Raw genomic sequence first — 72,089 nt, forward strand, 5'->3', positions numbered from 1 at the left:
CTGTCACTCAAGCACATGACTCTGATTGGTGTTACCCTCAGCCGCTGCCATTTCTATGGGAAGACCCACTTTATTATCATTTCACAGATGAGAAAATGGAGGGTAAGATGTTATTTTCTCAGGACTTTTATTATGAAAGTAATGGAGTCATGATTCCAATGTGTTCTTATTTTATAACCTCTGTTCTTAGGTACTATATGGCCCCTGCATGGTGTGTCTTGACCAATGTGTACTCAAAATGGCTATTTTGTCAAATGTTGTCACAGTAACTTTGAACCTATGGCTCCTGTCACTAAATTGGTGACAGGACATGTTTTGGCTTCTTTAACTTGCATCTATTTTTATCAGTGAGAATCATTATTACTATGTCAAAGCTTCCCAACTTGGGTTGAAACAACAAAGGTTGTCAATGACCACAAAACACATTATCTTGATATATAATATTTACTTTTAGTAAGTTTTTGCATTGCTGTTTGCCTCAGTTTTCATGATTTTTATTTGTTTTTGAGATGGCATCTTATTACATAGGCCTAGTTGGCCTGGAAGTCACTATGTAGACCAGGCTGACCTCAAGTTAACAAGATCCTCATGTCCCTGTCTCCAAGTAATGGTGTTACAAGCCTTCAAGGATACATTTCCTACAAGTTCTGTCACTGTAAAATAAATAATACTTTAAGACTAACAACATTAGTAAAAGTTGAGAATACTTGTATAATAGCAGAATTATGTGAATATAAAACTCACCCATGACTTACCTTTAATTTTTTTAAGTATAGGGTTTTGTTAGTTAAGTGTCTTGGTTGTAGTAATAGAAGCCCAATAGTGATCCCAACAGCCCACTCAAGGAAAAAAGTCAATAGCAGTCTATAAAGCTATTTATAATTCAGGTAAAAGAGATGTGCAATAGAACCAAATATCTGTTCAGCCTCTGAAACAATTAGAACAAGGAACTCAGAAATGCCAGAATACTCTCTCAATTGTCTCTGCTTCCCTAAGCAAGTGTGCTCCTTCTCTGTCTATAAGCCACTTTCTATAACTTAGACCCACATTGAAGAAAACAGCCACTGTTCACAACTTCACAGTACAATTTAAGAGCTAAACTGAAGGGATCTCTCTTGGTAAAAAATGATTCAAAGGAGGAATTTTATTGTACAAGTCTGGGTCAGATAGCTATCCTTCAAATAGTTAATTGTCACCAGGAAATAAGCTCTCATTGTTGAAAAATACTAGCACTTACTAGTCTTGTGAATAGGAGAAAACTCTTGCAAAGTAAATGATATACAGTTTTATTTAAAGGGGAATTTTAGGAAACTATCAAATATAATTCTTTCACATAGGAAATTATACATTTTCACCAACTGGTACAGCCTGAGAACTTAACTAATGAGATGAGGAAATACATTTTTCTTAACTTACCAAACGTCTTTGCCCTCCCTTATCTATGACAATGATCCATAAACATTTTAAGGTTACTAAAATAAATTTCAGAAATATTATCAATTAGCTTTTCCACTCTCCTGAAAAATAGAAACATGATTATTGTTTGGAAGAAAGCAATCAGAAAAGTCTTTTAGTGATGACATTTTATGATTTTATTATTGTTAAATTTCTTACAGTGCCATAATCCTTTATCTATCAAGTATTAATTCTGAGGAATATAATCATTGCTTTTTATTTTGTTTAATATTCCATCTGTTTCTCTCAGTGATCCTGCCATTTAGGAGGAAGTCAATCCAATGTGCTGTATGCATCAATGAATTACCCTTACTAGGGCTCAAATCTTCTTTGACTTTCAAATCTGTGTTCTAAATATTAGAGAATCAAGCAAGACCTGATATTTGACAAACATATAATATATACATTTTGTTTATTCTTACCATAATAAATTAAGAATAGTTTTTCATCTGTGAGGAACAGAAAGATGTTACATTCTCCAAAAGAGAAGATGTAGAGCTGATATTTTTTCATTTTTGTCTTTTTAAAAATTAATTATTTAATTTTCTCATATAGTATATCCTGATTAGTTTTCCCTCAATCTATTCCTCCCAGTTCCCTCTACTTGTCCTGTCCTCCAGATCCACTCCCTTTCTGTCTCTCATTAGAAAAGAGCAGACTTCTAAGATAAAATAATCAAACATGAAAAAACAAAATATAATAAAATGAAGGAAAAACTATAATATCGAAGTTGGATATGGCAACTCAACAGGAGGCGAAGAGTCCCAAGAGCAGGCACTAGAGTCAGCGACCTACTTGTTCTCACCATCAAGAGTCCCATAAAAATACTAATCTAAAAACTGTAATATGTATGCAGAGGACCTGGTGCAGATCCATGTAGGCCCTGTGCTTGCTGTTTCAGTCTTTGAGCTCATATGTGCCTTGCTTAGTTGATTCACAGGGCCTTGTCCTTCTGGTATCCTCCATCCGCTGTAGCTCTTACAATCTTTCTTCCTCCTCTTCTGCAGGGTTCCCTGAGTTCTGAGGGGAAAGATTTGATTGAGACAGCCCATTAAAACACTCTCCACTTAATGTCTGGCTGTGGGTCTCTGCATCTGTTCTCATCTGCTGCTAGAGGAAGCCTTGCAGATTTGGTATTTTAACTTAGTCATCTTGCTGCATAGCTTAGAAAACTGTTAGCAAAGTGTATTGAAGTATTTGTTCTTATGTTCCAGAATCAGAGAGGAAAACACATTCAGGCATTCAAGATACAAAAAGGTTCAAAATACTGTACAAAATGAGAGATGCTCATTAATATGGGTAGCTCATTTTGTCAAATGATATTTGTTTTTCCTTAATAAGAGATCACGATTATCAAATTCAATTCCTCTGAGAATCTTTCTTAAGTGCAAAGTGCTAACAGTCCCTGAAATTTCCCACCTGTTGATTTGGGTCTGTCTGTACTTCAAAATGGCTCATAATAGTATGAAATGAAAGGAAGTTTTCAATCTGTTAATTTTCTTTCTTAAAGCCTTTTGTGGGCCCAATCTTTGCCTTTGACTGGTTTATAGATGTAATCACTATGACGAAAATCACTGATGATTAGCTTAAATCAATTATTCTCTGGTAAAATAACAATAAAGCAGTAATTCATACACTTTAAAATTTCTGTTAATTTGTAATAGCATGCAATGTAATGGACTTCATTATGAAAAACATGCACATGTGTAACAATTCATGTCTATGTTTACTTCTATATTCATTGTGTTGTATAGTTTATGAACTTGTGTCATGTCCAGTAAATCATTTCAAGACCTTAGTTTCCCACTTGCATACCTCTTTATCATTTTCTTTTCATCTAAGACCAGTTGTGTTTTCACTTACTACATTTTATTCAAAATTTTTTATTTCACTGTTGGTCTAAACTAAGGATACCTGACCAGGTTTTGCACCAACCTGAAATAGTTTTGTTCACACAATTTCCCCTGTGAAAAATGCCCTTCCTTCATTCCCTGTTCTGTTATCTAAAATCTTAAATGTCTTCCAAGGCTCACCTCAAAGTTCATTTTCCCTGTGAAAACTTCCATTTCTACACAAATTCATTCTTGTATTTTGTTGCTGTGATAAAATACCGTGACCTAGGCAACTTAGGGGTCAAAGAGTTTGTGTTAGCTTACATTTCCAGAGGCATAGGAATCCATCATGGCAGGGAGGCATAGCAGCAAGAATGACAGCAGAGTCGGAAAGCTGTGAGCTCATAACTTGAACCACAAACACAAAGAAAGGACTGATTAGGAAGTGGTACAAGCACTCACAGAGCTAGTTCCCAGTAACATAATTCCTCCAGCAAGACTGAACCTCCTAAACCTCCCCAAACAGTGACACCAACTGGGGATCAATTATTAAACTATCTGAGCTGATGGGGGGCACAGTCGCAGTCAAACTACTATACTTCACCCTTAGCAAAGTATATTTAATATTTTAATTTTTATATTCATTCTTCCTATATATCAATAATGAACCCGATAACTTGCCATAAATTTTTACAAATATTTGCATGTGAAATTTATTATATTTCAATAAAGAAACATTTAAGATTTACTTTGAGGAAATACAAATACTATAGAGAGAACTCTGGAAGTGCATGCTAGGCAAGATTAGTCATATTTTAGTTGGTGAATTTGAATGAGTCCTTATGTTTTGATTATATTCTGTTTACTCATATATTGAAGGATTCTAGAAATAACTTTCTTTTATTATGCTTTTCAGATAGCACACCCTCAACAAATACTTTGATTTCATAGGATGAGTAGCCCAGCTTAAATATTTTTTGTCACCTCCATAATTAATGTCCAGTGTAACAGAACTGGGCAGTATTGTCTTTGGGATGATATTGAATTATAAGGACTCCTTTCTTGTGAATGGGATTAAGTGGTTTCCCTAATAGAAAGCTTGACAGAGAAGTTCATTCCCTCTTTTACTCTTTTGCCTTTTACACTGTAGTTACATCTCTCCAGAGGATTGAACATACAAAGCATCATTCTGGAAGTAGGGATTCAATATTCTCCAGATAATGCAACCAATGAAAACATAAACATAATTGACATCTTCACACAGAGCTGATAGGTAATATTTGTCTACCCCTTTTTTTTTTAAATTACTCAATTTGTAGTAGCATTTTTATTATAGGAACATAATTAGGCTAAGACAATATGACTGTCAGATGGAATCTTGCATATAGAGGTGCTTTGCAGAGTATATATATATATATATATATATATATATATATATATATATATTTTTTTTTTTAAAAAGCTTGTATTAATTAGTATGGGGTTCAGCCCATGAAGTAGCTGAAAAGATTCTTTAGAAAGCAGAAATCTCTATACCAGACAATCACAAAAAAAATGTTGCATGGGTAAAAGAAATATAAAAATAGTTCATGAACAGGAGTTGAAGGCCTCAGTAAAGGATGGTTTACAGAGATGCTGCAGATGGTGTTGTATGGCACAAAGAGTATAGTGGGTGTGAGGGTATCTTGCCTGGAGAAAGTGGGGGTGTAAAGAGAGACTGACAGAAAAATTGTCTGAATAACAGAGGGACTAAATACAGAGTGTCTTATAGTAGTCTGGAAAAATGGAAAATATAGTGTAAGTTTGAGTTGTTATGTTATCCAGATTTTCTCAGAAAGACAATAATTGGAAACACTAAAGAAACTGGAGTTATTGAAACTTTGTAGCTGAAAGGTTTTTCTGTGTCCTGGCCTGATGGTGGTCGGGACAAATCTCTCCCACTTGCATCCCCCAAGTAAACACACAGAGGCTTATATTAATTATAACTGCTCCATCATTAGCTCAGGCTAACTACTGACTAGCTCTTACACTTAAACTCAGTCCATTTCTGTTAATCTATATGTTGCCACGTGTTCCATGGCTTTACCTGTGTGTTGTTACATGCTGCACCCTGGACAGAGAGTAGGTGTCTCCTGACTCTCAGCCTTCCTCTTCCCCACAAGTTCGCAACAAGTGCCTCCCGCCAGAAGGGAAAATGAGGTTACAAAAAAAAATCTGGAGATCTCTGGCTAGGCAGATTTTTATGAATGGGGGTCTTAGGAGGTAATCGGACACATCTGTCCCTGTCCTGCCAAAAGGCTGTGGGACTGTGGGTAAGAGATTTGTCCTGACCACGAGCCAGGCAGGACACCAGAAAGACTTCAAGTTACAAAACTTTATGTAAAAATTTTTATTTACTTTAGAATTGAGGAATTATCATCTTATATTCTAATTGTTGATTATATGTCCTCATATAAAATAGTCTTTGAGAAATTTGAGAATTTGAGAAAGTCAGCTTGGTACTAAAGTATGCAACCATAGCTTCAGAAAGGGAGCATCACCATTCATCAACATTTATAATTTCATATCACGAGCCTTCTGTTCCTACATTTATTCTTAATTTAAGTGCACAGTCTGGGAATTAGCTGACATGACACCAAGACCATCACACCTCCCTAAGTATCACATATAAGTAATATTAAAGTATTTCTGAAATACTATACTTTCATCTGCAAAGTGAGAAATGACATCATATTTTTTTTTACAAGATGACAATGAAAGAAAAGGAGTTCCTGTCTATTTCCCAAGCCAAATATTAAGCCAGTTCTCACTCATCTCAGGCAGGAGCTAGGAGGGAGGGGAAAGAAAAGACCTGCACATCAGCCACCTTTTGGTGACCTAAGTCATTGAAGTTCGGGAGGCAGCCAAATATCCTTGGAAAGATATAATTGGACCACTGTGCATAATGAGGATTTCTTGACAACTGAGTTTATCATCAATAAGACAGAAGGCACTGCAGTGATATAATGTTTATGATTTAACAAATAAAGCTTGCCTGAAGATGAGAGGGTGGAGCTAGCCACTAGATAACTATAGAGGCCAGGCAGTGGTGGTACACGTCTTTAATCCCAGAACTCAGGAGGCAGAGGCAGCTAGATCTCTTTTTGGTTCAAGGCCACCCTGGGCTACACAAGATGGGTCAAGGCTAAAAGAGAAGCATAGCCAGTCATTGGTGGCATACACCTTTGATCCCAGCACTTGGGATCACATGACTTAAATCCCAGCACTAGGAATGTGGATACAGGAAGTGAGATGGCTGGGCAGAGAGAGGAATATAAGGCAGGAGGAGACAGGAGCTGAGAGCCATTCAGCTGAGTATTTTATAGAGGTAAGAACTAGTGGCTGGGTGCTCTGCTTCTATGATCTTTCAGCTTTTACTCTGATATCTGATTCCAGGTTTTTATTAATAAGACCAATTAGCATTCATGAAAAATTGCACCAAACATACTGTGCCAATTATGGCTGTCAAGGTTGGCAAGCAACAGATAAACAATGCTACAGAGATAAATCCCAGACACAGGGAAAAAAAAGAATGGTGCAAGGGGTTGAAGTAGTGGCTGAAGTGGAAGTAAGGCAACAGAACATGAAATGGGGGATGTAAGTTGCTTTCCCAGTGGCAACAGGACAATGGTTTTGAGGGGGAGGGGGAATGGCCTTCTCATAAAGAAAAAAGAAAAACATAAAAAGAAGAGGCTATCACTTTGAGCCACATACTAATCCAAGTCTCTTAAAGACATAGTTAAAGGAAAAATCAATGAGGTAGTCTAGTTGGGTTTTATATTTTGACTCTTTACTCTTTTGGCTCTTTCAGTTCTCAAATAAACACACAATAGACTTATTACTACTTATAAATGCCTGGCCTTAGCTTGACTTGTTTCTAGCCAGCTTTCCTTAACTTAAATTATCCCATCTACCTTTGGCCTCTGGGCCTTTTCCTTTTCTTACTTCTGTAAATCTTACTTTTACTCTTACTCCATGGTTGGCTAGGTGGCTGGCCCTTAGCATCTCCTTCTCCTTATTCTCTTATTCCTTCATCTCCCTCTTATGTTCTCCTTCTATTTATTTTTTTCGCCTTTCATCCCTGCCTATCATTTCTCCTACCTAGCTATTGACCATTCAGTTCTTTATTAGACCAATCAGGTGTTTTAGACAGGCAAAGTAACACAACTTCACAAAATTAAACAAATGCAACATAAAAGAGATCTCCATGAATAGACTGTGAGTGAGGGGGTAAATTGAGGGTAGGGGATGGGGGATGAGAACATAAGGGAATGGGATGGTCGAACTGGAACATGGATGGAATGGAAAAGCAATGATAGAGAGAGATATCATGGGGATAGGGAGAAACTGGGTGCTAGGGAAGTTCCCAGAAATCCACAAGGATGATCCCAGCTTAGACTACTAGCTATAGCAGAGAGAGTATCTGAACTAGCCTACCCTGGTAATCAGATTAATGAATACCCTAACTGTCATCAGAAAGCCTTCACCCAGTAACTGATGGAAGCAGATGCAGAAATCCACAGCTAAACACCAAGTTGAGCTCCAGAAGTCCAGTTGAAGAGATAGAAGCGTGATTCTATGAGCAAGGGGCATCAAGATCATGATGGGGAAACCTACAGAGAGAACCAAACCAAACAAGGGGAACTCATGAAATGTGTACCAATAGCTGTGTAGCCTCCATGGGACTAGACTAGGCCCTTTGCCCATAGGCAAGACAGTTATGTAGTTTGATCTGCTTAAGGGGCCCCCTGGCAGTGGGATCAGGATCTATCCTTAGGGTATGAGCAGGGCTTTTGGGAGCCCACTGCCTATGGTGGGACACCTTGCACAGCCTTGGTCCAGGTGGAGGGACTTAGACCTGCCTCAACTGAGCATATCAGACTCTGCTGACTCCCCACAGGAGGCCTTGCCTTGGAGGAGGTGAGAATGGAAGTTGGGATGGGGGTAAGGCTGGGGAGTAGGAGGAAGGAGGGGAGAGGATCTGTGGTTGGTATGTAAAATGAATAAAAATTTCTTAATAAAAAAGAAAAGAAAAAATGCAACACATATTTGCATCATTAAGCAAATGTTCCATAGCATTAACAAATATAACACATCTTAAAATAATATTCCACAACAAGGTAGTATAAGTGGAGCTGTTAATGATGGGTGATGTTCTGTATGCTATGAAAATGTGTTGCTCTGATTGGTTGATAAATAAAGCTGTTTGGCCAATGTGAGGCAGAATAAGATTAGGTGGGACATTCTAAGTAGAGATAGACAGGAAGAGGAAGGAGAAAGAGAGTGGAGGAGATGCTGCCAGCTGCCACCAGGGGAAGCAAGATGTAAAGGTACTAGTAAGCCACAAGCCACGTGGCAGAGTATAGATTTATAAAAATGGGTTAATTTAAGATGTAAGAGCTAGCTAGCTAGAAGTCTGAGACACTAGGCCATATTATTTGTAAATAATATAAACCTCTGTGTGTTTTTTGGGTCCAAGCGGATGGAGGACCAGCAGGTGACTGTGGGCCAGGCGGAACACAGGAAAACTCTAGCTACAGAATATGCTGTTGTTCAATTGAGAATAGAAAATGGCATGAAAAAAGCTCTTGAAGTTCCAAACAAGCACATTCTAAAAGTCAAAGATCTTTATGGTGAACATGTAAGCAGACCAATGCATTGAGTGATGGCTAAGACTAGTAACGGGTATGGGACCAGGAGGCCCAGGAAAGATTAGTATCCTATCCAGTATCCTAAATAATCCTAACATCTCAAATGAAGTTTATCCATGCATTATAGATTGAAAGATTTGGAAGCACAGTTTTCTTTTTTTTTTTTTTAATTTTGGTAGTAAAACTGGTTGTTAGAGTAGTCTGGAAAAGAAACTGAAGGAAGTATTTAGGAAGACTGATATAGTAGTCTATTCAAAAATTCTGGAGTATAAAGGTGAGAAAGGTAGTGGACTAAGAACTATGATTTTTGAGCAATCCACTAAAGCTGTGAAAATTATACCTATGCCTAATGGACAACTAATGTTGATATACCAATGTGTGCCAAATTGATTAAAATCTTTACCCAAAGGAGAACTTTTCTCTCTTGAACATGCACAGTGACTTCCCTCATGGACTTGATGGTATTGTCACAGGGAACAACCTGGTGGGCAGCCCATAGGTAACAATCACATTGACAATGGCATTGGAATGGGAAATCTGGTCCTGTAAGTACAGGAATGAAACACATAGGATTTGCAATCAATAAAACAGGGACTATGGAGAGAGGGAACCTTTGGTAGTAGTATAGAGAACATGGGGTAATTTGGATCTGAGATGAATATGTACTAGATAAATGAAATGCTAAGCAATGCACTGAAGAGAAGGAAGATCACTATAAAAGAGAAATGAGGTAGAGCCAGAGCAATGTACCTTGGATGGAAAAGATTGGCCTTGGAATTATCCTTATTGGGGGTACTGGCATGGAATGCATAAGTACAGACCTAGGGTTTGAGCTTGAGATCATAGGTGAGATTTTGGACCACATATGCTCTGTGAATCATAATTAAATGAGCCCAATTGGGCTTTAACCACATGGTTTCCAACATTGAGTACATGGACCAAAACAGTGAGTGCATGAGCTATGATGTGGAGTGCATGGGCTTTCCCATTGAGGCCCATGGACCTGAGCACATATAGCATAGTGCCTGAAGTAGATGGGCCCCGTGATGGATTGTATGGCCTGGAGCACATTAATGAGAGCAATTTGAAGAGCATAGATCCTGCTTTTGGGACTAGCATTCAGTATATGGGCTTGGCCATAAGTATCATCTGTGGCGCTAGCTTCTACTGGTTCACTGAGATGAGGTCAGTCAATGTTGGAGAAGGTTTAATGGTTCCTTTGGCTAAGCTAGAGGCCATGATTCTGGTATAGCCAGTATGGCCTGCCAGAAATCACCCATTTGATTTTATATGGAAATGCCAAAGGAAAATTCAATAAATGTGACCAATTCCTCTATGCAGACATCTAGATGCAGAACACAAAGTTCAAGAGGTGTTGTGTGGTTTTGAGTTTCTAATGGTGGCTGAAGGACCCTGTCATATGGTGAATGGCATGAAGCTGATTGGCTTAGAGATTCGTGCTGAATTACTAGAAATGCTCAAGCATTTACCTTTTAAAAACATCAAGACCAGAGCTCTGAATTTGTATTTTGATGTCTTAACCATTTTAGCTCATTGGCTGGATATATAAAGATGTTTGGAAAAATTCAGTTACTTTAGGGTAATTTGAAGTACCCTTTAAACGACTGAAGTTACACTTTTCTATTTGCATTGAGACTGCAATGTGTACAGTTTTTTGGTAGTTGTGGCATCTTGCTGATATTGAATATTACTCTGATAATATATACCAGTTCCTGAAGAAATATACATTTTGAAAAGAACCTGGGCCCTAATTCATGTTGTTGCTTTCTAAGTATACAATCTGTTATTTATTTCTAACTAATATCTTTTATTTATTCTTTGACAGTTTATATATACAATGGATCTTATTCATACCCATTCCCTTCCTCCCACCCCATTCTTTCCTCATTTCCCTCATATGATATGCCCAACACATCCCCCACTTCCTCATGTCTCTCTGACTCTTTTTTTTATTGTAGCCTACTAAGTCTAATTAGTGTTGTTTTCTGGAAGTTGACTGATCCTATTGGCTTGATCTAGGGTCTTGTGCTGGTAAACACTGTTTCTGTGAGTTCATGAATGCAAAAACTCTGTCATATCCAGAAGACAGAATCTCATAGCATTCTTGCTCATCCTCCACCTGTTACATACTTTCCTCACCCTCATTTTCACAGTATTCCCTGGACCTTGGTGGGCTCTGATAATAGTTGTCATACTTAGGACTGAGTACTCAGTTATGACTTTCCGTGTTGCTGCCCAATGCTCTATGCTGCTGTTCAGGATTCTCTGACCAAGTCTGAGAGTAGCACTAGTCTGTGGGTATCAACATATTTAAAGAGTAGTTTGACAATGTGCTCACTTAGCAAAACAATATCATAGGTTCATTAGTGCCATGGGATTTTGAGGAAGTTTACATTTCCGGGCATGAATTGTATTCTGAGTAGCAGACCTCAAATTCAGTAAGAAAACAAATGGTTAACTTTACAATAAGCCTGTTGTTCACGGTGGTTTGAAAGAGAAATATCCCTTATATGCCTGTGCCTGTGTATTTGAAAGTTTGGTCTCCAGTTTGTAATGTTGTTTGGGAAATTATAGAACACTTAGGACAGAATCTTGTTGAAGAAAGTACATCACATAGGGTAGAGGGCAGTGTGAGAGTTTATCACTGTTCCCCCTTTCCAGTTCACTGTCTTTATTGCCTGTTTGTGGGGTTGAGATGTGATCTCTCAGCTTCCTGCTCCTGCTGCCTTTCCTGCCACTATGGACATCTAACTCTCTGAAACCTTAAACCAAAATAAACTCTTCTTTAAGTTCCTTTTGATATTTTATCACAGCAACACAAATAGTAACTAATAGGCTCTATTTTACGAGTAGGTGCATCTTGCCACTCCCCACTCCTTCCTCACTAACTCCTTGCCCCCATCTCCACTGAAATCATTAATCCTTAACATACCTCCTTACTTTCATATTACACATGTTTTACTATTTTTTAATTTCTAATGCCCCTCTCCCATTCCTTTTTCTTGGGCCTAAATTAAACACACAAATCTAAAACTTAAAAGTGGGATCTAGAGGGCCTTTTTCATCCATCATCAGAGAAGCTTCCTCCTGCAGCAGATGGGGACAGATACAGAGTCCTACAGCCAGACATTATTTAGAGAGTGAAAAACCTTGGAACACTCAGCCTTAAATAGGTTGTCTCCACCAAATCCTTCCCCGAAGGGTTCAGGGAATGCCACAGAAGAGGAGGCAGAAAGATTGTAAGAGCCAGGGGATATAGAACACGAAGAAAACAAGGCCCTCTAAATCCACATAATAAAATCTCATATAAACTCAAAGAAACTGAGGCAGTATGCACAGAGTATACATGGATCTGTACTAGGTCTTCTGTGTATATATTATATATATAGTGTTTTATGGGACTCGTGAATATGTGAATGAGTGGGTCTATGATTCTTGTGACTACTCTTGGAATCTTTTCCTTCTGCTTGTTTTGTCTAGCTCCAATATGATGATTTTTGTTTTATCTTATTATATTTTATTTTGTTATGTTGTATTATTATCCCTTAGAAGCCTTTTTGCTTACTAATGAGAGACAGAAAAGGAGTATGTGGTTGGGAAGGGAGATGGGGACGATTTGGGAGGAGTAGAGAAGGAGAAACCTTAATCTGGATATGTTATGTGAGAAAAAATATTTTCAATAAAAGGGAAAAACCTGTCATCTACATGTGTGACAGAACAAGGTTACTTCAATTACTATGATGTTTTCTAGTTTTATCCATGTCCTTTCAAATTGTATGATTTCATTTTTATTAATAACTGAATAAAATTTCACTATGGTTATGTACCACATTTCATTATACATATCTCTGTTGATGAGCAGCTATTTATTCCATGTACATGGATGTACAAGCATTTGCTGTCATTTGCTTTCTTTATGATACATGTTGACTGGGGGTGAGATAGGATCTGCATTTCCTTTATTGTTGTGGATACTGAACACTTTTAAACATGCTTATTACCCACTTGTATTTCTTCTCTTGAAACTCTCTGTTCAGCTCCACTGCTCATTTTTTAATCGGGTTGTTCATTTTTTCATAGGTTTTATCAGATCTTCAAGAATTTCATTAATATGTTTTGATCATGTTCATCTCCTTTCCCAACTCCTTCCAGATTTATCCCCTTGGCCTATTCCATCAATTTTATGTCTTCTTAAAAACATAACATTGGATTGAAATTTGTGTTGTCCATACATTCTTGGATGTGTGGCCTTCCACTGTATCACTGTTGACTTACTAGGGGCTACACTCTTTAAAAATACCAACTCTTCTTCTTTCAGCAGCTACCAGTTGCCACCAGCTCCTATGCTTAGATGGGAAATCACACCTTTCTTTCATAACTTGAAGACATTTTTCTGACTTGGGCTTGCACAGTTTTTGTGCATGATGTCACAACTGCTGTAACTTCCTGTGTGCATTTTCATGCTATGTCTATAGAACACCGTTTCCTCTGGATTTGGAGGCAGGATGAAACATGCCTTTAATCTAGATCTTGAGGTGAAAAGACACACATCTTTATCTGGGCGACACCTTCTTCTGGAAACCTATATGAGGACAATGGAAGAAGGAAGGGTTTGTTCTTTGTCTGCTTGCCCACGCCTTGCCAGCACATCTATTGGAGCCTAATTTTTCAATATTCCAGCATATACAGAAGACCAACTGAGACACCTGGGCTTGTGGGCCTGAGCAACTGCTAGATTCTTGAATTTTTCATTCACAGCTAGCCTTTGTTGGGGACTGTAGCTTGTAAGTCATTCCAATTATATATATATATATATATATATATATATATATATATATATATCTCAACCACAATACATGGTAATACAGACACTCATGACAGGTCAAGGTGCAGAGAAAAAGGGATTACAGAATGCTCAGCCTAAAATGAAACATCCATATCACACCTGTATTTGTCAGTATTCTCTACAGTGACAGAACTTATGGATATATATATATATACCTTGACCTGTCATGAGTGTCTGTATTACCATGTATTGTGGTTGATATATTGTGCACCCCAATAAACTTATCTGGGGTTCAGAAAACAGAACAGTCACTATATAAAACATAGGTTTAGGCAGTGGTAGCACATGCCTTTAATCCTAGCCTTCTGGAGGCAGAGATCCATCCAGATCTCTGTGAGTTCAAAGCCACACTGGAAACAGCTAGGCATGGTGAAACACGCCTTTAATCCCAGGAAGTGATGGCAGGAAGGAGAACGGTATATAAAGTATAAAGACCAGGAACTAGAGGCCTGTTAAGCCTTTAGGCTTTTGAGCAGCAGTTCAGCTGAAATCCATTCAAATGAGGATACAGAGGCTTCCAGTTTGAGGAAACACGATCAGCTGAGGAATTATTGAGGTGAGGTTAGCTGTGACTTGTTCTGCCTCTCTGATCGTTCAGCCTTCACCCAATATCTGGCTCCCGGTTTGTTTTTTATTAATAAGATCTTTTAAGATTCATGTTACAATGTATTGCAAATGGAAACTTTTAGATGAATTAGAATTGAGAGATATATTAATCTATGGGTGAAATGATAATTCATTACGAGTTGATTTAGTTCTGTGCCCATGTAGTACAATAAAAACAGTTGGTCCTCTCCTGAGGCCTATTTTATCTATCCAAAGGTTCTTGGGCCTGATAATGGATGGTGACCGGTACAGGCTTCATCTTGTTTAGAGATACTTAAATACAATCACAAATTATTTGGTTACACCCATGATATTTGTGTCACTACTGTACTAGTGGGCATGTCTTGCCAGGCCAGTCATTACTGTAGCTTTCAGAGTGCAAATCCGAATAAAATTGATCATCCCTTTTTCTTCTCTTGTAGCATGTATAGTATTTTCCACATTTTGATAGCTATCTAGTGGAGATAAAGCTTTCAAGACTGTACTAACTTGGTTTCTGTATGTTTTGTGACTCAGTTGTTATGTGTCTTCAGAAAGAGGGTCTCATTCTCAAGTTCTTGATGGTAGCCAATGACTATGACAATACTTTGTGTCTTAGGACTTCTAATGCTTGGATAAAATACCACCACCAAAAGCATCTTGAGGAGGAAAGGATTTAGTTTGCCATAAAACTCTCAGGTAGTACTCTATTACTCAGGGAGAGACTTCAAGGCATCAATCTGGAGGAAGAAACTTGAGCAGAAGCCATGGAGGAATGCTGTTTACTGATTTCTTCCTCCTGGTTTGCTCAGTTTGATTTCTTATACATTCCAGGACTACCTGTCCAGACATAAATGCACCCATAGTGGGCTGTGGCACAAAGAAAATACCCCACACACTTACTTGCAGGGCAATCTGATGGGGGCATCTTCTCAATTACTGAACCCCCATCTCAAATGACCCTGGCTTGTGTCAATATGAGAAAAAGAAATCAGTATGTTTGTAATGTTTGAAGGTCTATGAAATATCACTGGCCAACAACTCAGAAACAGGTAACCCATTCCTGGCATTGGAATTTTTCTTAGTTAGCCAATGATGCCTTGAAAGGTATTGTAACTTGCAATAAAGTAAATTTGTAAATCTTTTTATGTATGTGCATGTATATATTTTATGAAGCTTCTATGGTAGTAGGTTTCCATATGAATTTTTCAAAATGTCTTTAATATTTTATTCCTCTTCATATCCCCTCCTTTAATCTCTTCTTGTAGCCTCAAACTTAATTTAGCCCTTCCTGTTACATTATTTTCTTTAAACCATTTATAGCATTGTTTTCTATATCACCTCCTTTGAATGTCCCACACTCGCATGGCTCCTTACTAATTTCCTGACATCTATGAGTATCCCAAATGAAAAATATGTATCTAAAAAATTAAAACTAGCATCCACAGATAAGAGAAAACATGTGATTTTTTTCTGGGACCAAGTTTCATCATTCAGAATGATTGCTTCCAGCACAACCATTTACCTGTGGATTTCATAATTGTAAGAGCTGAGCAATATTCCATGGGATATTTTAATTTTGAGATTATTGTGAATACAGCAGCAACGAACATGAATAAACAGGTATTTCTACAGTAAGATATAGATTCCTTGATTATCAACCTGAGTGTGATATAAGTTGACCCTGTATTACACCTGTTTCTATGTTTTGAGGAATCTCCACATTGATTTCCATGGTGTCTGTACCAATTTTCATTCCTACTTAGTGAATATGTGTGCCCTCTCTGCTTGCCTTTTTCTTGAGTTCTTTACATTCTATGTACTAATCCTTTGTTGGATATAGAATTGTCAAAGAGTTCTTCCCATTCTATTGGTTGCCTCTTTACTTGATTGACACTTTCTTTTCCTAAATCTGTTTAATTTTGTGAGGTACTATTTGTTAATTATTGTCCTTATTTCTTGAGCAACTGGAGTCCTATTCAGAATGTCCTTACCTATGCTTATATCTTAAAATGTACTTCCTACTATAACTACTAGTCATTTAAGAATTTCAGATTTGGAGTTGACTTTTGTGATGGGAAATAGATAAAGATTTAAATGGGGTGGGGTGGCTTGGGACGGCAGGCTGGATGGTTGGAGGAGGGAGGAGGGGGATCTGGGGGTGGTATGTAGAGTGAGTAGAAAAAAATTCTTAATAAAGAAAAATGAAAAGAAAAAAGACTTTAATACAATATTAAATAAATTGAATGATAGATTAAAAAAATATTTAGTTGAATTCTTCTACAAGAAGATAATCAGTTTTCCAAGTATGATTAAATGAAGAAGTTTCCCTTTTCCAATCTACTTTTTGCATCTTTTTCAAAAGCAAACAGCTATAATTATGTGGCCTTGTATCTGGGTTCTCTATTACACTCCATTGGTCTAAAGCTTTTGTGGCAGTTCCATGTTGTTTTAGTTACAATAGCTCTACAACATAGAGCTATGTTTTTTACTCAGAATTGCTTTGGCTACCCTTGGTATCTTGTGGTTCCATATGAATTTTTCAGTTCTTTTTATGCTTCTGTGAAGAATATCACTGGAATCTTTACTGGGACTGAATTGAATTTTGTAAGCCATTTTCACAATATTATTACTTCCAAACTGTTAGCATGAGAAGATTTTTCATCTTCTTGTGTCTCCTTCCTTCCTTCTTCCCTTCTTTCCTTTCTTCCTACCCTCCTTCTTTCCTTCCTTTTCTTTCTTTCTCTCTTTTCCTTTTTTTCATTGTTTTCTTTCTTTCTTCATTGTTTTCAAGTCCTAATTATAGAGGCCTTTTACTCCCTTGGTTAGGTTTATTCCAAAGCATTTTAAAAAGAATATTGTAAATGGATAGTTTCACTGATTTCTTGTGCATATGTGTTTTTTTCCAATTTGTTTGTAACTGGTATGTAGAAAGGATAATGATTTTGTGTGTTAAATTTGTATGTTCCTACTTTGAAGAAAGACTTTGTCAGTTCCAAGAGTTTTCTGATAATATCTTTAGAATCTTTTATGTATAAAATCATGTCCATAAACTAAAATACTTTGACTTCTTCCTTTCTGATTTTTATCTTTACTATTTGCTTGGCCTATTGATCTAACTAAGGTTTCTAGTAGTATATTGAATGAGAAGAGTGTGTTGTTCCTGATTTTTATGCAAATGTTTTATTTTCCCTCACTTAATATAATGTTAGCTATGTTTTCAATATATAATTTGTTATATTGATGTGTATTCCTTCTATATTTTGAGTTTCTTCAAGTTTTTTAACGTTAAGTGATGTTTGGTTTGTCAAAAAGCCTTTTCACTTAGGTCAAGATGCGATTTCTGTCTGTGAGTCCATCTGTGTAATTTATCACATTTACGGGCTAATGTGTAGTGAAACATACCTGCATCTCTAGAATAAACTCAATTCTAGCATTGTGAATGATCTTTTTTGATGTATTTTTGAGATTGTTTGGTAAGACTTGTTTTAAAATTTTTGTTTCTAAGTTCATAGATGTTGAATTTCCATGTTCTTATTGTTGACTCCTTATCTGCTCTAGGAATCAATATAATAGATTTAAAAAAAAGAGTTCAGTATGCCTAGTGGTGGTGGGGTATGCCTTTAATCTCAGTAGATTAAAGGGAGGCAGAGGCAGGTGGGTCTCTGAGTTTTGAGGCCAGCCTGGTCTACAGAGTGAGTTCCATGACACCAGGGCTACACAAAGAAATCCTGTTTCAAAAAAACAAAAAGAAGTATTCAGTAATGTTCCTTTCTTTTGTATTTTATGTCATTTTTATTATTTCTTCCTTGAATGATGATAAATTCAACAGTATGTCCATCTGGGCCTGGACATTTTAAAGTTTGGAGTTTTAAAATTATTGCTTCTATACTGTTGCTTATCACAAATTTGTCTAAATTATTTTATAGCACCTTAGTCTATTTTTAATAGGTAAAATTCATATATAAATTCATTGACTTACTTTAGATTTACTAATTTTGTAGGATATATGTTTCCAGTTTGTCTATGTTGTCCTATATATTATATATATTCTGTCCTCTTCTTGATCCATTCTATTAATGAGACTTTCAGCTGTCGCATGAATCTTAAAAGTTTTTATTAATAAAAACAAACCTGGAGCCAGGTATTGGGGTGAATGCTGGAAGATCAGAGAAGCAGAACAAGCCACAGCTACCTCACCTCACCAGTTCCTTAGCTGATCCTGTTTTCTCAGACTGGAAGCCTCTGAGTTCTTATCCAAATGGATCTCAGCTGAACTGCTGCTTAAAAGCCTGAATGCTTAACCAGCCTAGTTCCTGGTTTTCACACCTTATATAACTTTCTGCTTTCTGCCCTAACTTCATGGGATTAAAGGCTCACTTTTGGGGATTAAAGGCATGTGTCACCATGCCTGGCTGTTTCTAATGTGGCCTTGAACTCACAGAGATCCAGACGGATTTCTGCCTCTGGAATGCTAATATTAATGGCATGAGTGCCACCATTTTCTAGCCTTTGTATCTAGTGGCTGTTCTGTTCTCTGACCCCAGATAATTTTAATCTGGGGCACAATATTTTGGGGAACGCAATACCACCACATTCAACAGAACTTTTATTAGATGGATTGTGTTTTCAATTTTAAGTATTTCATTTCTTATACATGTACAAATCACTTTATAACTAAAGACTCATGTATCCTCACAAATGTTCACAAGGTATTCAGATTGGTTTTCTTCAGTATTTCTCTTTGTTGAATGCCAGTTTTATATATTGTATTACTTTCCTTTTTTCATTGATCTGTTTGTCTTCTTGACCAGGAGATTATTTTCTTGTTTGATTTCTTGGAACATATGTGTAACCATTCTTTTTAGTTCTCTGTCTGGGATTTCATTTCATTCTGACTTAATGGCATTTCTATAGGAGTAGTAATTTTGGAGGAGTTGTGTTAATTTTTGTGTGTGTGTGTGTGTGTATTTCTTATGCTACTGTGTCAGAACTTATGCATCTGTTATTTCTTTGCTTGGTTTATTTTTTGTCAGCTATATTCTTTCACTATGCAATAATATTCATGTGAAATTTAAATGTGATAAACTGAAATGTGAAAGTCAGAAAAGATTCCCTTAGTCAAGGAGCTCAAGTTGCATTTTATAAAGTCTGTATTGAATCCTGAATAGGATAGTAACTAGATGAGCACCTAGCATTGCTTAAGATTGTTGCATAAATATACTAGTAAATTAGTAACAGGGGCCGCTTTAACCTTAGTAACCCTTAAAGGATAAACAACTACCAGTAAAATGGACAATGTTGAGATTTTAGTGAAGATTAGAAATGAAAAGAGAAGCAGGGTGAGTAAGGATAAAGGGCAACTATTACATCACAATTGTAAAGAAAAAAGTATTGAGTTAGATGCTTTAGTTAGGAGGGGAAAGTTGGGAAACTGCTAGGCACCATAGATTGCTAGTTATATAAATGTTCCTTAAGTTAAAAGGGATGAGATAAGGATGAGAGAAGAAAGAAAAGATGTAGGAGTGAGAAGGGGAATATGGGACATGTGACTGAAGAGTACAATAAAATATGAATTCCTGTAGACTGTGTGCAGAAACATAATCAGCACTCCTAAAAGCTAACTGAGCAATATACAAATAAAAGGAAAACTTAAATCATAAGCTAGTTTTTCTGCTAGAGTAGAGATAAAGTAGCAGAAATAAGAAATAAAGACTGCTTGTGGAATGAATTGCTGGCATAAGGGCTCTGAGCTAAAAAATGAAGTCCTCAGTTTGCTCTGGTTCTAGCAGGCTCAAATTTATGCTGTGTACAGGCAGAACAAGTGGGGTTCTTGGTTTATACAACCTCAGTGTTCTTGGAGTTCTGACATGTGGGGGAGAGGAGGTTATAAGTTCTTCCCTGGGAGTCCCCTAGACCCCTTGTCTCCATAACAGCCTCTTGAAAAATTTATGCTTTACTCTCTTTGGCTGATTCCTTAAGTAATCTGGCAGGCCAGACTGGCAGATCGGGGCTTTTTCTTAGGTATAAAATTTGATTAATTTATTCAGTCTCTTTGAACCTCATATATAAACATGAGGAAGATAACACTGTTCTTCAGTAAATAGCTGTTTTGTTTCTTCTATGTGCTCAACTCTATGGTAGGTGATAAATATGGGGAGTATATTAATTATGCTAATTCGTTGATACAGTAAATAAAACACCAACTTTCTGTGAGTTAACATAACTTATTATTTGACCTCACAAAAACCCAGTACAGGTGTCTTGGCTCAGAAGAAAGTAATTATCCACACTGTTTCAGGGATCCTGAAACGATACTCAGGGAGTGGTTCTCAAAGTTGGTTATCCACTGAAATTTCTAAGGTGTTAAAAAAAAAAAAAACAACCCTGGTATCTGGGTACATCCTTTAGAGTTTTAACTGGCTTAGGCTGCAGCAAAGGTGTCAGGCCTTTTCCAGTTCCTGGATGATTTTAATATACAGTCAAGTTTGAGAACCTGTTCCTCTATCTACAGACAAAATAGAAGGTAATGATAAAGGTGCATTTACCATGTTTTTTTTTTTGTTTTTTGTTTTTTGAGATAGGGTCTCTATGTTGCTCATGCTCACCTAATATTCCTGGGCTCAAATAATTTCCCTATCCCAGCTTCTCATATCATCCAAGCTACCAGTACTTGCAAACTTGCTTGGTTATATCTGCATTTTAACTATTGTGCTTAGGTAGTGAGATACATTACTTCTGCTAATAAATGAATTGACAAGCATTGTACATGCTTTATTATGCCTCTTTTGCCCAGTTATCAGGAGGACATAGAAATGTAGTATTTGACTAACATCTAAGTAGACATTTGATATTCCAGAAATTTAATAAATAAACCATGATTATCATTTTAAAAGGTTATAATTATGATAAAAAGCAAAAGCATTAGTTCCTAAATGTATTTTGAAGACACTTCACATGGACCTTAATTTAGGTAAAGTGTCTTCAGTAAACACACAACTGAACTGAGGCCTCAGTGCCCTAGACGAGGATGGGTGGAAAGAATAGTACAAAGAAGGAAAATAGCTTGTGCAAATGTCCCAAGGATAAGGTTATTTTAAGAAGCAATTAAATGGATTTGTAAAAATGAAGATTACAATAGAAAAATGTTTTACAAATGTTAACATTTGAGATTATTGTAGTTATTTACTTGCACCCCATCTTTTGGATCCCTGCAACATATTCCCTTGCAGACCAAGCAACACAACTTTGTCCAATATTGAAAGGGAGGGTAGGTGAGAATTACTGAACTTTGTAGGTTATAAATAGTTTTAAAAAATCAGACTGTTTTCATAACTCGTGAAAGCATAACACATTAAGTACTCACCCCTTATCCTGCTTACTCTCCCTTTTATTTGACTGAACCCATTCTTCTTTCAACCAGGCCCATTCCTCTTTTCATGGTAACTCACTGAGTTTAATTAAGACTGCTTGCATAAACAAAGATGGAGAGTGATTTACTGGACTTTGAAAAACTTACTAGTTGCTACACTACTGAGAAAAATGACACATTACATGTGTGTTTTTTATCATCAAACTTTTACATTTATTTACTTGTTAGTTCATTTATTTATTTGTTTTTTTCATTTTTATTGGTTTATTTATTTTTTTTCTATTATCAGCTTGATGCAGTACAAATTCTTTTTCCCCTTTTCTATTTTAATAAAAAGGAAAAAAGTTATAACTAATATAAGAAAAACTATATACAAAAGTACAATAACTATATACCACATATACAAGCAATAAATACCTAAAGTGTCTAGTCCATTTGTATTCGACAAATTCAGAAAAAATAATTCCATTATCTATCCTATTTTGGTAAGTCCAAAATGTACCTGATTCACTTTCTATCTTAACTTATATTACTAACAGAACTATCTTATAATGTCTTTCAAATTTATACACTTAAACCTCTTTAGTGAGTTTCTTTCCTGAAATTCTTAACAAAGAAAACTATACCTATCTAATCTTCACCTATAACTAACTAATCTTCAACTCCCTCAGAGACCCAAGAAGGAAATAATATTTCCTAATAAAAAATAAAAACAGGAAGTGCATGCAAGCAGCTTCCAGAAAAAATGTGACTTGACAGAAACAGTCAGCTGCCTGGACAATCACCTGAGGTTTCTCCACAGTGTTGGGGCATCATCTTCAGCCTATAGGCTTAGCATATCTGACAGACTCATTTGTGAAGTAGGATGTACACAAGGTCAACAGTTCCACCTCACATTTGGTGAGAGCAGTGCATGTACCAGGAACATATGAATTCCACTAGTGTCATGTCATGATTCAGAATTTTAAATTCTGGAAATTGTTGCTTTTTTTTAATCAGCTGTCTATTCTTCTTGGCTGTGTGTGTGTGTGTGTGTGTGTGTGTGTGTGTGTGTGTGTGTGTGTGTGTGTCTTCATCTCAGCATTCCATTCTTCTCCACATCCCTCTATTAAATGGTAGCAATTTTAAGAAGACGACACCCACATTCCCAAAGAGGTGGTGTGGGGCTGGTGGTTTTTTAGTCTTTTAATGGGTTTGGGGTCTGGGATAATTTTCATTGTTTAGGAGGGTTGGTAACAAATTGTTGTTAAGGGTTAGGAAAAGGACCAAGCAAAGGAGATTAGATTTAAGGTTCTTGTTTAAAAAAAAGACAGTTACTAGTTTTAAATACTTTACATTGGATTGGATTTTTTATATTGTATACAAATTATATATATTGAGATTGATATTGTTAGAAAATGCCATACATACATTTCTAATCTTGCTCAAGATATTGTACTTGTACCATTCATTTAACAATGTAATGCAATTTGCTGATCCTTGAATGTTATTATTACCAACCATTAGGATATAAAGAAATAAAAGTTAATAGTTAGACATTACAATAGAATCTGTAGTCATATTAGGTGTGTTTACAAGATTGAGCAGATATATTTTACATATACAGGTCATCTTCAAACCCTTCAGAGATCTACAGAATATGGCATTTAAAATGTTTTATTAACTTAGAAAATTTTTCTTTTTTGTTATGACTATGAGACATGTCAGCTCCTGGCAGTACCAATCTACTTCAGAGAAAATATGGGCATTGAAGAAACTGCATATGGAGTTAACATTCATTGTGGCAATAGCTAGCCACTGGACAACAAAGTATTCTCAAATCGACTGCTGACAAACAAGACAGACAGGACATGAAACAAGGGACTACCGATTCTTACCAAAACAAGTGTGATTGTGGCTTTAACAAAAGGCATCTTCTGAGGCCAGAACAAAATGGCACCATCCCTGAAGTGGCCTTTGCAATCGGGAAAAGGTACAGTGCCCTTTTCTTTGAAGGCAGCTGAACAGGCAGTGGACCAATGGCTTCTGATGTGCAGTGGAACAGCAGCTGAAACAGTTATTCTTGAAGAGTAACTAAGCTTACATGGTTTTAATTAAAGTTGTGATATACGTTTGTTTATTAATTCATAACACTTGCAGCCTTCAATATATCTTTTTTTAATTAAGATATTTTGGCATATACTAATTGTATGCACTGATGGGGTGCAATGCTTACTTGATACATACAAATATTACACAATTATTAAATGAGGGTAATTGGTACATTTATGATATCAAACGTTCATTGTTTCCTTGTGGTAGTATACTAGAATGCTATCATCTAGCTAAGTATGGAGATACAGATCTCTAAATACAGATGCAAGCGGGTTGTGAGTTTGAGATTACTCTAGCCTGCACAAAATGTTCCAGGCCAGGATAGGATACATAGCTTAAACAAAGCAGACAAAAATGATAGTAATAAAGCCAAGATCCTACCTGCTATTTATTTTTAAACACACATTACTCTAAACTATTGTTAGCTTACTGTATAATAGACCATCATCCTATTTACTTTTTACCTTGTAGCTATTCAATAGCTTCTGCTTAGCCCACACTCTCCTCTCTAACATCCCAAGTTTCTAAAAGTTCTTTATTTCTGTGAGAACAGCTTTTAAAATTCTATATAGTAGTGAGATAGTATGATATTTGTCCTTCTGTTCTTGTATCCCCTAACATATCATTCTGCAGTTCTGTCCACTTTGTTGCAAATCGCACTCCATTATTTTTTCATAATAGCATAGAATCACACTGTTTAAATATACCACCTCTTATTTTATCTGTTCATCAGTCTGATGGGCACTTAGGTTGTTTACATTTATTGGATATTGTGAATGGTATTTCAGTGAGCGAGGGATGCAGGTCTCACTTTAAAAACCTGGTTTAAAAGCCTTAATTCTCTTTGGATTTATAATTAATAGTGGGAATGATGAATCACATGGTAGCTCTAGTTTTAATTTTTGAGAGCCTCTATAATGTTATACCACAACAGTCATACTAATTTAGATTTGCACAAAAAGTGTGCAAATATTCCTTCTCTTTATACCTACTCGAACAGTTATTTTTTGACTCTTCAATAAAAAATTAATCCAACTGATATACCTAATAACTCATTGTGATTTATATTTGCATTTCCATGATGCTTAGTGATGTTCAGCATATTCTTTTGTACCTATTGGTCATTTGCCTTGTTTTGAAGGAACTATTGAAAAATTTCTCCCGTTTTCAATTAGATGTTTATGCCACTGAGTTGCTTGAGTTCCTATTATATTATGAACATATATATATATATATATATATATATATATATATATATATAATTTGCAACTCTTTTTGCCCATTCCATTCCTCAACTCTAGATTATTTTTGTGTATGGAAGCTTTTGGGGGATTGATTATGTGATTAGAATTTCTAACTGATTTTCCAGTTATTTTAGTGTATAAGCTAAACTTAATGCAGCATCTAATAACCCCATGACTAATTCTTCTCCACTCTTACTGTCTAGCTTCTCCTTTCTTTCCTGCAAATCTTAAGCTTTAAGTTTGAGATGTTGTGACTCATCATTGTCTAAGCACAGATTGCTTTTAGATACTTCTTTTTTATTTATTAAATTTTTTTAAATTCATTTTACATACCAACCACAGATCCCTCTTGCATCCTCCTCCCGCTTCCCCCAGCCTCCCCCTCTCTATCCCCTCCTCCAAAAGGGTATGGCCTCTCATGGGGAGTCACTAAAGCCTGGTACATTCAGCTGAAGCAGGACTGAACCCCTCCCCCTGCCTCAAATGTGAGCAAGGTGTCTAAGCATAGGTAATGGGCTCCAGAAAACCAGCTCATGCAATTAGATATTTCTTTCCCCTGCCTTTATTGTTCTTTCTTTGGCATTTACAACATATATTCTGTCTATTTTCCTTCAACTACGTCCTTTCAATTTGAACTCTATCTAGTGAGCCCACCTTCAGGAAGTCTTCTATCATGCCTATGGACCTGAACAGGTGTGCTTCCTCTATCACTTATAAGGCTTGGAGTTCTCATCTGTAGCCTGTCATTCAATAGCTTTGTATGGAAATACTCTGTTTATGCCTCTGGCTTTGTAAATAGGCTATGAGGCCCTGAAGGGCAGACCTCATCACACTTTGTACCCCAGTTCCTAGTACCAGCCTGGCAGAGTGCTTTGCTCAGTAAATACATGTTGAATTGAAATTACCAATTCCAAGCTTTCGTTAGCCTATCCAGGTTACTGGGACTCTTTGAAATCAATTCAGGTTTCTAATGCCCCAGAGCCAAGAGCTAATGTCAATATAAGGCCTTAAGACGTGCCTGAGGAGCTTCTGAAAAAGCAAATCATTTTATTAGTGTAAACTGGTTCCGGTTAAGATCAGGGTTGGCAGACTGACACAGCTAAAAGACAGGAGCTGAAGAAGCGCCTTCTCACCCCTGCCCTTTGCCCTCTTACTCAATTGCTGAGGTGACAGCCTGTCCAGGAGGCAGGTCAGGGAGTTTAATGGACACGTTCCCAGTCACAGACTTGGGCTGAGGTTGGCATTCCAAGCCAAGCTCAGGCTGTCTTGAATTGCTTCAGCTCCCTGCTTTCACAGTGTTGTTGTAAGGGTGTATGTGTGCTGCATTCTTGGCAGGCTGTAGTTATACCTGATGTGGAATTAAAAACAGAGATGCTTCAACTCCTTTTAAAGGGAAAAGGTGGAATCTTCTCAGAAGTCCAACAGAAAATAAGAATCAATGTTTTTGTTTCCTCGTACTCTTGTAGCTTGAGAATTTACAGCACCAGACTAAGGAATAGAAAGTTTTATCCAAATCCATTACCTGTCCTTGTGAAACTAGCATTAATGCTTCTTTATTTGTTGTTTTAAAAATTCAATTTGATAGTTTTCTGTGCATAGATGAAATGTAAAGCTAATCCCAGACAGGGCTTGTTGACTATGCTTCTCTGAATAGTATGAAGTGATTCCTTGCTAAGAATTATTCTAGAACATATTGTGGCTATGGAGCCTAGGAGCAGAGGGAGATGAATATGGGGCCTGAAAGCTAGGGAGATGAAGCGCTATTAACCCCCTTCTGATGTAATCCAGGCACTCAGTACTGGAACTGGGCAAAATCCCATCAGATCTTACAGCCTCTCTTTTTATTTTACTTTAGCTATTTCACTAAAAGGAAAGGATAGCCACTCAAGCCACCACAATTGGTCAAAGACCATATTGTCTAATATTGGCAGTACACAAGGAAGCCTAGACCTCAAAATTCCATTATCTATGTCTAGTGTTTTCTCTACACACCAAAGATTTCATCTTCAAAGTATTTTTATAAATATTAACCAGTGAAGGCTTTGAGCTAATCATGTGGTTTGAAAGCAGCAGTCATGCATTGATCCAAGGAGTAAGTATGAGGTGGCAAGGAGCCTAGATAGGTTGTTAAATTTGACCAAAAGACAGTCAGGACTCTGGCATGGGAAGTCAAGGAAGATCACAGAAATAGTATTCTTGTAAAAGATTGATAAAGGTCAAAGATAATTTCTGGCCCTTGGCAGTCATAATACAGTAAAGTCCTCTAGTAGTTTTTTTAGCATCACTGGTTAACTTTTGTTTTCCTTTTCTGTGTCACTCTCTAATGTCTTATCAGAGTGGGAATCAAAGTTTAATAGCCATTAAACCTGTTTGCTTTCCAGTCAAGGGGCAGCGTGAGTTTGAAAATCAGCAATGAGGGATGGTCTCTGTTTAAATAAGGAGAATGTGACTTATACAGTTGCACTGAGCATCATTATTTGTAGGACTTCATCTCCACCCCATGGTCCAATATACTTATCAAAAAATGTAATCATTTTAAATCAGAGTCCCACATTTTCATTTTGAAGTGGACTCCATGGAATGTACATAGCTAATACTGGCAGATTTATATTGTCCTCAACCATTCTCTACTTTGCATTATGAAAAACTTACAATGTCAATTCTGAGCTCATGTAGCATGGAAAATCATGTATGAGAACTTCACAAATTTGAGACACTTCTCCCAAATAGTGCAACTCAGAAAGAACAGGTGTTGGTGATTTCCATTTAAGTGCAGCTTTGGGAAGTTATTGCAAGCATACACAGACCTTTAAAAACAAAAGCAAAAACAAAAATAAACGATCACAGTACCTTATATTTAACCTCTTGTCACTCCCATTTTGAACTACTCAGGGTACATGTTGAAACAAGATGAGATGTCTAAGAGCCAAGTTTGTGGGTATGTCTAAGCCAGTGAAAAGGACATGTGACCCTCTCCTTTGTAATTTGATTGGTGGGAACATTTCTAGAAACTGGTGCTGGCAAAGCTTTGGGGTGATACAAGAGACAGAACCCAATCCAACTCACCCTTTTCACAGCTGTCTTAGTGCCTGACAGCTGCAAAAATTTGTTTTTATGAAGTATGCAGTTCTCATTTCAGATAGACTTTAGAAGAAACAGCCCCAGCAAGCCAATTAAATAGTATTTAGTTCCTGACCATAGTCTTCCTTGATGGCTCATAGTTCTTCATCAGACAATATTCATTCTGATCTTGACAACTAGATTCATGTTGCTTGGCATTTTCTCTACAGAACAAAACAGCAGCGGGCAAGGCATAATTAACTACTGTGGGGGTTGAAGGCATCATTTCCTTAGAGTAGACTATATAGGCTTTAGGCTTTGTATTTGAGAAGGGCAGGGGCTTCAGACAGTCTTTTCACAGCCTTCTGTTTTTATTAGCCTTAATTTGCAGTTTTTATATTTCTAAAGTTACTATAGATAATCTTGAGGCTTTTCTGTCCATATAGTTCTGGTACAAGCTGTAGAAAATAATGAACCTGAGACAGCATAACCTGGCTTGAGAGGTCTTGAATATAGATTCAAGGACCTCTTTTACTGTTTGGCCTACAAGTAACACCTCCATCATAATAGGAAATCGTGTATATATTTTGGATTCTGAGATATTCTTGATCTAGGATATGATGAAGAGCTTTATGCAAGTGAAAAAGAGAAACAGAAGACCTGGCCTTTGCCCCCTAATAATCACGAGGCTATCTACTCCTAGGTTCTCAATTCTTTTTCTGTCAAAGGAGAATTGGATCTTCTGCGTTTTGTTTGTTTGTTTTTGTTTTTGCATTATCAACAATTGATGAAGTCAGACATGGTCTTAATTTCTTTGATAAACATTTATACCTGGTTGTACATGATACTAACTTAGAAATAAGCAAGCCAAGACTAAAAGGTCATAAGCAGAAATAGCCAAAGACTCATAGAAACAAGCACTTGCCTTCAGTGGAAGGGACCCTGGAAGAGTTATTGAACACAGTAGTCTAACACAGAAGAGTTGTCAAAAGGTTATTAGCATATACACATTGCACAGAGTTATAGATATCATTATGACATTTTCGTACATTCGCATAATGAACTGTCATCTTTTTTTTTTTTTGGTTTTTCGAGACAGGGTTTCTCTGTATAGCTTTGCGCCTTTCCTGGAACTCACTTGGTAGCCCAGGCTGGCCTCGAACTCACAGAGATCCGCCTGCCTCTGCCTCCCGAGTGCTGGGATTAAAGGCGTGCGCCACCACCGCCCGGCAATGAACTGTCATCTTATTCGAATCTTTGTTGATTTCTCCCTTCCACACTACTAATTATCTCCCATTTTTTCAGATTGTTATCAAGCATGATAACTGAATTTCAACCTTATTTTCAATAAAGTGCAATATAAATTTTAATAAAAATGAATTTCTATTTTTCTCATTATAGATATGATACATATGTGTATACATATATTTTCTTTCATTTTTGAGATTAAAACATAATTACATAATTTCCATCTTCCCTCAAAACCTCCCTTACACCCCTTATTGCTCTCTTTCAAATACATGGTCTCTTTATTCATTAATTGTTATTGTATATGTTTATACATATATGACTAAATACATAAGTACAACCTGCTCAGCCTGTGTAATGCTACTTATGTGTATGTGTTCAGAGCTGACCATTTGGTATGAGATAGCCAATTGGTGTGCCTTCTCTGGGGAAAACTAATTCTCTCATTCTCAGCATTAATATTTTTTGGAGAATTATATACATGAGTTCACAGTATTTATATAATTTCCATTCTTCCATCTCCTGCATTCAACTCCTTCCTCCCCATACCCTCTCCAAGATTCATAACCTCTTATTATGTAATTGTTATTGTTACACACACACACACACACACACACACACACACACACATCCTGCCAAGCCAATTTAATATTTCTAATATATGCATGCATTTACTCCTGACCACTTTGGATCAGATAACCTATCACGGGATTCATCCTTGGAGAAAATTGACTTTTCTTTCCCCAGGAGGCAATGACTACTACATAAAGTTCATCTTGGGGCAGGATCTTTTGACATTTCCCCTATCCCCAATGGCATGTCAACTGCTGTAGTCATTGTGCAGGTTTTGTTTAGGCAATGATATTGTTCAGATTTTACAGGTACAGCTTCCTAGTCTACTGGCTCTTACAGTCTTTTCACTCCTCCTTCTCTGATTTTCCTTGGTCTTAGCGTAGGGCTTGTGGAATAGATGTACTCATTGGTGCTAGACAGCCCAATTCCACATAAGAGAAAGAAAGGTAAGTACTTCTTTGTTTACCTAGAGGCAGTGGAACCTGGGAGAATGGAGCTGATAAATGAGGCAGACTAAAGTCTCATTCAATAGCCAACATTGTTCAGAGCATCAGACAATTTATACTCTAAGGATTAAGAAGAGTCGCACAAGCAAACTGTCCATCACAAGCATCACAAGATCAAGCAATACATGGTGGGCAAGCTGCACAGGGAGAAAACATGTAGAGGCATATAAACAAATACCAATTGCTACCTGAGGTGGGCATGAAAACAACATTACAAAAACAATTCTGTGTTTGGAAGAAACTGAGGTTACAAGATTCTTATCTCATTTTCTTGGAGTTTTCTCACAAGCACTCAGAATTCTTCTCACACAGCTTCATAGCACTCCATTCTTAGATTTCGTTCCAACACTGCTTTAGAGATTTGTTAATTTTCCTAACCTAATGATCCCTAGTTCCATCAATAATGTTCAAATGTACTCAAGAAGAGACTAATACAGTTGAGAACTGTGGAAAAATTAGTACAATGTGAATGAAGAAATCAAGTCATAATATTCATATACATGAATAACAGCATACATATGATCATTGTTTAGAATTAGAGGGGGATATTATAATGATTTTTCAAGTTTTATTTCATTTCGAGAATTTTTTTATTCATTTATATACCAACCACAGATCCCCCTCTCATCCCTCCTCTTGTTTCTCTCCAGCTTACCCCTTCCCCCCCTCACCCCCTTCTTCAAAAATGTAAGGCCTGGCATTCAGTTGAGGCAGGTCCAAACCCCTCCTTCCTGCACCAAGGTTGCACTAAATGTTCCACCATAGGCACTGGGCTCCAAAAAGCTGGCTTATGCACCAGGGACAGGTCCCAATCCCATTGCCTGGGGTCCCCTAAACAGTTCAAGCTAAACAACCGAGGTAGGAATGAGGGGTGGACTAGGGAGGGGGTATGTAAAATGAATAGAAAATCTCTTAATAAAAAAAGGGCAAAAAGAGTAAGGCCTCCCATGGGGAGTCAGCAAAGCCTGATACACTTAGTTGAAGCAGGACTAAGCCCCTCCCTGCCTACATCAAGGCTGAGCAAGGTATCCCACTATAGGTAGTGGGCTCCAAAAAGTCAGCTCATGCACCAGGGATAGATCTTGATCCCACTGCCAGGGCCCCCTTAACAGACCAAGTTACACAGCTGTCTCCTGTATGCAGAGGGCCTAGTCTGGTCCCATGCAGGCTCCACAGCTGTCTGTCTAGTTTGTGAGTTCCTATGAGCTTGGTTCAGTTGTCACTGTAGATTTTCCCCATCATGATCTTGACCCCCCTTGCTCATAGAATCCCTCTTCTCTCTCTTCAACTGGACTTCTAGAGCTCAGCCTGGTGCTTAGCTGTGGATCTCTGCATCTGCTTCCATCAGTTACTGGATGAAGGCTCTATGATGACAGTTAGGGTATTCACCAATCTGATTACCAGGGTAGGCCAGTTCAGGCACCTTCTCCACTATTGCTAGTTGTCTAAGCTGGGATCATCTTTGTGGATTCCTGGGAACTTCCCTAGCACCAGGTTTCTCCCTAACCCCATAATGGCTCCCTCTGTTAAGATATCTCTTTCATTGTTCTCCCACACCATCCTTCCCCCACCTCAAACATCCTGTTCCCTCATGTTCTCATTTCCCATCTCCTACACTCTACTGCCCCTCCTCATCCACAGTTTATTCAGTAGATGTCATCTATTTTCTTTTCCCAGGGAGATCCATGCAAACCTCCTTGTTAGCTAGCTTCTCTGTGGATTGTAGTCTGGTTATCCTTTGCGTTTACATTTAGTATTTACTTGTGAGTGAGTACATACCATGTTTGTCTTTCTGAGTCTTGGTTACCTAATACAGGATAATATTTTCTAGTTCTATTCATTTGCCTGCAAATTTCATGATGCGAGTGACGCTGAGTAACTGAGTAACACTCCATTGTGTATATGTACCACATTTTCTTTATCCATTCATCAAGTGAGGGGCATCTAGGTTGTTTCCAGGTTCTGGCTATTTATGAATAATGCTGCTATGAACATAGCTGAGCAAGTGTCCTTGTGGTATGATTGAGCATCCCTTGAGTATATGCCTAAGAGTAGTATCATTGGATCTTGAGGTGGCTTGATTCCCAATGTTCTGAGAAACTGCCATACTTATTTACAAAGTGGCTGTACATGTTTGCACTCCCACCAACAGTGGAGAAGTGTTCCCCTGGCTCCATATCCTCTCCAACATAAGCTGTCTTTAGTGTTTTTTTTTTTTTGTCTTAGCCATTCTGAGAGGTGTAAGGTGGTATCTAAGAGTTGTTTTGATTTGCATCTCCCTAATGACTAAGGATGCTGAGCAATTCCTTAAATGTATTTCAACCATTTGATATTCTTCTTTTGAGAATTCTCTGTTGAGATCTGTCGCCCATTTTTAAATTTGGTTGTTTGGTATTTTGATGTCTATTTTATTGAGTTTTTTTAATATATATTTTGGAGTTCAGCCCACTGTCAGATGTGGGGTTGGTAAAGATCTTTTCCCATTCTGTAGTCTATCATTTTGTCTTATGTACCATGTCCTTTGCCTTACAGAAGCTTCTCAGTTTCAGGAGGTCCCATTTATTAATTGTTGCTCCCAGTGTCTCTGCTTCTGGTGTTATATTTAGGAAGTGGTCTCCTGTGCCAGTGCATTCAAGGTTACTTCCTACTTTCAGTGTAATTGGATTTATACTTAGGACTTGGTCTTGAGGTGTGTGTGTGTTTTTTTTTTTTTGCAGTCTTCTACATGTTGACATCTAGTTATGCAAGCACTGTTTGTTGAAGATGCTTTTTTTTTCCATTGTGCAATTTTGACTTCTTTATCAAAAATCAGGTGTTCATAGGTATATGGATTGATGTCTAGGTCTTCAATTTGATTCCATTGTTCTACATATCAGTTTTTTATGCCAATACCAAGCTGTTTTTTATTACTGTAGTTCTATAGTAGAGCTTGAAGTCAGGGGTGGTGATGCTTCCAGAAGTTGCTTTATTGTACAGGATTGTTTTAACTCTCCCTTGGGTTTTTTTGTTTTTCCATATGAAATTGAATATTGTTCTTTTGAGGTCTGTGAAGAATTGCATTGGGATTTTAATAGGGATTGCATTGAATCTGTATATTGCTTTTGGTAAGATTGCCATTTTTACTCTGTTGGTTCTGCCTATCCATAAGCATGGGAGATCTTTCCATTTTCTGGTATCTTCTTCAATTTTTCTTCAAAGACTTAAAGTTCTTGTCATACAGGTCTTTCACTTGCTATTATAGATCTACAACTTGCCAAAGTACATGCAATAAGTGACTGAGGTGTTCAATTCTAACTATTACAATACAATCCTTATACCTAACATTTAGGGAAATTGCAGAATTGGGGAGAGAAGGATTATAAGAGCAAAAGGAATTCCCTTAGCTTGACAGGGATAAAACACCTATGACATTTGAACACTGGGTTATCTTGAACATAATTGGATACATGTAAATATGAACAATGCTAAATGGACTCAGTAAGTTGTATATACTTGCGGGTATATATTTGTATGCATATATATATATATATATATATATATATATATATATATATATATATATATATACACATTAAGACATTTCAAATGGATACAAGATCTCAATATGATGATACCTGAAACTGCTAGAAAAAAATCATAGGCAGTACTCTCCAAATATAGATGTAGGAAATGATTTTCTATATAGGACCATGTTTGTCTAGAAATTGTGTTCAACCATGTTTGTCTAGAAACTGTAGTCAACAATTGACAAGTGGGACCTCATAAAACTAAAAACCTTCTGTATAGTAAAGGAAACAATAATGTGAAAATGAAACGCATAGAGTTGGAGAAAATATTCACCAGTTATATATTTGATAAAAGATTAATGTCCAGAAAATGTAAAGAACTCAAAAAATAAAAATCAAGACAACAAATAAAATTGGCCATGGATCTGAACAGAGAGTTCTCAAAATAAGGAGTACAAATGTTTAAGAAATATCTCAAAAAGTGTTCAACATACTTAGCAATTAGGGATGTGCAAATTAAAACTACTTTCAAGATTTCACCTTGCTCTAGTCAGAATAGATAAAATCAAGAAAACAATTAACAACTAATACTGGAGAGGGTATGGTAAAAGGGGAACACATTCATTCTGGTGGTAGTGCAAACTCATAGCCATGACAGAAGTTGGTGTGAAGTTTCTTAAAAAAGCTAAATATAAATCTACCATATAATATGGCTATACACTCTTGGACATATACTGAAAGATTCTATATCATGCCAGATACTAGCTCATCTGTGTTCACTGATGCTGTACTCAAAATAACTTGGAAATGCCTATTTGTTAGTTTTGTAAAGTGAGAGATAAGGTGAGGAATTGGGTGGGTGTGGAGCTGGTGGTCGGGGGAGAGTTGGGGGATGGAAAAGTATGACCAGAATGTATTGTATGAAATTATTTTCAATTTAAAAAATAGTGAGAAAATAGAAACACCCTTTATAGCCACCAACTGATGAATTGTTAACGAATGTGTAGTATATTTACACAATGGAATATTGTTTAACTGTTTAGAGAACTAAATTATGAAAATTGCAGGTAAATGGATATAACTAGAAAATATTGTGCTGAGGTGGCCCAGACCCAGAATGACAAAGGCCACATATTCTCTTTGTTTTGGATAATTGTTTCAGAACTTGAGATGTGAGGAACCAGAGACAAAAGGAACTAAGGGAACAGAGGTGGAGAGAAGAAACAATAGAGGGTGGACTAGCAGTTAGCAGGACACAGGTACTCTGAGAGTTGAAACAGGACAGAGAAGGGGGCTTTAACTGGACAATACAAACAGAGCGAGAAATAACACTAAGGAAGTCTGAAAAAGCCATGGGGAATTATTCTTTTATGTTTTCCTAAAATCACATATAATATACATTACTTAAACAGTTTAAGTGAAATTATGCCACTTAGTGTTTAACAAAAACTCTAGTGGGAGGCTTAGGAAACCTCCCCTCAACTTTTTCAAGTGTCATCACACTGAGATCTTTGGGGAAGGCAAAAAGACTCCAAAAATAGTTTAAGTATTTTTCCATTGTCTTTGATCTGCCCACCTCCGAGAAGCTGAAAGTAAAACCCTATTGCTCAAGATACCAAACACTTCTGACACAGGACTTGGAGGAACTAAGTTGGAACTTATTCAAAAGCCTCTTACTGGAGCACTAACTTTCATTGTATCTGAAGGTGCTATGCAAGTGACCAAGGAATAAACACAGTCAATAACCCTGTGCAACTGTAATGTCTATGAACCACAACAATGACCAGCATGGCAAGACATTTTAAACACTTATTTTATATTCACAAGTAAGTATAACCCTCACCCTTCATCAAAGAAACTTCTCTTTGCAAGATATGAAGACCATTATAGAACCCCACAACTGGTCAAAGTGTAGAGAACAATTGATTTTGGGGTGCCTAGCCCCAATTGATACAGTACAACCCCCTAAACCCAAGATTCAGGAAGCAATCACAGAAGACAGGGAAGAAGGATTTTAAGGGCCAGACATCTAGGATGTCTGCTACATGATCATGTCTTCTATTTAAGACAGGGTAGCTGTGTCTGTGGAATCTCAACAATACAGTAGCCTATATACTGGAGAAATAGTTCAGTGGTTAAGAACACTGGCTACACTTCCAGAGAACCAGAGTTTGAATTCCAACACCCACAAGACAATTCATTATCACCTGTCACTGAAGTTCCAGTGGATCTCACACCCTTTTCTGGCCTCTACAAAGACCAGACATGCATGTGGTACACAGATATATATATATATATATATATATATATATATATATATATATATATATATATATATAACACCCATACACATCAAATAAAATAACATTTTAAAACAGAAACTGTTTAAAAAATACCATAGTCTAAGGAAGACCTGAAGAATGACAACACCATTTACATACCAGTATGGATGGAGAAACTTACAAAGCCCCACCCATAGATGAAAATGAGATATAGATGATCAATGACTCCTGGGAGACAGAATCAATCCTTCTTAGTTGGCTATCCAATACCAAATGATCAGACATATATGTGTTTGTGTATGTATATGTGTGTGTGTGTATGTCTGTGTGTGTGTGTGTAACACAAAAGTGATCCAACAAGTTTTATTTATATATTTATGTGGTTGTAAACATAGAGCAATAATAATTAAAGAATATCAAACAAAACAATAGAGATAACAAATGAAAGTAGAAGGAGGGCTTGAAGGTAGAGAAAGGGTAAGAGTGAGATAGAGAGCAGGATATAATAGGGAACTGAAGATGACCAACAAATATTACATATACTTCTATTTATGAAACATCATAATGAAACTCATTACCTTACATGACTAATAAATGCTAGTAAAAATCAATGAACATTCAGTCAATTTCAAACAATCATCTTAGACAATGTAATATGAAAGGAGCTAGAGATAAAGAATTGAACACTGTATTCCAATGAAACTTTGTGTACTAAAACAGAGTATGTTTTTGGGTGGCCAGACCTTGAAGTAGATGATAATAAATTCCTATCTATAGAATTTTTAGTGGTATTTTTCAATGCTTATGAATTCTACTGATGACTTTGAGCTTTAAATGCTTAAGATAGTAATTTTGGAATATAAGTTTCATAACTCAGCATAGTAATGTATACTGTAAACATCCTACATTAAAGTGTTTTCCTCTAGCAGCAGGAACAAGTCAAGCCTGTTCAGTCTTATCATTCCTATTTAATATAATGCTTGAAATCATAGAGGAAGAAGGATAAATAAAAAATAGACACAAATAGGAAAAGAAGTAAAATTACTCCTATTTATAGCTGCTAAAATCCTACACTTAAAAGACCCTTAAAAGTCTATGATAAGTATACTGTTACATCCGATGAACAATTTATCAAAGTTAAAAGATACATGATAAATACATAATAAAATCACTAAAATTTGATTAAAGTTTTTACATCCATTTATTTGTGAATGAGAGGGACAGGTATGCACATGTGGATATCAAATGACAAATTGTAGAAGTCAATCCTCTCCTTTCACTATAGGAATTGTGGGATCAAACTCAGACTGTTGCACTTGATAGCAAGTGCCCTCATATAATAAGCCATTTCTCGGGGCCCTAGTATCTGTTCTGTGTATTAACAGTGAATTCACAAAGAGAAAAAGAAAGGAAAAGCTTCTTTCAGAATAGTCTAAAAAATCCTAGGAATAAATTCTGCTAAGGAAGTGAAACACTTGTACAACACAGCCCATGAAATACTAAAGAAAAAATAGAAAAGGATTCTAGCACATAAACAAACCATCTACGTGTCCCAGTTATGTATATTTTAGGTATATATTCAAAAGTGTCACAATCAGTACTTCCTTGTCAGGCATTACTGATGAAGAAGAAAGGCATTTATTATTGTTGACTAAAATTATTAAATCTTCATATATATGTTGCTGTAAAATATATCTATGTTTTTCATGAAGAAAGTTATTTGGAACATTGCACAAAATTATAACCTAAGATTCTTATTAGATTTAAGCTTATTTTTAGTAATATCTATCATTATTCTATGACTTACTTATTTTGTAATCTCTTTATCTGTGATTTGTGTTGATGTAGTTGAATATTGTATTTTCTCACAGCCTCCTTCATTAGCATTAATTGAGAACTTATGATACACAAGGTATTCTTAACATAGATCCTATAGTTCCATGAATAAATTACACATATATTGTCCTGAAAAACTTTCTAGGCTCTTGAACAAGATTTGAGAACATTGATAAGAAATACTAAAACTGTACATAGTGAACTTGGAGTCAGGGAAATCTTTACAAAGCACATAAAGTTTGAGGTGGTTTTAAGAATGATAATAATGGATTCTAATCATCTATTCAATATTTTTTTCAGTGCATGTTAACTTTCCTGTCTAATGAACATTTATTGATAATTATGATTCTGGTACCATGTTGGTCCCTGGAAGCTAAAATGGTAATCACATAGACAAATAATTCATAATCTAATTCAATTGCATAATTTTAAGTCATTGAGTAATTTATTATAAATGAGGGGCCAACATAACATATTGCACAAGACCACAGACTCTGGGGCCCAAGTTCAAAACTTTATCTAGCTCTGTCATTTACTAGCTATAAGACCATGGGTAAACAATTTACCCTTTCTCTGCTTAGGTATATGCATCTGAAAAACAAGAATAAGAATATCACATACTTTGCAGGACTACTGTGAAAATTGTATTAGAATATAGATCTAAAGTGTTTAGAATAGTTGCTGTGCTATCCAAGTGTTTATCTTTTTTATAACTGTAGCATGCAGTAAAGAAGAAATTCTGGTAGTATGAGAAGTACATAACATTGATTAGAGGAAAGGGAAATCTTGTTTGGGAATTTATAAAAACCTTTCTGAGGAAGAGAAAGTTAATCTAAGACCCCTAATCAGAGAAAATTTCCCAGATGGTCTGTAGTTTGAATTCTAATTGGTCTTAATAAAAACACAGAGTCAGATACTGGGATAAATGCTGAAAGCTCAGAAAAGGAACCAGCCACTAGATTCTTACCTCTACCGAATTCTCTGCCTAGCCATATCACTTCCTGTTTTCTCCCTGCCAAGTACTGGGATTAAAGGTGTGTGCCACTACTGCCTGGCTCCTAGTGACTAGCTCTGCACTCTGACCTCCAGTTAAGCTTTATTTGTGACAGTACAAACAAAATATCACCACAGTGGTCATGAAATTGACATACCTGGAAGAATGCAAAGAATTAGTAACACCTGGTTCTTAAGAATTGATCAAAAGACAATTATCTTTGATATAAGGAAAGTGGAACATTACCTACATGTTTAAAGTACATGAGCGAGATAATAAACTTTGGTTAGTAGAAAAATCACTTTGGCTGCAGTGAAATAAAAATGGAAAAGGGCATAAAAATTAGAAATGATGGTAACAATTAGGAAACTAGTAAAATCCAGGTGAAAGATGATGGTGATTGAAACAATTAGCAGACGTGAAATAATGTGGGTAGATCCAAGGAACATTCATGAAATCAAAACAGTAGAAAGAATTTAAGAACTTAGTAATTGATTGTGTGTTTGAGTGATGAAAGGAATGTGTGAAAGATGAACTGAGGATGTTAATTTCAGGCCTTTTACAGCTATTGAGTACACAGAGAGACTATTTATTGGAGAACAAAAACTGTGATGAAAGCAAGTTACCATGAAAGAAAATGGGGTGTTAAATTTGTTCAGTTCTGCGGGTGCTGCAAAAACTGAGCAAGGAAATTGCGAGCACCAACCACGCCCTGCTACCCTGGCTGCTCACACAGAGACAACAGCATAATAAGGCTTGTTGCCCACTGGAGGGAGTCAGGCCATCACCCCAGCAGACTGAAGACCGCAGTAAGTGTGAGTTTCTGGTCAGAGTTGGGGTGGATGGAGAAGACAACACCGTTGGCTGCAGGCTCGGCAAGTACAAGGGCGGAAGCGGCGCTGTGGCAGCCCCCTTTGACACTGTGCACATTCCAGAGGCCATGAAGCAGGTGGTGAAGCCCTTCCAGGAATTCATTCAGTCCACTCCATACTCAGCATACGACCCTGAGACATATACAGGCCACTGGAAGCAGCTGACTGTTCGTACCAGCCGCAGAGGCCAGGCCATGGCTATTGCCTACTTCCACCCCCAGAAACTGAGCTCGGAGGAGTTGGCAGGGCTGAAGGCCTCCCTGGTGTACCACTTCATGGAAGGGCCAGGCAAGGCCAGTGGGGTGACCTGCTTCTACTTTGTGGTAGAGGGACATAGGAAGACTCCCATCCAGGAAGGCCTGCCCCTGGAGCATATGGCTGGTGACCAGTGCATCCAGGAGGACCTGCTGGGGCTGACTTTCCATATCTCCCCTCACGCATTCTTCCAGGTAAACACACCTGCAGCTGAAGTGCTCTACACAGTCATCCAGGAATGGGCTCAGCTGGATGGGGGCAGTACTGTGCTGGATGTATGCTGTGGCACTGGCACCATAGGCCTGGCCCTGGCCCGGAAGGTGAAGAGAGTAGTTGGAATTGAGCTGTGCCAGGAGGATGTGGAGGATGCCCGTGTGAAGGCCCGTACCAATGAGTTGAGCAACGTTGAATTCCACTGTGGCAGGGCTGAGGATCTTGTGCCAGGCTTGGTGAGCAGACTGTCCTCCCAACAACTTGTATCTGTCCTAGACCCACCACGGGCTGACCTACATTACAAGGTGATTCTGGCCATTCATAGAGCTGAGAACATCAAGCAACTCCTGTATGTTTCCTGCAATCCCCGGGCAGCCATGGGCAACTTTGTGGACCTCTGCAGGGCCCCATCTAACAGAGTAAAAGGCATCCCATTCCGTGGACCTATTCCCACAGACTCCACACTGCGAGATGCTCATCCTTTTTGAGATGAGCCATGGACCTGTTCCCACAGACTCCACACTGCGAGATGCTCATCCTTTTTGAGAGGATGAAACAACACCCTAACGGCATAGGAGCCCTGGGGCATCAGGACTCTCAAACCCCATGAAATCCTCCAGATGCTACCCCAAAGGAAACAGAGACTTCCTTCTCATCCTAGGTCTTGGGAACTGCAGAAGTACAGAACAAAAGCTGAAAGCTCCTTACAGCTCCCTACTAAGCAGAGGGTGGCAGGCAAACAGCTGTGGGCATGAGACTGGCCTAGCTGGTACTACGAATACCTGTGTCCTGCAATGGGACAACCAGACTCCAGAATAAACGATTGCTGATTTGCTGATGAAAAAAAAATGCTCAGTTCTGAATATATGCAAGGTATCATGCTGCATACTTCAAATCAATTATTTTATTTAATATTCAGTAGCTGTCTGAGAAGAACATAATTTTACATTTGAAATGTTTTGAAGTCAAAGTATAAAGCAGTTGACTGACTAATTTACCCAAGATCTCATAGTTAAGTTAATATAGTCCTGAGATGTAAACCAGAGTTTGTCTGACCCTTAACTTCATAGTTTCTCCTTACTTCTATGCAAGTTTATAGAAAGCTTGGATTAGCCTACTTACTTTCTGGCATTGAATATTTGACATCTGTGTTCCTCAACATCTACCACAGTGACCAAAATAAATATCTTAAATGTAAATTGTCATCGAATATTACTAAATAAATGTGATTTTTGTAATGTGGTAAGGGAAGGAAACATAAGGATCCAAAGTAATAACTTAACAGAGAATAGAGTACATACAGCTTTTCTTTGACGACATTTCCATTCCGTTGCTTTCATTCTTTTGGAAAATTAGTAACACACCTGTGCTTATCAATGATGCTAATTTTCAAACTCTCATTGCCACACATAATCTGGCAAAGGGATTTTGTACATTGTCCAGTTGTCCAAGGAACCTGGTGGATATATTTTGGGTGCCAAAATTTTCAAATTTCTAGGACATTTTGATCATTTTGGTGGTGTCCAGGAAATATGTGACTAAATATTTCAAATTAGCACTGTTCTCTAAAATTCTGGCCAGGTGCTTTTCCTTTCATATCCTTAATGGAAAAGTAGATGAACATTTTTTTTGTTTCTCATCCTAGATCTTAGAAAAATATAAAATAGAGTAAGGTCAGGTGCTCCTCAGAAAGGTTATATCAGTGTGTTTTTTAGGTATTCATCACTATTTTAAGGACTGGCTCCTACTTAGTTATGAATCATTGATGTTTTCCCCTGTAGCATCTATCTAAAAAAATAGTAGTACATGAGACCTTGCTAAAAACTTATTGTTCCCATATTCTATTCTCCTATGTGGGTGCCTGTAGTGGGTAGCCATTCCAGCTTGGTTCTGGAAGTTCCAACCCCCATTGAGACTCTGGCTACTGTCACGCCTACGAGGCGGGGCGAGGGGAGGCGCCTGGGGACCCGATAGCTGGATGGGCCAGCGCTCGCTCTGGGCGCTCTCTCGGTGCCGGAACGCTGACCGGTGCAGATTGACTGTGCAGAGCTCCGGAGAACACCGCTCGACTGCATTACACCTTCCCCAGACCCTGCGACCTACCCATTACTTAATTTGTGAGTTACGCCATTTAATAAATATCCTTTTAACTACGTGGAGTGGCCAAAATAATTTCTCCAATATCTGGTGCCCAACATGGGGCACGAACCCACGACCCTGAGATTAAGAGTCTCATGCTCTACCGACTGAGCTAGCCGGGCTGGTTCCTTTTTATTGGTTTCCTTCTGTCTCATACCAGAGGGCTCTTCTGATATGGGACTGAAGAATCTCTTAAACTTTTCTTTTAGCAATATGCTTGGGTTTAGAGAAGGAGTGAGCCAATTCCATCTCCAAAGCCAGCTTGGCTATAATTGAATTGGAACCACAACTTTTCTAGATTGATAGAGAGAAAGATGTTAGACAGTGAGATTTTACCATGTGTAGATTGGTACCAATAGATTCTTCCTTTCTGCTGTAAACATCCGGATATCCAAGGCCTTATGAGTTTTGGAAGATGGGTATTTCCATTATCCTGGAAAGACAAAAACAGAACCCTACCCCACCCTTTGATTGTTAAATTTTTCTTACAACTTGTAGAGATGTCACATTGGTGGATGATCTTTTACTTCTCTTCATCAAGGGGTTTTTCCTGTTCAAATCGAATTTTTATTAATTTTGTTGGTATCCATAGCTTTTCTTCTCCTGCAGAAACAAAGGCAAAACCCCTTCCCCAACGTAGAACATATCCAGGTTTCCATTCTGAGGTCAGCACATCCTTGAAATAAACTGGTTGGTTTAGCTCAGGAGTTTTGTCTGTTGTCCAATGTCTCTCCGCAGCTGTTGTTCCTTTCTCCAGAGCGAGCGCTGGCCCATCCAGCTCTCGGGTCCCCAGGCGCCTCCCCTCGCCCCGCCTCGTAGGCGTGACAGTAGCCAGAGTCTCAATGGGGGTTGGAACTTCCAGAACCAAGCTGGAATGGCTACCCACTACAGGTGCCTTGTTAAACACTTGGATAAACCCAAGCTAAGATGTGCTGTGGATATCATTCTATATAAATAAAACATTGATGGCCAGTGACCAGGCAGGAAGTAGGTGGCCAGGCAGGAAGTAGGTGGGACAAGGAGAGAGGAGAATTCTGGGAAGCGGAAGGCTGGGGGAGAGACACTGCAGCCACCACCAGGACAAGCAGCATGTAGAGACTCTGGTAAGCCACCAGCCACGTGGCAAGGTATAGATTTATAAAAATGGGTTAATTTAAGATAAAAGAACAGTTAGCAAGAAGCCTGCCACGGCCATACAGTTTATAAGTGATATAAGCGTCTGAGTGATTATTTTATAAGTGGATTGTGGGACTGCGGGGCTTGGGGAACCTGGAGAGAAGCCCTCCAGCAACAAAGATGAGTTGTCATTCTGTGCTCAATGAATATTGTCTCCAAGTTTATACATTATGTTTTTCATAGCCTTCACAATTTGTATCTCTTCTAGCCCTACATCAGAAGCATCATTTGTGGTTGGTGAAATAAACTTTTAAGCTTTTCAAATAAGCTTTACTATGTTTAACTGTTTTTAGCTTTTCAACTTCCATGCCATCCTCCAAGAGTGCTTAATAGATAGTGGTTTGACCTTTATTCATAATTTCTTCATAAGTGAATTTTCTGATTTAGAAGCCTTGAACTCATTTAAGGCAATTGTATCCTCTTTACAGTCTGTTCATGACATGAGTTGCAAATACTTCTAATTAATGTTCATTTCAAAGTTTTTAGGCTGGGTGAAAATTGTTGTTTTCAGCATATTTCACACTGGTCATAAGAAGAATTAATGTCTCTGGTTAGCTAGACATCTCCCAGAAAAGAGCAGTTCCCTGAGTAGGGGAGAGTAAGCCTCTAAGTGAAACGAGTAGTTTTGGGAATGGATTATCACTTTGGCATTTTATGCAGCACTTTTGTATGTATTAACAAAGGCATCTTCACACTCCCAACATTCCTATGCCTACAAACCCTAAGCAGGTCTATCCCTGCCAGTGTATGGGTTGTTGTGTGCATAGTTAATTCTTTTATGGAAGTTAGAAAAAATGTACATCTCCTTTGGGGAGATTCAGATTAAATCCAGAGCACATACATTGAGTGGCAGGGGAACTAGATTCCAGTTGTTCTTGTGATCTTTAAAAGATATGTCTATGCAGTGGAAAAACTGAAAACCTATACATGGTGGGTCCTGTCTGTAAGGGTAGTAATAAATGCTAACAGACCCTAAGGCAAAATCTTCATCAAAATATTTTCTATAGTACTGCTGTGGATGGTTGTATCTGTGCATAGAATTTAGTTCACATTTTAGCTTCTTGGAATTGTGCTTGGGAAGAAGTTTCTCTGTGAAGGCTCTTGTTATAAGATTTTAAAGGTTAGTTAATTCCAAGCAAAATGAATGAATAAATTTTTATTTCTAAATAGTGATCCAGAAAATACCCTACAAAATATCCTTAAAGGGAGATCATTTAATAGGAGCTAGTGCATCCTCTTTACTCAAAATACCTCCATGTGATTTTACTGGTAAATAAATGGTTGGAAGAAAGTACTCTTTTCTTACTGATCTGGAGGGTTTGAATTTTGTCAGTCACTGTTATGTTTTAATTATGTATCCTTGAGAAAGTCCATTCATCTTTTTTTATTTAAGTCTTTCATGAACTTGATGAGGATGTTATTTGCACAAAATGATTCTGTAATAGCTATTAGTTATTATGATTGTTAGAACAGATATTTCCTAGAAATACAAACTGTCAAATCTTTGATTTAGTTCTTTTTCTAATATTTATAGTGAATGGAAATCCAGAGGCTCCAAATGTCTGAACAAGAAATCTTAATTTTGTAGGAAACTGAGTCATACTTAAAAAGCTTGGCCTATATCACTTAGGAGAGCTAGTATTAGTAGAATTGAACATTTTTAGGCCTGTCCCAGTCTGTCTGGCATTATAGACATATCTTTGACTTAGGAGTACAGACATAGAGGGAAGATGAGACTATTTGAAAACTACAGACCAAGACATCTGTTGAATTTTTCTAACTCTACTCATGGGCTTCCTTTCTTTTTGTCCATCTAATGTATTTACTACAGAAGGGAAGAGCAAAGAAGGCATGAGGCTTGATTATGTAAAGTTTTAAAGCAAAATTCTGAGAACTGATAGCTATCCAGTTTTGAACTTCAGTCCTGGAATGGTTTGGCAGTTTGGACAGCACCTTTGTGTATTATATCTTGATCAATATTGTGGCATTGGAACAAAGACTTTGAGTTTTAATTTTCTTATTTGCAAAATGTGGAATGATGAATAGAATTATATATGTGTGTATCCAAATGCTATTTTTATTGTATCGTATTAATGCTTTTTGTTTTAGAACTTTTGTCTAGGATTTGTTAACATCCCTTCATGGGAGATCTGGTTTGATTTTGCTTTCTTAATCATATATACATCCTTCTCATCTTGGAAGAGCTGTGTTTGATTTCCTCACTGACTGTCTATCACCGAAGCTGTGCTTTCTCACTATAATCTAGGTGCTACTTTGTCTTTGCCAAAAATTGGTTTGCTGAAGTAACCCAAACTCGAACACCCATTGTACACATATAATCACATGGCACTTTAGATTTTGTCAGGCTAGTTTTAGTTCAAATGCATACTAATATGGATATGTTTATTAGCAAATAGCCTTTTCATTTTTAAAGGTCAGATTTTATTATACTAATTTGTCATTTCCTTTCTTTACTCAGTGAATTGGGAATCCATTTAAATGGCAGAGCACACAAATTGGTCTCATTTCTTTTTCTTTTACAGATAGCACACAATTTATTTTCTTTGATATCTAGGATATTTGTTTCTTTTTGGAAACAATACTAAATTGCCCCCGCCTGCAGGGCTACAAGGGTTCTCGACCACCCTAAGGAGAGAATGTAGGGACAGGAGATACAAAGGAAAACACATCAAGTCTAGATTCTGATCAAGGTGCCACTTTATTTCTCTTCCAGAAAGGTTTATATAGTTCCTCAGGGTGCAGGGAGCAAGAAGCTGTCATCTGCATAAGGTGGGGCAAGCTAACAGGATGTTTGTATAGGATGTTTACAGGGTGAAAGGGTCAAGGGCTCTGACTCAATGTCCTGTTGCTAGGCAACCTGACTGTAAGATGATCTAGTTCTCTGTCTTATTGGGGGGGGGTCTGTATTTTTCCACTAACTAGAGATTCTGTCCCTGTCCCTGACACTAAATATTTTTAGTAGTTGAGATTGCTCTATGTATATTTTCACTGTGTGTATATGTATGTATGTGTCTTTATGAAATTATCCAGTTATTTTGATAGCATAAATTTCTTTAATGTCTATAATTTCTGCATTGAAATATGATAGGAAATCATATATTGCTCAACTTGCAACCACATAATCAGTTTGTGAGATTCTGCACTCCCTTGCCAGTATTAGAGAGGTGCATAGTCCTTGTACTACATTATAGCAACTTGGGAGAACAATTTAATTTTGTTCTAACTTGGTATTAAATATGCTAGGTGAACTTTTATTAATATACTTAATGGTGTATTGATTACTTTTCTGATTGCTGAGACAAAATAATTGACAAAACCTAAGGAGGCAATTTTTTTCTTTTTTGTTTTTTTTTTAACAGTTTGAGGGTACAATAAGTTATGGTAGTAATTGGAGGAATGTGAGACAGCTGTCCAAATTTTATTCACACTCAAAACAGAAGAGGAGATGAATTTTTGTGTTCAATTTGCTTTTTCCATTTTGTTTTTTCACTCCAGCACCCCAGCTTATGAGACAATGCCATCTACACTCAGGGTAGGTCTTCCCTGCTCAGTGAAACCTCTCTGAAAAATACCCCCACAGAGGTATGTTTTCTAGGTGATTCTAAATCTACTCAAGTTGAAAAAGAAGGTTCAGAAATGGCTATCTCTGTTTCATATATAGACTCCCTTCTGCCATCTTTATCCCACTTATTTAAAGAACATATACCAGTGTTTTCCAAATTTCACAGGTGAATGCACAGCAGTTATGGCAGCATGCACAGGACCTGCATAAGCTCAATCAAGACAAAATCCCAGCATACCGGAAAGGTGGTTACTAAGTCCAACACTTAACTAAGGAGCTATTGGCAATTGATAGATGCTAGAAAATGGAAAGTTAAGTTTCTTTAAGGGTGTGGTCCCTGGTAGGTTTACCACACTCTTAATGGTAGCCACTCATATAGAGTATATGGGAAGCACAAGTGAGACTCAATGTTTTATTATTATTTTGTGAGGATACAGTGTTGGCTAAGTACGAAATAAGGACAGAGCTGGAAGAAGACAGGAGAGAAGGTAAATAAGGTCAAATACAATGTAATTCCCAAAGGCAATAAAAATACTTTAAAAGATTATATACCTTACCTGTTATATGGGTTGCAACCTATAGAATACAAGGAGGTACTTTCCAAGTATTACTCTCATTGAGGGTAACTAAAATATTCAGAGAAGTCAACAAACAATAAGTACAAGTAGTCCAATTTTTAAAATTTCAGTTAAAGTGTAATTACATATTTACCCCCTCCCACTTTTCCCTCAAACTCTTCCCATGTCTACTGCACCTCCCTCCCAAATGTATGGCCTCCATTTTTTTAGCCAATGTCATTACACATACAAAAAATGAACAAATACAAGCTGCTGAGTCTCTTTGGTGTTGCTAGCACATGTACTTTTCAAAGGCTTACCATTCAGCATTAGATAACCAATCCTGAGGCTTATTCCCTGGGAAGAATAATTATCCCTCTCAGCAATTATTAACTATTTGCAGCTCTTTATCTAGTGTTGGGTCCTATAAAATTTCCTCCTACTACTTTGAGATATCAATGATCATTGGAACTTGTTTAGGCAGCCATGTTGATGAAATTTCATGTGTGAAACTTCCCTGTTATGGCTAGAAAGCAGTTTCATAGCAGACCGACTGGTCCTCTGGCTCTTAACCCTTTCCACTCCTTCTTCTATAATGTTCTCTGAACCTTTGTTGCAGGAGATGTGTAGTAGATGTGCCAGTAGGGGCTGTGCACTCCATGGCCAATTTTTCCCTGCACTTAGACTAGTTGCGGCTTACTGTGATGGTCTTCTACTGGAAAAATAAGCTTCTTTGATAAGGAGAAAAATTTACATTTTTATGTGGGTATAAAATTAAATATTTAGAATGCACTTAAGAATTATATTGGTTTAGGAAAGTGATGTTAGTATGTTTTCCTCTAAGATCCATGCATTTACTAGCCATGGGTATTTGTCTGTGTTTATAGTGCCAGACATGAACTCCTTGCTGGTAAGCATGCCTTGATTATAAATAAAGTACTGCTGATTACCACTCATGCATGAAATTTCTCAAAAAGAAAAAAAAAACTTAAATAAATAAAAACAACAATCCAAAGAAAGCACCATGTTGTGAAGGATCTAACATTTCCTTTGATGGCAGATATTCCTACCTGGAAATTTTATTTGTTCATTTGTTAAGAGGTTATTGAGGAATGTGTTTTATTTTACTCATTTCAGAGGCATTATTGAACAGGCTAGAGTGGTGAAAGGCAATATGAGTACAAGAGAATACTAAGAAAGGAATCCCGATAGCGAAGAGTCAGAAATAAGGATTGTAATGAATCCAAATAGAAAGGCAAAAATGTTCTGTCTTTGAAGCAATCTCTCTCTAGCTGGGAGCTACTAATTACACTGAAAATAATTCATAATTAATTACAAACAATAAAAGACTCAACAATTGTGTGTTTTTCCACACAGATAATTCTAATCATCAATTAACTAACAAGTAGTTTTTGAAGACTACAAAGAGCAAAGCAGTGTTCATGGCTAGTGGCGAACAACTGTTTTCTATAAAGGGCTTTAAAGTACTTATTTTTGACTTTTGTTGGCTATACTTTTCATTGCCATTCAAGCTTACAATCATCTAAAAAAAAGTTATGAATTTTCTTGGTAAAAGAAAGTATGGGGACAATTCTAGGTTAAGAAACAAGAAACTTTTTTTTTTTTGGTTTTTCAAGACAGGGTTTTTCTATGTAGCTTTGCGCCTTTCCTGGAACTCACTTGGTAGCCCAGGCTGGCCTCGAACTCACAAAGATCCGCCTGCCTCTGCCTCCCAAGTGCTGGGATTAAAGGCGTGCGCGGCCGCCGCCGCCGCCGCCGCCACCACCGTCCGGCAGAAACAAGAAACTTTTAACTGTCATGTTTCCTTAGATTCCTTAGATTTTGCTTATGACAGTTCCCTAAGACTTCCTTGATGTTCTTCACAGTTTCCAAGGTTGTTTGTCAAGCATTTTGAAGAAAGTTCCTCTATTAAAATTGTGTAATAATATGTGACCATTATGAGACAAAGGTTATGGGTTTGGAGGTTAAAGAAGTCTACACACATAAAGTGCCATTCACAGTAAATTATTTCAAAGATTCATACAATAAATATGATTTGGAATTATACATGTTGATCAAGATCTCCAATGTTAGATAGAAATTTTCAAATTTAAACTTAATATTAAATGTAATGAATAGCCAGATTTGTGAATTGTGAAACTGTTGGGATAGTGGTTTCTTTTTACTAAACCTGAGGCACCAGAAGAAGAGTGTATAAATTCTTTTGGGTGCCTGATAGATTGGATAAGTTCAATTTTGTGATAATTGTAGGCTATCTAGTGGTAATGGCTAATAAATAGGTAGCTATACTGTTTTTGAACTCAAAAGAAAGTGTTGGAGTTGAAAAAATCAGTTGGAAATTGATCAACATGTGAAATTCATTGCTGTAGGTAAGATCACTGGGAAGAACATTAAGTGTCAGAGGGTAAAGACATGCATAGGTCAGAGCTCTAGTCATCTAGTCTACATTTTCATTTTAGACACAAGTTTTAAAGAATAGAGGGGAAACTAGAGGAGTAAGAGGAACTCTAGGCTCTACCGAGTACAGAGTCACAGAAACTACTAAAACAGTTCCAGGGCCAAATGTTTAAATTATGCAACAATTTGGCAAAATTGGTGTCTGAAAATAGAACTCAGACATTCCTCACAAATTGCTTACCAACTTTATACCAGGTATTTGGAAGTCCTTTGAGTAAGATGGACAATAGTCCATTCGATAGGTCAAGAAGGAAGTTTTTTTTTCATGTCAGCAAGAACAGTCACAATGGAGTGATATGTTGATGCCAATCCAGAACACATTGCAAAGTTTAATGGAAGTAAGAAAACAAAAGACAAGCTATAGTAAATTCCTTGGCAGAGTTTGATTATGACAAAGAGGGAAGAAGTTGGGTAGTTTTGAGAATATAATTGAAGGAACAGGATATTTAAAAATGGAAGACACAAGCATGTTTCAAGGCCAAGAGATAAATCTCTGCAATGAGAGTCTGAAGATGGTTGACAGAGAGAATGGTTATCAGAACAAAACTTCTGGAAACAGAAAAGTAGAATCTCCAACACAAATGGGAAAATTAGCCTCAGATATTAATCCTTTATGAAGAAATTATAAACTTTCTAGATTTATCAGGCTTCTATAAATGAAGAGAAATTACAATATGAGTATCTACTACAAAAGGACACTTATTAAAACAGTCTAAATGATAGGGTCTGAATAGTTCAATAATGGCTGCCCTCACACTGTAGAGGCTGCTTGATAGCTACTCAGTCCATGAGTTTGGTGTTTTTCAGAAGTTCCAATCCTACTATTGAAGGCAGGGAGGATCTTGGAGAGCCATTGGTTATCAGATCATATTAAAAGAGTTAACAACCTTGGGTTTGACATCAGCAAAGAGTGGAAGCAGCAGCATCATTAGTAGCCACATCAGTGGCAACAGAGGCAAGGAAGGGAATAGGTGAACTCTCTATCAAGACAACAGGAAAAAAAGCCAAATCTTATCCCTTGGACCTCCTAATGCCTGGGCTATCTCTGAAAGGTGTTTTCCACATTTAGGCTAGTCTTACCCACTTGAATGGTCATAATCAAGAGAATATCTCACTGGTATTCCCAGAGATTTATTATCTCTTTGTTGATTTTAGATCCAGTTAAATTGACAACCAAAATCAACTTTCACACTTAACTAAGATAAGATATTTAGTAGAATTTTCTTTGTATTTTCACTGTTTGACATATTGCCTAGGCTTTCCAATTTTTACCATAAGAAAGAAAGAAAGAAAGAAAGAAAGAAAGAAAGAAAGAAAGAAAGAAAGAAAGAGAGAAAGAGAGAAAGAAAGAAGAGAAAAAAGAGGAAAGGGTAGAGGAAGAAAGGTAAAGTATGAAGTGATATTCCAGAAGATTGTTATGGTAGGTGGCATGTTATAGTCAGGCAGCAAAACTCTTCCCAGCTTAGAATGCTGAAATGTTTAGACTTTATACACTGCTAAGAATGCTTTACCCTGAATGTATTAATTAGGATTCTCTAAACTAGCAAAGCTTATAGAATGAATCTCTATCTCTATCTTTCTGGATTTATCAGAAGCACTTACAGGCTTTGGTACAACTAATGGGGTTAACAATGGGGGCCCATAGCTTAAAATTCCAAGAATCTAGAAGTTGCTCAATCCACAAGGCTGGATATCTCAGGTAGTCTTCAGTATAAGCTAGAATTCAGAAGAAGTAGGCTCTAATGTCAGTGAAGGAATGGATGTGCTAGCAAGGTGAGAACAAGCAGCAAAAGCTTTTATCTTCCATGTCCTTATATAGTCATCCAGCAGCAGAAGCTGTGGCCCAGATTAAAGGTATGTCTTCCTGCTTCAAGATCCAGATCAAAGATGTGTGTCTTTCTACCTCAAAGGTCTGGCCTAGAAGTGAATTAACTTACTTCAAACCAAGCAAAGATCTCTCACAGGTGTGCCCTCCATTTCTGGATTGTAGTTCATTCCTGATGTAGTCAAGTTGCCAACCAAAAATAGCTATTACACTTAACTAGATGTCAAAGACCTGTACAGAGAAGGGCTATAAAGAGGAGCTAGAAGATTCAGAATTCAATTAGGATTTCTGTCCAAGATGTTAAGACATAAACTTGACCAAATTTGAAAATTCTTTCTTTTGTGGGAGAGTAAAATTGTCTGCTGTTGTTCACTGACCATAAGAAGGAAATAGTAACATAAAATTTTAAGTCATGATTGTATAATTTCTACTAATTATATGTCAAATCCCTCTGGTAGGCTTGATTTCTGGGATCTGTAAAACAGGCACAGGTGCCTGGCGGTGGTAGCGCACATCTTTAATCCCAGCACTCGGGAGGCAGAGGCAGGTGGTTCTCCATGAGTTTGAGGACAGCATGGTCTCCAAAACGAGTTCCAGAAAAGGTGCAAAGCTACACAGAGAAACCCTGTCTTGACTGCCCCCCCAAACAAAACCAGGCATAAGCATTAATGTGTGTAGGACTATGTACTCCATCCACCAGCCCAGGGCAATGAAAGACCTAGAAAAGACTTAGTGTCAATTGTTGAGATGTAACCTAGATAGGAGTGTTAGGAATGGTAGGAAACTTGATCAAATTGGTTTATGTAAGAATTAAGATGCAGGGATTTGTTGCTTTTTCCAGAAGTAGCATGTGCCAAATGACAATTGTGACAAATGTCAAATAGCTAAAATATTATCATGTTATGTAATTTCTTCACCTCTTTTTTTGGTTTGGTAATTAGATATTTGAACACAGCTATGACACCTATGAACTACAGCAATAACCAGAGAGTTAGCATTGTCCTTTAAAATTTAAGACAGAGTCCTCCACACCTTCATACTAATTTCAGATGACAAAAATAGGCTCAGAGTAGGAAAGTCACTAACTCAAAGTTACACATCTTATATAGTCATAAATTATTAGACTTTAAGGCTTCAATAAAACTTAAATGAGAGAAGACAACTTGAATTAAAATTGTGACTCTGCCTCTTATTAGCAGTAGAATTTGGAGGTTTTTACTCTTTTTAATCATTCATTTTCCTAAATCTAAAGTGGGTATATTGATATTAACTTCCCGGAGTTCTGGCAAAAGTCACATAAAATCACACATTAGTATGCTTTGCCTTGAAATCCTTGTATACTGTGCTAGTTAGATTTTTCCTCTTCACCCAAACTAGATTTAACTTGGAGGAGACACTGCCTTCATCACATTGGCCTGTCGGCCTATGGGTCATTTCCTTGATTGATGATTGATGTGTGTGGGCAATATCAGTCTTGGCAGGTTGGCCTGGGTTGTACAAAAAAGCAGGCTAAGCCAGTCATGAACAGTAAGGCATTAAATCCATGTTCATTACTTTATGGTCTCCACTTCAGTTCCTATGTTCAGGATCCTGCTTGAGTTCCTGCCTTGGCCTCTCTTGATGATGGATTGTAGCCTGTAAGACAAATTAACCCTTCCCTCCCCCAAGTTGTTTGGTCATGGTGTTTATCACAGCTACAAACATCAACAGGAAAAGTAACTAGGGCATGCACCATGAATTTTAGATTAGATAGTCAAAGCCCAAGAAAACAGAGTGACTGTTGCTCATTAAAATATCACTGCACAAGTTTCTAAAGAAAGGAAACAGTCAACAGTCTTATCCAGCTATGACACCTATGAACCACAGCAATAACCATTATAGTGGCACACGTACCTTGGTAGTGACCAACAGCTCTCTAATTAGACTTGAGACCCACTTAACAAGAGGGAAATTAAGCCTGATACTGGAAAATCAACTACTCAAGGATAGTGAAGTCAGATCTTGGAGGAGAACCTAGAACCACCACCTTAATAAACAAGCATAATCCCTAACTACATTCTAAATATTTGTTCTTATACCCATATCAAGGAAACTTCTCTCTGCAGAAGATGGAAACTATTACAGAAAAATCACAACCAATCAAAAAAATACAGAATTGTGGCAAATGGAGAATTGTGGCAATCAGTCCTAAAGGATTCATTTGCAATACAACTTTGGCATCCAAAGTTCAAGGATGAAGAGGAGGGCAGAAAGACTGTAAGAACTAAAGGCACAAGAAGTATTCTGTGAGATTATTTTACTTACTAATGTTAGAATCTACACCCATGAAGTCTCATCAATGTGAACGCCTAAGCATAATTTGAATAAAGACAATAATGCTAAGGTGGATGGAGGAAAGCCCAGGAGGCTTTAACCCTACACAAAGTACTAAAGACAATTAAAGAATGCTAAAAACAGGAGAAATGAAGCACACCCATTGGGTTATCCAAAACTAAATGGTCAGCCCTGAAACACACATACAAGTAACATTATACAGACTAAGACACTTGTACTTAAATATTTAGAGATATATATTTGTGTAACAACAATTAGTGAAAAAGAGGACATTGACTGAAAAAGAGAATGGAAGGGAATAAAGAAGGATTTAGAAGAAGAAAAGGGAAGGGGTAATGATATAGTTATAATATCAAAAATATTGTTTTCAAAACAGGTAAAAATAAAAATCTGACCAAAACATTGTAATAAAATTTAAGCAACAGTGCCTAGCACTTAGTAGACACTCATTTAGTTTCCTCTACCTTTTTGTCCTTCTCACTATTCTAGGTTTTCACTAATGGTGGATTGTAAAGAACCTCAAAAAGTATTTAGTAGAAATATGCTATTTCTATGCAGAAATAGAGCACTTCCCAAGTCTGAAAAGCATATGCACAGAGGTAGCTATAAATATTTCAATAGTCACTACAGCAAGTACTAAGAATCCCTTGTGCATGAGTTATAATGCATCTAAATCTTTTTCTTTTACAGTGATCTTCCTGAACTGATAATCTATTCTAGTCATCTTGGTGAGATGTTAATAATAAATCCATTCACACTAATATTCAAAACCCAACTTTGTCTCTTATTCAGCAGTTACCCATTCAGTGACTTTATGCACACATTGAAATATTTCATTTTCCTCACTCTTGGTCTCTCTCTCTCTCTCTCTCTCTCTCTCTCTCTCTCTCTCTCTCTCTCTCTCTCTCTCTCTCTCTCCCTCCCTCCCTTAAAGTGAACTAATATCTGTCTTTGACCAATGCGTTATCACAGTATAATTTATCCTGAGAATATTATTTCTCATTTTATTGACATCTTCCACATTATCTTTCAACAAAGTTAAATACACACCATTCAAAATTTTTGTTAGGTAATTTTCTTTATGAGATTTCAAATATTTTATTACTATGATAACTTATATGTATTTTAACCAAACTTCTTATTTTAATATAATGATGCTTAAATGAAGTTTTAAGAAATAGAATGATTTTGGTGTTATGTTAAAACTGCCTTCATAAAAATAATTTTGAAGTGTTTCCTCCATTTCTATTGTAAGAAATTATTTTGGGAGTGTTGGTGTTAATATTTCTTTGAAGGTATAGAATTCTGTGCAAAAACTGCCTGGTCATGGACTTTTTTTAGTTGGGAGATTTTAATTGCTACTTCTATCTCATTGGTTGTAAATGGGTCTATTTAAATATTTATTTTGATTTAACTTTCATAGGTCATATGCATCCAGAAATTCATTCATTTGTTTTAGATTTTTCAGTTCAGTGGAATATAGATTTTTTAAAGTATGCCTTTATGATTCTTTAAATGTTCTCAGTGTCTCTTATAATGCTTCCCCTTTCCTTTCTACTTTTATTAGTTTGGATCACCCTGATCTTTCTTTGGTTAATTTGAATTTAGATTGGTAATAAGGTGGAGGTGGATCTGGAAGAAGTTGAAGCATGGGTGAGTGACCAAAATACAGTGTATGAAATTCTCAAATACTGTATGAGTCAGAGGGGATAGAAGACACCAGGAGAACATGGGCCACCAAATCAACTAAGCAAGGCTCATATGGGTTCACAGAAATTGAAGCAGCATGCTTGGGGCCTTCATGGGTCTGCACCAGGTCCTCTGCATATATATTATGACTGTTAGCTCGGTGTCCTGTGGGACTCCTAACAGTGGAAGCAGGTAAAACGGATTTTTTGCCTGCTCTTGGGACTCTTTTCCCCCTATTGGGTTGCCTTGCCCAAACTTGACATGAGGGCTTTTAGCTTGTCTTATTGTATCCTCTATTGTCTTGTTTGGTTGTTGACTCTTGAAGGCCTGCTCTTTTCTGAAGGGAAATGGAGGGGGGAGTAGATCTGGGGGAAAGAGAAGTGGTGGGAGATCTTGGAGGACTGGAGGGTGGGTCAGGATGTATTGTATGAGAGAAGAATCTATTTTCATTAAAAAATAATTAATAAAAAATTACTTAATAGAAAGAAATAGGAGTAGGACAGATTGCTCAGTGGTTAAGAGCACTTATTGCTATTTCAGTGGATCAAGGCTTGTTTTCCAGCATTTAAACAGAGGCTCAAAACCAGCTGCACCTCCAATTCTGAGAGGATCTGATGTCTTCTTCTGACTTCTACAGGCATCAGGCACACAGGTGGTGCACATACATACATGCAGGCAAGATGCTCATACACGTAAAATAAAATAAATGTGTCTTTTAAAAAGAAAATGAAAACAGTACAATGACACAACTTGTCTAGCTTCCTCAGGGCTACTACCTTAAAAAACTGTACCATATTATAACCAGGATTTCTACATTGATGTAATCAAGGATTAAAAAATCAATACCATCAAATGAATTTATCTTCTACCCCATTTTTATCCACAACCACCCTCCTATCTACCATCCCCTACCATACCATTATTTTTAATAATTTAATTTTTTGAGAACTTCATACATGAACACTGCATCTACATCATTCCTGCCCATCCGTCCTACTTCCCCTGTACCTCCCTGAATAAATATAATGTATGTGTGTGTATGTATACATGTATATATAATCCACCAAGTCCATTTATCTTACTTACATGTATATGTGTTCAGGTTGGATGTGATAACCTATGTGGGAGCTAAACCAAGGAGGAAACTGATTCTCCCTCTCTCAGCGGGCATTGAGCATCTATAGATTTTCTTCTATGGGAAGTGCCTTGTGAGATTTCCTCCATCTACATTGCAATGTCAGTTGCTATTGTCATCATTCTGGTCTTGATGCAGAGAGTTTGTGGGTGCAGCTTGCCTGTCATATGCAAAAGACATGATGCCACAGTAGATATACTGGTCCTTTGGTTTTCACAGTCTTTCCAGAATGGAAGTAGCATTATACATTTCACCAGAAATTCACATTTGATCCGTTTCCCCCTCATCATCACCCATTGTTAGTATTGTTCATTTTGTATTTGTTTTTATTTTGGTCATATTTATATATATTTCATAATTCAGCATATAGGCTGAATTAGTAATTCAGGATAACGATGTTGAATCTATTTGCATGTGATTGCTTTCCATCTGTATATCTTCTTTTGGTAATGTAATTCTTTATGACTTTTGTCACTGAGTCTAACAGAATCATTTGGTTTATTATGGAGTATCTAGAGTTCTTTATATAGACTAGTTCTTTGTTGGATATGTAATTTGTAAATATTTTCTTTTGATTTATTGCTTGATTTATCCCCTTTACAATTTTGATGAAGTATAATTTATCACATTGTCCCTTTACTAATCATTTTATAGGGATGAAGTCTAAATTCTCTTTGTCCAGTCTTAAATTCCCAAATAGTTTTTCCTGTATTCTTTTGATAGTCTTATACACTTAAAATTTTCACTACTTATCTTTAAATTAAAATATACTTACATCATTTATCTCTTTCCTTTTTCTTCCTTCAACATTTCCTTCATTCCACTTGCATTTCCTTTTAAATCTATGTTTTTTCTTTAATTCTTACATATATACACATTTTAAAATATATAAATACAGCCTGTTGAATCTGCTTAGTGCTATATGTATATATATGTTTTCAGGGTTGACCACTTGGTATTGAATAATCAATTAGGTGGCTCATCCATGGAGAACTCCCTACTGAGGAGTCCTTCATTTCAAGTAGTTCATTGTTTATGGGTGAGGCCCTGTGAGAATTCTCCCTTCCATAATAGAGTGTCTGTTGTTGTCCTTGTACATGTCTTCTTTAGGCAGCCATACTATTGAAATATCATGGGTGAAGCTTTCCTGTCATATCTAGGAGACACAATCTCACAGCAGATTTCTTGGTTCTCTGACTCTTAAAATTTTTTCTCCTTTCCCACAATGGTCTCTGACCCTTAGATGTAGGAGTTGTGTTGTAGATGTATCCAATCAGTATGGGCTCACCACCAATGGATGCTCTCTGCATTTGAACCAGTTGTGGTTTTCTGTAATAATCTCTGTCTTCTGCAGAACAAAGCTTCTTTGATGGGCTATGAGAGCTACACTTATCGGTGGGTATACAGTAAGCACTTATAATTCAGTTAGAAATGAAGCTCTTTTAGTAAAATGGTGGTACTATGCTCTTCTCTAAGATATGACCTCACTAGCTAGATTACCAGTACCAGGCATGAGTTTATTCCTGTTGATCAGGCCTTAAGTCCAATCAGATAGCTGTTGCCTTCTACCAAAATATGAGTGCCTGTAGTGATATCTTGCTATGCTGGTCATTATTGTATTTTATCAGCATCACTGTAGGTTTGAGAGATTAGTTGCTTCCCTCCCTTGGCAGTTTGCATAGTACTTTCTAGTATATGATACTGTTCAGGAAGGAAGCTTTCAGCTCAGATGTAGCTTGAATCCTTTGTGTCCTCTGTCTGAAAGACATGGAGTCTTCAGAAATAGAGACTTGTTCAACCTGTGTGAGGAAACTAAGAGCAACAGCAATAAGCTATTTGATTTTGAGAGTCTCTTTTTTTGTTCTTTATTTTTTTAAATTTTATTTTACAATACTATTCAGTTCTACATAATAGCCACAGATTCCCTTGTTCTCTCCCTTCCTGCCCCCTCCCCTTCCCCCCAGCCCACCCCCCCATTCCCACCTCCTCCAGATCAAGGTCTCCCCTGAGGACTGGGATCAACCTGATAGACTCAGTCCAGGCAGGTCCAGTCCCCTCCTCCCAGATTGAGCCAAGTGTCCCTGCATAAGTCCCAGGTTTCAAACAGCTAACTCATGCAACGAGCCCAGGACCTGGTACCACTGCCTAGATGCCTCCCAAACAGATCAAGCCAATCAACTGTCTCACCTATTCAGAAGGCCTGATCCAGTTGGGGGCCCCTCAGCTTTTGGTTCATAGTTCATGTGTTTCCATTCATTTGGTTATTTGTCCCTGTGCTTTATCCAACCTTGGTTTCAACAATTCTTGCTCATATAAATTCTCCTCTTTCTCACTAATTAGACTCCCAGCGCTCCACCTGGGGCCTAGCCTTGGATGTCTGCATCCAGATTCCTCAGTCCTTGGATGGGGTTTCTGGCCCAACTATTAGGGTGTTTGGCCATCCCATCACCAGAGTAGGTCAGTCCCGGCTGTCTCTCGACCATTGCCAGCAGTCTTTTGTGGGGGTATCTTTGTGGATTTTTGTGGGCCTCTTTAGCTCTTTGTTTCTTCCTTTTCTCATGTGGTCTTCATTTACCATGGTCTCCTATTCCTTGTTCTCCCTCTCTTTTCTTGATCCAGCTAGGATCTCCCGTTCTCTTTCCTCGACCCTCGCCCTTCATTCATCATTTTTTAATAAGTTGTTTAATCTCCATTACTTTCTGAATATACTAGAAATTTGTCTGATGCCAACTTTAAGTTTTATAGCATTGTGGTCAGATAGGATGCATATAGATATTTCAAATTTTCTGAATTTGTTGAGTATTACTTTGTTCTGTACAATGGAAAAAAGAAAGTATCTTCAAAAAATGGTGCTGGCATAACTGGATGTCAACATGTAGAAGACTGCAAATAGATCCATATCTATATCCATGAACGAAACTCAAGTCCAAGTGGATCAAAGACCTCAACATAAATCTAGTTACACTGAACCTGATAGAAGAGAAAGTATGAATAAGCTTTGAATGCATTGGCACAGGAGACCACTTCTTAAATATAACATTAGTATATATAACACAGACACTGAGAGTAACAATTAATTAATGGGACCTCCTGAACCTGAGAAACTTCTGTAAGGCAAAGGACACAGTAAATAAGACAAAACGACAGCCTACAGAATGGGAAAAGATCTTCACCAACCCCACATCTGACAGGGGGCTGATCTCCAAAATATATAAAGAATTCAAGAAACTAGACACAAAAATAATGAACAACCCAATTAAAAAATAGGCTACAGAGCTAAACAGAGAATTCTCAACAGAAGAATCTCAGATGGCTGACATATACTTAAGGAATTGCTTAATATCCTTAGTTATCAGTGAAATGCAAATCAAAATGACTCTGAGATGCCATCTTACACCTGTCAGAATGGCTAAATCAAAAACACTGCAGACAATTTATGTTAGAGAGTATGTGGAGCCAGGGGAACACTCTTCCACTGTTGGTGGGAGTGCAAACTTTTACAGCCACTCTGGAAATCAGTGTGGCAGTTTCTCAGAAAATTGGGAATCAATCCACCTCAAGACCCAGTTACATCAGTCTTGAACATATACCCAAGGAATGCTCAATCATACCACAAGGACACATGCTCAACTATGTTCATAGCAGCATTACTCATAATAGCCAGAACGTGGAAACAACCTAGATGCCCCTCAACTGAAAAATGGTTTAAGAAAATATGGTATATATACACAATACATTTCACTCAGCAGTGAAAAACAATGACATCATGAAATTTGCAGGCAAATGGATGGAACTACAAAATATCATTCTGAGTGAGGTAACTCAGACTCAGAAGGACAAACATGGTATGTACTCACTCATAAGTGGATACTAGATGTAAAGCAAGGGATAACCAGACTATAACCCACAGCTCCAGAGAAGGTAACTAACAAGGAAGACTCAAAAGAGGGACACATGGATTGCCCTGGAAAAGGGAAATACATGAGCTCTCCATGAGTAAACTGGAGATGAATGGTAGGCAATGGAGTGTAGAGGATGTTGGATGAGAACATAAGGGAACCAAATGGTCCAGCTGGAGCAAGGATGGAGTGGGAGAGCAATGAAAGAGATACCATGATAGAGGGAAACATCATGTGGATAGGGAGAAATCAGGTACTAGGGAAGTTCCCAGAAATCCTGAAGGATGACCCCAGCTAAGACTACTAGCAATAGTGGAAAGGGTACCTGAACTAGCTTATCCCAGTAATTAGATTGGTGAAAACCCCAACTGTCATCATAGAGCCTTTCTCCAGTAACTGATGGAAGCAGATGTAAACATCCATGGCTGGGCGCCAGGCTGAGTTCCAGGACTCTAGTCAAAGAAAGATAACAGCACTTCTATGAGCAAGGGCACCAAATTTCTCTGATTGGTCAATAAATAAAACACTGATTGGCCAGTGGCCAGGCAGGAAGTAGGTGGGACAAGGAGAGAGGAGAATTGGGGAAACAGGAAGAAGGGAGAGACACTGCAGCCACCGCCATGACCAGCAGCATGTAAAGACGCTGGTAAGCCACCAGCCACGTGGCAAGGTATAGATTTATAGAAATGGGTTAATTTAAGATATAAGAACAGTTAGCAAGAAGCCTGCCACGGCCATACAGTTTGTAAGCAATATAAGTCTCTGTGTTTACTTGGTTGTGTCTGAGCGGCTGTGGGACTGGTAGGTGACAAAGATTTGTCCTGACTGTGGGCCAGGCAGGAAAACTCTAGCTACAGCCAAGTTTCTTGCAGAAAACAGAAACCTGGATTTTCTTTCTTAATCTATTTATCCAGCCTGTTTCTTTTGATTAGCAAATTAAAGCCATTAATACTTGGAAAAGCCATTAATATTTAGAGTCATTACTGGAGAGTATGTGTTGATTGCAGTCATATTGCCGATTTGTGTGTGTGTGTGTGTGTGTGTGTGTGTGTGTGTGTGTGTGTTCTTAGTCATACTTTTTGTTTTAGTAATTATAGCTTTATTTTCTACAGTTTTTTTGGGATATGCTTATTCATTTCTTCAGTGTGAAGTATTGATTCTTCTAATATATTTGGAGCTGTTTTGGTGGACAGAAATTATTTTAGCCTGTTTGTATCATGGGCAGTTTTTCTATCCTTCAATGATAGCAGATAGTTTTGCTGGCTATGATATCCATGATAGGAAATGGGGCTTGGGTCAGTGGTGAATGCTAAAGCAATGAAAATGGGCTGATGAGTGGATAAGGTGGGTGGTGGCTACAAAACTATGGGTATCCTAGGGGTACCAGATGAAGAGGAAGGAGGACATGGGCAGACCATCTGGGACTCTGCCAAGTATGTTGGCTATGATATTCCTGGTGGGAAGTAAGTCTGGAGTTGGGGGGCCAGACTCAAAGAAATGTAGATGGGCTGGTATCTGTGGGGTCCATGGTGAATCCCAAAGGCATGGTATTAAGCTAGGAAAAAGGACTGACTCTGGTAGAAGAAGAGCTAGGGGTACCCTAGGGAGATCACAGTGGGGCAAGGAAAAGAGGGCACATGTAAGCTATCTGGTACGGTAGCTGTGAGGTTGCTGGAAGACAGCCATGATCTGAAACTTTATGTTTTGCATATAGTCCATTGTCCACTTACATATATTTATGAAGTGTTGAACTTATGTCCGTGTTCTTTCTACACACAAGCATACCACACACACATACACACACATCCCCCCACACACAGCCAATTTTTCTAACATCATTTTCTTAGTTATTAAATAATTTTCCTCCTATATTCCCTCCCTCCTTCCTTCTCTCCTTCCCGTCCTCCTTCCTATTTCACTTTCTCTATCCTTCCCTCTCCCTCTCTCCCTTTATCCCTTCCTTCCTTTATTCTGCTGAGATAGGGTCTCCCTATATAGCCCAGACTGCCCTTAAACTTCTGATCCTCTGATCCTAGCCTCCAAAGTACAAGAATTGCAGGAACATGTCACTGTACCTAGCTAGAGCTTTCTGAAAAATAAGTTTGTTATGGTTATGTTCTGCTTATACATCCCTGAGCTCATCACCATTCCTTTGGAATTCCCCATGGACCCCAGACCCACTTCTTACCATGGACCACACAGCCACCACATGTGATGTGACCCATAGACCTCCAGTGTTGATGCATCTGTCAGTCTCAGGCCCTCTTCTCAGCTACTGTTATGCTTATCTCTGTTTTCTGTATTTTGTTCTATTTATTTATTTACTTACATATCCACAAATGATATGCAATAATGGTTACTATTTATATGAGTTATAGTGATTTTAACCCTTTATTCTTTTTTAAAATGTGGGTAATTACTGTCAAACATGTGTTTGGTATTTATGTCATTTGGCCATCGTTCTCATCCCCCCTCTTTCTCAAATTCTGGCCTCTTTTTCTTTAATTACTATTCTCACACAATTTGTATATAAATATAATGTGCTGGGTGCATTTTGTGTTGCTTCTTTGTATGCTTTTTAAGGCCTGATCACTTGGTATTTGAAAACCAAATAGGAGGCTTATCCCTGGAGAAAACTGATTTCCTCCCTCTGAGCAGTCACTAATTGGCTATAGCACTTCTTCTAGGGGTAGGGCCCTGTGAACCTTTCCCCATCCACACTGGCATATCAACTGGTGTTGTCATTGTTCAGTCTTGTTTAGACAACCATATTATTGAGAGCTCATGAGTGGAGTTCACTTGTCATGTAAAGATGACAAAGTCTCATAGCAGAGCAGATGTTCTGGTTTTCTGACTCTTACAACAATCTTTTTTTTTATTAAGAAATTTTTTATTCATTCAACATACCAATCACAGATTCCCCACCTCATCCCTCCTCCCACTTCCCCCTCTAGCCTTCCATTCCAGCCCACCCCTCATCCCCTCCTCCAAAAAGGTATGGCCTCCTATGGGAAGTCAGCAAAGCCTGGTACATTCAGATAAGGCAGATCCAAGTCCCTCCCCCTGCTTTTTAACCTCTCTTCTGTGGTGGTTATATTGGGGCTGGGCATCCTGTGATCAGTTGTTTGCTGTCGCTTTCTCTAATGGTACCTTTCTGCTACAAATCAAGCTCCTTTGATGAGGATTGAACTCTATACTGTGGGTATAAGGTTAAGTATTAAGAAAGTGGTTAGAGATTACACTATCTTGGAGAAGTAGCAGCAGGAGCTTCTCCACGTTCCATGGCCTCACCATGACTAGTTGGCTAAGTGTACAGTACTAGTCATGAATTCCTTCCTTTTGAGTGGGTCTTAAGTCCAATTACAAAACTGATGGTTACCACCAAGATATAAGAGTCATTTTGAATAATATCTTGCTATGCATGTTATTTTTCGGGTTTAAAAGATTGTATCTGGGTAGGATTATTGATTAATTTTCACCCTTGGCAGCTTGTATAGCATCTTCTAGCACCGTGAAAGCTAGTTTTCTGGGATCTCAGATTTGTGGAGTGGTAGAAACAAAACAAAAATGTCCAACCTAAAAAAAACAATTTACAGATTAAACACAATTCTCATCAAAATTTAAATGCAATTCTTCACAGATTTTTTTCAAAAATATCTTCTCAAAATTCATAGGGAAATACAAAAAAGCCAGGAGTTCCAACACAATTCTGAGCATTGAAAACATTGTTGTAGATATAACCATACTTAATTTTAAGATACTTTAGAGCTATAATATTGAAAATAGTATGATGCTGGCATTAAAAACAGACTTGAGAACCCAGTTAAAAGTCCACACTCCTACTGCTACTTTGTATTTGACAGAGGCAAAAAAAGGCAATTTAGAGAAAAGACAACATCTTCAACAAACGATTCTTATAAAACTTGTGGTTGCATGTAGAAGAATATATCTAGATCTTTATCTTTCACACTGTACAGAACTTAACTTTAAATGGACAAAAGACCTCAACAGAAGATTTGATACCCCAAGTCTGATAAGACATAAAGGAGAAAACACTCTACAAATTATAGGCACAGACATTAAGGAAAACATAAAACTCAAAAAGCTTCTGTACAGCAAAGAATATCATAATTCATGTGAAGATGAAGCATATGAACTAATAAAATTCTATCCTACCTGTATTAGGATAAATAGTGGATATCCATAATATACACAGATCTCAAAAACTAAAAGCAGGAAACAAGTGACCAAATTAAAAATTAAGGCATGAAAGGAAGTGGAGAATTCTCAGAAGAAGAAATATAAATGGCCAAGAAATATTTTGAAAGTTGTTCAAAATCATGACAACAAAATGACTTTTTTTTTTTTTTTTGGTTTTTCGAGACAGGGTTTCTCCGTGTAGCTTTGCGCCTTTCCTGGAGCTCACTTGGTAGCCCAGGCTGGCCTCGAACTCACAGAGATCCGCCTGGCTCTGCCTCCCGAGTGCTGGGATTAAAGGCGTGCGCCACCAACGCCCGGCTCAAAATGACTCTTAATGACATAGATCAGTGCATTGCACAATCATCATCAGAGAAGGTTCTTCTTGTAGTAGAAGGTAATTACCACAGAGATACACAACTGGAAAATTTGGAGACAGAAGGTAGGGGGAGAGTTTGGAGCACTCAGCAATAAATGAGATGCCTTTATTAAACTCCCTCCCTCAAGGCTCAGGGACTATGTGGAAGACAAAGCACAAAGGTTGTAAGAGCCAAAAGTTGTGGGTGACTCCATGAGAATAGTGTCTTCCAGTTAAAACAAAACATATGAACATATGAACTTACAGAGACTATGGTGGTATGCAGATATCTACAAGAGATTAAACCAGACAAAATCCCAGAACTGAGAAGGGAAAGTGACGGAAAGTCTCACCCTTAGCCAAGAAGGTTTTTTGCAATTTATAACTTCTGGGAAGGAGAAAAAACAATTTTCTACAATGGAGTGACATTGGGTGTATCCAGGCAGGCCCCATGTCCCAGCATACAACTGACTCCATGATTTTTAATTCGGTGTGTTTTATAAAACTGGCTTACTTGTTTGTTTGTTTTGATTTTAATTTTTATGGAAATATATTGAATTAAAAATTAAAATAATAATTTAAAAAAGAAAGTCAAACATAGTTGTTTAACAAACTTAGCCACCAGATAAATATAATCCAAAACTATTTTAAATTTTCATATTATGCTAGTAAGAATGGTTAAGATTCAAAAGACAAATGCTAGTGCGGATTTGAAGAAAAGGGAACACTTACTGTTACTGAGAGTGCAAACTGGTGAAACCCATGTGGAAATTAGTTTTTCTATTTCTCCCACTCACAGCATTCCTGAGCTGACACAACCTTTTGTCTGAGATTGAGGTCTCCCTCATGAGTTTTCCCCTTCCATGTTAGCACATCTATTAATGTTGTCCTGGTTCAAGTCATGTTTCAGCAGCTATGTTGGTGAGATTTAATGGCTGTAACTTCTGACATTTCTAAGAGATACAATCTCACAGCAAATTCCTGTTCCTCTGATTCTTACACTCCTTTCACCCCTTGGTTAGCCAATACCAAATGGTCAGCACTGAAAAAAAATAAACATACAAGTAATATTATATGGATTTACTGGATTGCATTTATATATAAAACACATATATTAATATGTATTTTACTATGTATGTGTAATATATATTTTACTATATATTGAATATATTACTATATATTTACATACTACTATATGTATTACTATATGTGTGTAGTTTATATGTATTTTTATATATGCACATATATATGTAATTACAAAGAAAAAATTAACACAAATTTGAAAGAGAGCAAAAGGAAACTTGGGAGAGTAGGAGCGTTTGAAAGGAGTAAATAGAAGGGCAAATTTCATAATTGTATTATAATTTTAAAAGGCAAAGAAATTGTTTAATTTTTTAAAGGTAGAAATGTATCTGCCATATGATCTCGCTATATCAACCCCGAGCATATTTTCAAAGGACTCTATGTCCTTCTGCAGAGATATTTGTTTATACGTCATTTATTGCTGCCATATTCACAATAGCTAAGAAAGAAAACAAACTAAATATCTACCAATAGATAAATGGCTAAAAAATGTGGTTCATATACATAGTGGAATATTATTCAGCTAAAAAGAAAAATAAAATTTTATAATCAAAAGGTAAATGGAGCTGAAAAGTCAGTCCAGGTCCCAAGAGAAACAATGCATGTTCTCTCTCATATATAGATATTACATTTGAATCTTTGGATATGCTATTTAAATTGTAGCACCCAAAGAAGTCAGGAAATGTGTAAGGGGCCACAAAATAAGGGTTCCAAGGGAAAGGAGATAGTACACAGATGTAATGAATGGTTAAAGGAGGATATAGGAACAGGAGAAATAAATGAGTTAGGGAATAAGAGGACAGTGTAGAAGAGGAAATGTGGAGAAGAATAACAGTTAAGACCTTTGAGAATGCCATATGGTTTCCCTCTACCTTAGAATAGTCCTATAATCTATACATATACACTTATAAATGACTTTAAATAGAATTACCCTATAATGGGGGAGGGGCAATTCCCCTCTTAGATACCATAGGCTATCAAATAAAAGGTTCAGAGCCTGGTATGGATTATCTTTATTGAGGTTTTGGTAAGTGGAGTTCCATAAGACTCCTAAAACATTACACACTATTGCAATTGTTCCTGATTGCCCTCCAGAAATTTATGGTAAGATTGTATTGCTAAAAATACCACACACCTGAATCATAGCACATGGAGAAACTAACCTGATACCAACCTGAAAATTTCATTCCTACTGGCTAGCTTTTATGGAACTGGAAGGTACTATGCATGATACCAAGATAGAACGGTATCTACCAGCCTTACACAACTGTGAATTCTGGAAGCTACAATAGTCACTGGCTTGACAAGATATGCCTAATGGTGTGATGCAACAATGTTACAAAAGTTTATGGAATAACCAACCACTTTCTGACTGGATTTAAAATGTGCTCCATAAGATAAAACCCATTCCTGATGTTAACTGGGTCAAAACCCCATGAATGGTAGGTCATAGTTCATAAATGAGAACTTAGTGCTATTCTTCTGCTAAACGCATACAGTAATAAGCTGTCCACTAAGTTCTTATCTTCATACTCATATATTAGTGTATATCTAGACCCTCATTTAATAAGCTTCTTTATGTAGAAAGTGGTGATTAATACAAAGACCCACAACCAGCAAACATGCATAGAACAAGCAACTGCTATGTGCTCACATATAAATACAACATCTATATCACAATTCCTCTGCACAAGGCTCATGGAACTTCATAAAAGAGAGGGACAAAGATTGTAAGAGTCAGAAGGAAGAGCATCTATAGCAAAATAGTATTTGTTGGACATGACAGTGCAGGTACACATTTGAACTCATAGTATCTGAGACTGTATGCACAAAAGTTGCACAAAATCAAGCCAGCCATAATCCCTTCATAGACTGCGAATGATCTCATGAAACCTCACCTCTATCTGAGGAGCTCTTGTCAATTGATGGCTTTCTATGAGTGGGAGATTCTGTTTTCTTCAGTAATGTTGGCCTAAAAGGATACTCATGCTCTAACAGATGGTCTCACACCTATTTCATATACAGGTATTACTAAATGGACTTAGGGCATATAAGAAGAGAGGTCATGACAAAGATAAAGGGAGAGAGAGAGAGAGAGAGAGAGAGAGAGAGAGAGAGAGAGAGAGAGAGAGAGAGAGAGAGAGAGAGAAAGAGAAAGAGAAAGAGAAAGAGAGAGAATGTAGTTGGTGGGGAAAAGTGAAGATGGCTATGGTGGATTTGCAGGGGGCTAGGATGGGGGATGTATTTAAGCCAAACATATGAAAAAGTAAGTAGAAGGGGAATATTTGGGAAGAAAATTGGTACCATTTATAGGAAGCAACTAATTCTTGTTTGCTCACATAAGAATTAGAAAAGAAACAAAACAATTAGAGTTGTCAGAATTGGCATTAAAATAGCTCTGGAAAGTAGCAAAAGCTTTACATTAATCAAATAAATATACAGTTTAAAGACATCTTAAAATTTGTACAAAATTCTGTGCTGTTTTAATTCATATTCACCCTACTATCTTCATAATGCATTGCAGTGATCTTATCTTGGGAAGTCACATCTCTAAAACGAGCTAGCTCTATTTGAAAATTACTGTGTTCATGTTTTACTTTTTCTGAGGCATGTTAAAGTAACTGATGCAAAGTGTTCATCTCTGTTTTCATAACTCAAAACACAAGGAGAAAAAGTAGCAGTGTGTCTGTAATGGCTACAATGGTATTGCTCATCTGTAAATACATAGACAAATAGATTATGATTAGATGCATACAATAAATCTTTGAATTACTGGTAAGTTGTAGGGTGCGGGTGACTTTAGGAAACTGTAGATTTAGAAAACAGCTGTACTTAAAAGAAAATTTAAAAGCCATTTGAATAATCAGGTCAGATAAATACCCAGAGAATCTTAAATATTGACATCATCTGGTCCATGAGCTCTATGTAAGACTTACTAAGTGTTAAATCTGTGAGCTTGCAGATTTGAAAAGATCAGGATAGGGATGTCCTTCCTATTTTGTTATTTGCTTATTCTCTCCAGCTCCTGGATTTCAAGGTGTGTGGATAAAATGAGCTAATGGAAAAGGGACTCTGGTGATCATGGAAGATAAAGAGTAATCTTTTCAACAAGTTTTTTTTTTTAAAAAAAATCACTAAACCATTTCAACCAACCAAACAAACAAACAAACAAAAAAAACTTAAACAAGTGGATTGAAACAATTAACATAAAACACTGGGGAGAAGAGAGAAACTGTTTTCCAGAATTTCTACATTCTAATGAGTAAATGCTTAACTTCAGCAATGACAAGAAATTATTCACATCAAGAAACAGGAAATGTGGCTTACAAGAACAAAATAAATTGAAGAGTTCTGAGTGAACTTGGACAGTGAACTTACTAGACAGGGACTATTGTAAAAGAATTGCTTGTAAACTTTGAATTATCTTACAGAATTGCAGGTTTCCTTATGGAATTTTCATACATACTTGGTTTTGGTTGACTGTTCCCCAGCTCCCTATTCCTCCCCATCACCCTGGCTTCCACCGATACTTACACCCTTTCACCCCAGTATTACAGGTTTCACTTTCATACCATATATGTTCTATTACCTCTCCCACTATCCCATGTTAAAGCTTCATTTTTTTCTGGTCTCATGGGCTCATTCTTTTTTTAAAATTTTTTATTATTAAGAGATTTTCTATTCATTTTACATACCAACCACAGATTCCCCTCTCCTCCCTCCTCCTACTGCCCATTCTTCCCCTCATCCCCCCCCATTCCCACCTCCTCCAAGGCAAGGTCTCCCATGGGAAGTCAGCAGAGAGCCTGGTACATTCAGCTGAGGCAGGTTCAGGCCCCTCCTCCCTGCACCAAGGCTGCACAAAGTGTCCCACCATAGGCAATAGGCTCCAAAAAGCCAGCTTATGCACCAAGGACGGGTCCTGATCCCACTGCCTGGGGGACACCTAAACAGTTCAAGCTAAACAACTGTCTCGCCTCCAGAGGGCCTAGTCTAGTCCCATGGAGGCTCCTCATCTATTGGTCCACAGTTCATGCATTTCCACTAGTTTGGCTGGTCGTCTCTGTATATTTTTCTATCATGATCTCAATGTCCCTTGCTCATAGAATCCCTCCTCTCTCTCTCATCGATTGGACTCCTGGAGCTCGACCTGGCGCTCGGCCATGGATCTCTGCATGTGCTTCCATCAGTCACTGGATGAGGGCTCTATGACGACAGTTTAGGAACTTGAACCAGATACTCAGAGGCAAGCCTCACCAACAGAATACAAGTTATGGAAGAGAGAATCTCAGAAATTGAAGACATGATAGAAGAAATGGATATCTAATCCAAAGAAAATGTTAAATCTAATTTTTAAAAAAGCCAGGGACAAAATGTCCAGGAAAGCCAAAACACTACGAAAAGACTAATTTTACAAATAATATGAATAGGAGAAAATGAGTAAACCCAGGTCAAAGGTACAGATAATATTTTCAACAAAATCATAGATGGAAATTTCCCCAACCTAAAGAAGGAAGTTTCTAACAAGGTACAAGAAGCATACAAAACACCAAATAGAATAGACCAGAAAAGAAATTCCCCACAGCACATAATAATGAAAACACTCAATTTACAAAACAAAAAAAATGATATTAAAAGCTACAAGGGAAAAGGCCAAGCAACATATAAAGGTAGATTAACACCTGACTTTTCAGTGGAAATATTAAAAGCCAGAAGTGCCCAGATACATGTTCTGTAAATTCCAAGAAATCACAGTTGCTAGTCCAGACTACTACAGCTACCAAATTTTCAAACACAATAGATAAAGAAAGAAACACATTTCACAATAAAACCAAAATTAAGCAGTACCTCTCTTCAAATCCTGCAGACAGAAGGCAATAGATGTTAGAAGTAAAATAATAAACCAATGAGGCTAACCACACCCAAGAAAATTCAAGAAATAAATAATATCAGACCAGTTAATCAGAAGAAGGAAAAAAATCCACACCACAACAAAAATGTTACAGGAATCAACAAGCATTGCTCAGTGATAACTCTCAACATCAGTGAACTCGATTCCCCAATAAAAAGGCAGACTAACAATATGGATTTGAAACAAAATCCATTTTTGACTGCACCCAAGAAACACACCTTAACATGAAATATAGATATT

General features: G+C 37.4%; 1 long non-coding RNA gene, 1 other non-coding gene and 1 pseudogene across 2 annotated transcripts; 1 reads left to right on the plus strand and 2 right to left on the minus strand.

The window, feature by feature from the left end:
* Window positions 1-1,447: 1,447 nt before the first annotated feature.
* Window positions 1,448-28,057, minus strand: LOC143270868 (uncharacterized). The gene is made up of 4 exons (XR_013048073.1): window positions 27,792-28,057; window positions 23,679-23,848; window positions 3,612-3,695; window positions 1,448-2,475 (listed from the first exon to the last, which is right to left on the minus strand). It is a non-coding gene; the product is annotated as an uncharacterized LOC143270868 (long non-coding RNA).
* Window positions 28,058-38,699: 10,642 nt separating this feature from the next.
* On the plus strand, window positions 38,700-40,972 carry LOC102910878 (tRNA (uracil-5-)-methyltransferase homolog A pseudogene; annotated as a pseudogene).
* A 1,700-nt stretch (window positions 40,973-42,672) lies between these two features.
* On the minus strand, window positions 42,673-42,745 carry Trnak-cuu (transfer RNA lysine (anticodon CUU)). The gene has a single exon. It is a non-coding gene; the product is annotated as a tRNA-Lys (tRNA).
* Window positions 42,746-72,089: the final 29,344 nt, after the last annotated feature.

The sequence above is a fragment of the Peromyscus maniculatus genome, chromosome X (genome assembly GCF_049852395.1).
Source record: "Peromyscus maniculatus bairdii isolate BWxNUB_F1_BW_parent chromosome X, HU_Pman_BW_mat_3.1, whole genome shotgun sequence".
Lineage (NCBI taxonomy): Eukaryota > Metazoa > Chordata > Mammalia > Rodentia > Cricetidae > Peromyscus > Peromyscus maniculatus.